Raw genomic sequence first — 71,310 nt, 5'->3', positions numbered from 1 at the left:
TGACCAAAAGCTTGGTCACTTTATCATTTGCCTCGCTCCTTTGAATATACTCTTTACTCCATTTTCTTTTCTTGAGAGACTTGCCCTTGGAGTTTGTTGGAGTTTCGAAGCCTTCCATAAGAGCAAACCATTGCTCTATCTCCATCATCAAGAAATTTTCGATTCTTGATCTCCAAGAATCGAACCTTGTAGATGTGTACAGTGGAGCCACCCTCGTGTCAAATCCAAGTCCATCTTGGAATTGCATCTTGAAGTTGAGCCTTTTGATGAAGTCTTTGACTTGTAGGATTTCTTCAACTTCTTCACCCTCTAGCTTTGCTTGTTTTGTTTGCCCCTTCCGGCGATGATTCCGGTGAAGAGCGACCTCGCTCTGATACCACTTGTTATGACCGAAAAGTAGCTAGAGGGGGGTGAATAGCTCGTCGCGTGCTTCATGATTGGCGTTGCTTGTTTCTTCAAAGATGTGCAGCGGAAATGTACAAGAAAACAAAATACAATGCTAACAAATGGATTTTACTTGGTATCCACCTCACAAGAGGTGACTAATCCAAGGATCCACACACTCACGCACCCTCCACTATGAAACACACTCCTCTACGGTAACTACCGAAGGCAGAGAAGCCTTTACAAACTCTCAATACAATAAGAAAGGAAAGGATATAAAATACAATCAAAATCTTACAATAAACCAACCCTAACTTCTCTTCTTGCTTTTGATCCGCCTCTTGACTTGGAAGAACCTCCAAGAATGTTCAAGAACTGGCGATTTGAACTTGAGAGAGAGCTGTGGAGTCGTTGGTGAAGATCGGAGATGAATCGTGTAAGCTCTGCTGAAGGAAACGCTCGCCTGCAGCTAAATACGACGCCAACGGTCGGATCCTGATCGATTGGATTGCTCCCAATCAATCGGGGAGGCTTTGGATCGATCAAACGATCGATCCAGGGCGCCTCTGTGCTCTCTGGAATAGCCTGGATCGATCGGCTGATCGATCCAGAGCTTATCGCGCACAAACAGTAGCTCCCAATCGATCCACTGATTGATTGGGACCTCTGGATCGATCCACGGATCAATCCAAAGGTGTTCTGTTCATGGGGACTCACCCGATCGATCAACTGATCGATTGGGTATGATCCAATCGATCGGCTGATCGATCCAGATCTGCTGGATCGATCGGCTGATCGATCCAGATCTGCTGGATCAATCAGCTGATCAATCCAGATCTTGTTTTTGCCCAAAAGCAAGTCCAAAGCCCCCTAAACCAACATCCAGTCTGTTGGATCGAGACGTGCTAGAGGGGGGGTGAATAGCGCTCGCGGCTATTTGTTCGATTATCGGAATCGTAAAACTATCAAAGTAAATTTACGCAGCGGAAGTAACGAACGCAATCACAGAAGAACACAAGTAGTTTTACTTCGTTCGGAGCCTAGGTCGACTCCTACTCGAAGGCCCGCGATCCTTGATCGTTTTCGGTGGGCAACACTTATAAGTACGAAAAAGGAGTACAAGATTTACAATTAGTACAGTAATTAAAAACAAGTATACCGACGACAGAATCGTAATCTAGAAGCTCCTGGTCGTCGTGGACTTGTAACATCACTTCAGGGTCGTTGAATGAGCAGCACGCAGCACAAGGATTGCTTGGAAGTTGTGTGCTGAAGCTGCTGGTCGAGACCCCTTATAAAGGGGGTTCAAGGCGCCTTACACTGTTCACCAAGGCGCCTTGAACGAGCCGAGTCACCCGCGTGGATCAGCACGGACCTGGTCGAACTCTATCTGGTTTAAGGCGCCTTCAGCCTATCCAAGGCGCCTTCAACCTCCGGTCCAAGGCGCCTTGAACTCCATTCAAGGCGCCTCCAGTCTGCTGCGCTGGCCTTTTCCTGGCTCGCACCCGAGGCGCCTCCAAGCTCCATGGAGGCGCCTCGGACACTGTTCATCCGAGTTGTAACTTGCTCCTTTGTTCCTACAAAATGTGTTAGTCCCAAACACATACCCTGCAAAACAAAGTTAGCACAGAAACATAATGAATAAAAGATTTGACAACATTCGACTTCGGGTTTCCAACCGGAAACCCTAGGTCGACCCGACGCCTACTGTTCCCTCTACGGGGAACGCGTCCTCACCTACTCCACTCAGGAGATTTACCTGTTGCCAGTACGATCCTCCAGATCGACTGGACTTTTGCTCGACACTCGATGCTTCCGGACTTTCTGCTGAACATCCGCTTCACCGGCCAGTCCAGACTTTCACCTGGTTCGCGACACCAGGACTTTCCACCTATGGTTACCACCCCCTAGGACTTTTGCCTGAAGCCATCGACATGCCAAGACTTTTCCGCATAGGGTTACCACCCCCTATGACCTAGGGTTACCACCCCCTAGGGTTTTACCTTGCCTAACCGCAATTAGGACTTTCCTGAAACACTCAGCAAAAGCTGTCAGATAACAAAGCACCTTAACTTTGAATCCTTTGCCATTATCAAAACTTAGGTTCGATCGTCGGATGCTTCCCGCACCAATAATCTCCCCCTTTTTGATTATGGCAACACGTAATTCAAAGTTAAGAAAAACAACATATGTAATAACTGCATAAAGTTAACCAAGCTTAAGTAAATAAACTTAAAATGCAATAACAGTTAAGCTGGAAACTTTTAACTTTGTAATATAAGATTCCCCCTAAATAAAAACCCTCCTTTTATTAAATACTTGAATTTAACTTTACTTTACCTACTCTCTGCCTTGAATTTTCCTTTAACTTTAATTTACCTACTCTCCCCCTTTGCCATATATCAAAAATAAACCAGTTTGAGAGTAGATTTGTATTTTCTGAAGGAAAATTTTCAAAAGAGGGAAAAAGAACAATTTTCTTCTTAGCAAAAATGACTTAGCTTTTTGAGTTTTGGAATTTGCCAAATTTGAAAATACTTAGCTATATATTCAGCTTCAAAATGATTTGTATTGAGAAAATATTTTGCCAAATAGCTAAGGTTAGAGTACAATCTAACTAAGTCTAGTTCAAATAGTCTTAGGTTTGAAAATATGAGCATTTGAATTTTCAATAAAAGGATTTGCTTAGAAGTTATAAAATATGAGGTCAATTGGATGAAAATATGAGGTCACTTGAAAAAAAATAACTTTAACACGTTATAAAAAGTTTACTAGATTTGAAACTATTTGAATACTCAATTACATGGACAAGTTTTTTGAAAAAAACTGTAATTAAGTTTTGAATACTCATTTTGAAGAAACTTTGATATTAAAAAATGTTTAGTTTTAGGACAGAGGGAGTAGCAGTAGTTTGTTTTCTAGTCCAAGCATGAGTCAAATTAAATTATTGAGTTTAATTTGATTAAGTATCAGAGCCTTTAAAATAATCAGGTAAAGTAATTTGATTAGAACCTTAAAGTACAATCATGCTTAAACAACAAATTGAAACACACTTTTCCCAATTGTCTAACCTTTAGCTACTTGCTGATTGCCTAGAGGGCAGTAGCTTTCACATGGTTAGTCAAATTAAGTCCATTTGGTCCAGTTAGAGTTGGCTAGAGCTGGAAGACTTGACTTGATTAATATTTATGATGTATTTAACGCCCAGACTCATATTGATGCACAGATATAAGCATTCCTGAGTCCAGGCTGTACCCTATGCATCTCACGCCTTTCTAAGTTTTTCAAACACAAGCAAGGTAGACCTAGGTGTTTGTGAGATGCTCTGGCTTTAATCTAGGGGAACATGATTTCTAGGGGAAAACTTAGGCTAGATCCAAATGTTGAAAATTCTAAGAAATTAGAATTTTGAAATAAGTATTTTCCTAGAAATTTAAAAGCAAATGATAACCAAACATTGTCTATTCTACCCAACACATTCCTATTTGTCTTCTAAGTGAGCTGAACTCAAGTTCAGGTAAGGGTTTTGTGAAGATGTCAGCTAGATTTGATTTTGACTCAACATAGTTGAGTATAATATCACCCTTAGCTACATGATCCCTTACAAAATGGTGCTTCACTTCTATATGTTTAGTCCTTGAGTGATGAATTGGGTTTTTTGTTAAATTTATGGAACTTATATTATCAATTGAGATTTTGTGTTATGATAGTTCAGTTGATAGTCTTTAAGAGTGTGCATCATCCAAAGCAATTGTGATGTGCATTCACCTAAGGCTATATATTCAGCTTCAGTGGTAGATAGAGCAACACAATGTTGCTTTCTACTTGACCAACTTACTAGGCATTGTCCTAGAAATTGACAACTACCACTTGTGCTTTTTCTATCTAACTTGCATCCGGCGTAATCCGAGTCAGAATAGCCAAGAAGGTCAAATGTGCAAGTTCTAGGGTACCAGAGTCCTATATTTAGAGTACCTTTAATGTACCTAAGTATTCTTTTAACATAGGTTAAATGTGACTCTTTTGCACAAGATTGGTATCTTGCGCACATTCCAACCGCAAATAATATGTCGGGTCGGCTTGCAGTTAGGTAAAGCAAGCTTCCTATGGCACTCCTATAGTACTTTGGATCTACTGGTTTTCCTTCAGGGTCAGAGTATATGTTAATGTTGGTTGCCATTGGAGTATTTATTATTTTTGAATTTTCCATGCTAAATTTTTTAATTAATTCCTTTGCATATTTAGTTTGATAAATGTATATTCCATCTTTAGTTTGTTTTATTTGTAGGCCTAAGAAAAAATTGAGTTCACCAACCATACTCATTTCAAATTCATTTTCCATTAATCTAATAAATTCTTTTAAAAATTTAGAGTTAGTTGATCCAAATATTATATCATCAACATAGATTTGAGCTATGAAGATGTCTTTTTCTACAGTTTTTACAAACAGAGTTGGATCTATTTGACCTTGGTTGAAACCTTTGGATATTAAGTGATTTGATAATCGTTCATACCATGCCCTAGGGGCTTGTTTAAGTCCGTAAGGCCTTTTTAACTTAAATACATGATTAGGATATCCTAAGTCTTCAAATCCGGGTTGGCTTACATAAACTTCCTCCTTAATAAATCCATTTAAGAATGCGACTTGACATCCATTTGGTATAGTTTAAATCCTTTGTTTGCGTGCATAGGCTAACAACATTCTAATGGATTCGAGCCTAGCTCGGGCATAGGTTTCATCATAGTCCAAACCTTCAACTTGGCTAAATCCTTTAGCTACAAGCCTAGCCTTATTTCTAATTATTTCGCCTTGATCATCTAGTTTGTTTCTAAATACCCATTTTGTATCGATTATTGATTTATTTGAGGATTTAGATACAAGTTCCCAGACTTGATTTCTCTCAAATTGGGCTAACTCTTCCTGCATAGCTATGATCCGTCAGGTAGTGCTTCTTCTATTGTTTTTGGTTCGATTTTAGAAATTAGGGCAATCTGATTGTGGATTCTATAGGAGGATCTGGTTCTGACTCCTAGATTTGGATCACCCAAAATTTGATCAGATGGGTGAGAGGTGTTGGCCCTAGTTGGTCTTATAAGTGGGTCAGGGGCTGGTTCCTCTGGTTTATTAAGATTTGGTTGAATTTCATCATCTTCTATATTTCTTGGATTAATATTCTCATTTATATTTGGTAGATTATTTTCTTCATCAAATATTATATTAGTTGTTTCTTCAACTTTTAGGGTGTTTTGATTGTAGACTCTATAGGCTCGACTGTTTGAGGAGTATCCTACAAATATTCCTTTGTTAGATTTGGGTGTGAATTTTCTTAAATAATCTTTACTATTTAAAATGTGAACTTTACATCCAAATACTTTTAAATAATTTAAGTTAGGAATTTTATGATAATATAGTTCATAAGGGGTTTTCTTGTGAAATTTGTTGATCAAAATTTGGTTTTGAATATGATTTGCAGTATTTATTGCTTCTGCCCAAAATTGGTGATTTAAATTATATTCATTTAACATGGTTCTAGTGGCTTCTTGTAGAGTTCTATTTTTACGTTCCACCAAACCATTTTGTTGGGGGGTTCTAGGACATGAAAATTCATGTTGATATCCATTTATTTTACAAAATTGTGTAAACCTATGATTTTCAAATTCTCCTCCGTGATCACTTCTTATTCTTTTAATTTTGGTATCTTTTTCATTTTCTATTAATTTACAAAAGTTATTAAATATTTCATAGGTTTCATCTTTAGTTTTTAGGAATTTTACCCATGAAAATCTAGAGTAGTCGTCAATTATTACTAAGCAATACTGGTTCTTGCTTAGTGACTTAGCTCCATGTGCATCAAATAAGTCAAGGTGAAGGAGCTCAAGCAAGGAACTGGTTCTTTCAAGATTTGTTGATTTGTGTGTTGACTTAGTTTGTTTTCCCTGTTGACAAGCATTACAGATAGAATTTTCAATGAATTTCAGGTTTGGTAAACCTTTAACTAGACCATTATGACTCATTTTTGAAATGAGTCTAGTGTGAGTGTGACACAGTCTTCTGTGCCACAAAGCAGTTTCCTCTTCTTGTGTTAGAAAACACTTTGTTGAGGATGTCAGTAGATTGATTGAATACATATTATTTATCCTAAGTCCCTTAAGTAAGATTTCAGGATTTTCAACATTTTTAACTAAACACCTGGTTTTGTCAAAAGTTACTAAGTATCCGCTATCACACAATTGACTTATACTTAGTAAATTAAACTTGAAATTTTCAACTAAAAGGACTTTTCGAATAATAAAATCGGAGTTGAGTTCGATATTACCTCTTCCGATTACCTTAAGTTGACCTTCGTTACCGAATGCAACTGATCCTAAGTTCTTGTACGTGAGTTTAGTAAACTTCAATTTATCTCCAGTCATGTGTCTGGAGCAGCCACTATCCAACATCCATTGATCCAATTCCTACATAGGAAGTGGTTGAATTGTTTTTAATGGATTTCACGATAGTTAAATTGAAGTAAACTTGTTAGAGATAGATTTTGAAATTGAGTTTTTAAAGATAGTTTTGAAATTGAGTTTTAAAATAATTTTGAAATTTAGTTTTTAAAGATAATTTTGAAATTGAGTTTTAAAATAGTTTGAAATTGAGTTTTTAAAAATAATTTTGAAATTGAGTTTTTTTTTTTTTTAAATAATTTTGAAATTGAGTTTTAAAAATAATTTGAAATTGAGTTTTAAAATAATTTTGAAATTGAGTTTTAAAATAATTTTGAAATTGAGTTTTAAAATAATTTTGAAATTGAGTTTTAAAATAATTTTGAAATTGAGTTTTAAAACTTAGTCATCTCACCCGATCTAAATTTTCAATCAGGGAATCCTATGATTGATGTGAGATGATTTATTGTTGAATTCAGGAGTTTTGGTTTAACTTTGTGTTAGATTCAGATTTGGCTTTGGGTTCAACAAGTGAGCATTCTTTGGATAAACTTCTGGGCTATGGTGAGTCACAGGGAGCTCATTAAAGTAACCATGCCTTCGAGGTTTTCCAAATAGTCCTACCCATTGAACTTAATACCAATCCTTGGTCTAACTAGTCAGGATTCATTTAAGGGTAGCTTCGGTCAGTTCCACTTGGCCAAATGCACCAGGTCGAAGCCATATCTTCCTAGACATGCGATGCCCAAGTTTCCCTAACGTACTATCATCCAAAAACTTCACCAGTACTGTGGTTCAAGTTAACCTTAGTCCGTTTTAATCTAACCTTAATTACCCTGCCGGGTAATCTACTCTTGTTTTACCCATTTCGGGTAGATTAGGTTCAGTTACCCTGCCGGGTAGTTTAGTTGGGGGTGCCAGCAAGTCTGGATCCTCCATCTTTATTTTAATTTAATTTCAAATCTTGAATTTATAACTTAATTTTGAAGTTGATTTTAATTTTGAGTTTTGAATTTATAATTTAATTTTGAATTTCAATTTCGAATCTTGAATTTAACTTTAATTTTTAATTTCAATTTCGAATTTAATTTTTAACTTTTTAATTTTAATTTCGAATTTTGAATTTTGAATGTAATTTTTTAACTTCAATTTCGAATTTTGAAATTAATTTTTAATTTTAATTTCGAATTTTGAATTTAATTCTTAATTTTAATTTCGAATTTTGAATTTAATTTTTTAATTTTAATTTCAAATTTTGAATTTAACTTTAATTTCAATTTAGATTTTAGAATTTTAAATTTTTAGGATTGTCTTTCTTTTTGCTCCCCCTGGATCATGGCCTCGATATGGTCGATCGAGGTAGTATATTTGATCCTTCGGAACCCAGTATTGGCCAAGTCCAACTTGATTGACCAAGTTAGACTTGGAGACCCATGCTTGGACTGATTTAATACTTTGTTTGTTTATTAGTGATAAATAAGATCTATATTTACTTTTGTATCCCAACCCAGTTCTGTTGTAGACGGCTCTTTGTGTCCCAAGAATCAAGTTCAAATTCTTGGAGCCCAAAGTAAACCGTTCTAAGGTATTTTCTAAATCTTTAACCTTATTTGTTAAACTTGAATTTTCTTCCTCAAGTTTTTGAACTTGAGTTGGAAATTCAGTCTGACTCTGGTCAGGTAAGGGTTTGGTGTCAGCCACTTCTTTAAGGACACTTACTTCCTTTAGAAGTGACTTAACTTTCAGGTTTGACTTAGCTAATTTGCGCAATAAATAGCTAACTAAACTGTTTAACCGGGAGATACTTACAGCGGGGTCTGGTCCTTCGGAAACGGATACGGATCCGTGGCTTTGCTCGGACTCTGCCTCAGACTCGCTCTCGCATCCGGATTCGACGACTTGGTCCCGGGCCATTAATGCAAGTAGACTCGTTTGTTCGAGCTCGTCGTCGTCGTCCTCCGATGAAGATTCGTCCCATGTTGCCTTAAGGACCTTTTTCCTTCTTTGCTTTTTGACCTCCTTCAGGTTAGGGCAGTTGGTTTTGATGTGCCCTTTTTGGTTACACCCGTAGCATGTAACTTCAAACTTCATCTTTGTATTTTGTGGGCCTTCCTTTGATTTCACTGCCTTCTTTAGATCTCTTTTGTCGAATCCTTTCGTCTTGTAGAGCTTCTTCACGAGATTTACCAGCTCGGTTGTAATGTCACCTTCTTCATCATCAGAGTCTGGTTCAGCTTCCGATGCTGGTTCGGTTCTCCGTCGAGGTCTCGGTTCCCGGGTTCGGCTTGTACCTGCAACCAACGCAATACCTTTCTCGTGTGCATTAGTCTGCTCATGAAGTTCAAATTCACTAAAAAGTTCATCTAGTTTTAAAGAAGATAAATCCTTGGAAACTTTGTAGGCATCTACCATTGATGCCCACAATGTATTCCTTGGAAACGAGTTTAGGGCATACCTTATTACGTCCCGATTTTCTATCTTCTGGCCAATTCCGTGAAGAGAGTTAAGGATGTCTTGTATTCTCGCGTGAAGAGAACTCGCCATTTCGCCTTCCTGCATTTTTAGATTATATAATTTATTAAGTAAAAGATCTCTTTTACTTACCTTGGTGTCGTCAGTGCCTTCGTGGAGTTCGATGAGCTTTTCCCAGAGTTCTTTTGCGGAGGAGAATGGACCGACTCTGTTGAGTTCTTCTTTGGTAAGACCACATTGGATGGTGCAGGTGGCTTTTGCATCAGCTTCCACCTTTTTGATAAATGCTGGCTCCCAATTTTCACAGGGTGTAGGCTTACCGTCGGTACCAGTTGGCAGTTCTAGTCCTGTTTTGATGATCATCCAGGTATCGAACTGGATCTTCAGATATATCTCCATTCGCCCCTTCCAATACCCAAAGTCTTCTCCGGAAAATAGTGGGGGACGAACGGTGCTATATCCTTCTTGTTGGGCCATTTTAGATCTAAAAGAACAAACACAACAAAATCTATTCCAAGACTGAGTCTTGGATTAGTAGTGCGAGAGTAAAGGATAATAAAAACGAACTCGAGTGGTGTTGCACCTACTTCGAGCAAAAGTCGATTCGAGGGAAACAAAAATTAGAATATAGCTATAAGGCTAAATTCTAATTCGACTCCGAAAACAAAAAAAAACTGCGAAAAATTTGTTTTGAAAGGTGGTTGCACCAATTCAAAACGACCCCGCTCTGATACCAATTGTTGGATCGAGACGCGCTAGAGGGGGGGTGAATAGCGCTCGCGGCTATTTGTTCGATTATCGGAATCGTAAAACTATCAAAGTAAATTTACGCAGCGGAAGTAACGAACGCAATCACAGAAGAACACAAGTAGTTTTACTTCGTTCGGAGCCTAGGTCGACTCCTACTCGAAGGCCCGCGATCCTTGATCGCTTTCGGTGGGCAACACTTATAAGTAAGAAAAAGGAGTACAAGATTTACAATTAGTACAGTAATTAAAAACAAGTATACCGACGACAGAATCGTAATCTAGAAGCTCCTGGTCGTCGTGGACTTGTAACAGCACTTCAGGGTCGTTGAATGAGCAGCACGCAGCACAAGGATTGCTTGGAAGTTGTGTGCTGAAGCTGCTGGTCGAGACCCCTTATAAAGGGGGTTCAAGGCGCCTTACACTGTTCACCAAGGCGCCTTGAACGAGCCGAGTCACCCGCGTGGATCAGCACGGACCTGGTCGAACTCTATCTGGTTTAAGGCGCCTTCAGCCTATCCAAGGCGCCTTCAACCTCCGGTCCAAGGCGCCTTGAACTCCATTCAAGGCGCCTTTTCCTGGCTCGCACCCGAGGCGCCTCCAAGCTCCATGGAGGCGCCTCGGACACTGTTCATCCGAGTTGTAACTTGCTCCTTTGTTCCTACAAAATGTGTTAGTCCCAAACACATACCCTGCAAAACAAAGTTAGCACAGAAACATAATGAATAAAAGATTTGACAGCATTCGAACTGTCCGGGTCTGACTTCGGGTTTCCAACGACGCCTACTGTTCCCTCTACGGGGAACGCGTCCTCACCTACTCCACTCAGGAGATTTACCTGTTGCCAGTACGATCCTCCAGATCGACTGGACTTTTGCTCGGCACTCGATGCTTCCGGACTTTCTGCTGAACATCCGCTTCACTGGCCAGTCCAGACTTTCACCTGGTTCGCGACACTAGGACTTTCCACCTAGGGTTACCACCCCCTAGGACTTTTGCCTGAAGCCATTGACCTGCCAAGACTTTTCCGCATAGGGTTACCACTCCCTATGACCTAGGGTTACCACCCCCTAGGGTTTTACCTTGCCTAACCGCAGTTAGGACTTTCCTGAAACACTCAGCAAAAGCTGTCAGATAACAAAGCACCTTAACTTTGAATCCTTTGCCATTATCAAAACTTAGGTTCGATCGTCGGATGCTTCCCGCACCAACACAGTCAACCATGACTTGTTGGTACATAAAACCTAGCATCCGGTCACCCTTGACCAGCTAGGACTCTCTTACCAAGTGTCTGGTCAATCCCTTTGACCCACTTGGACTTTTCTCCTCTTGCCAAGTATCCGGTCAATCCCTTTGACCTACTTGGACTTTCACCAGATGTCTGGTCAACCTTGACCCATCTGGATTTCACCGTGCCTGGCTTCACTCACCAGGACTTCCCTTCTTCCTAGCTTCACTCACTAGGACTTTCACCTAGCTTCACTCACCAGGATTTCCCTTCTGCCTAGCTTCACTCACTAGGACTTTCACCTGGCTTCACTCACCAGGATTTCCCTTCTGCCTAGCTTCACTTACTAGGTCTTCTCATCTGCCTGGCTTCACTCACCAGGACTTTCACCTAGCTTCACTCACTAGGGTTTCCTTCTGCCTGGCTTCACTCACCAGGACTTTCACCTAACTTCACTCACTAGGATTTTCAGTCAAGTATCCAATCAACCTTGACCTACTTGACTCTCCTTCACAATCTCCCCACATGAACAATTGCACCTGCAATGTTCATGTGTTGTCTACAAGTATTGTCAAACATCGAAACCAAATCATCAAGACTCGAGCTTGACTCACTTCAAGCCCAGTCAAACAGGTCAACCTTGACGTAGGGAATATTGCACCAACAGTTCATGCCCCACTGGTCGAACGGACAAGCCACTGCGGACGCCTTCATCTCCTTGGTCGGTCGGTGAGAGAGGTTGTGATACTTTTGGCAGGACAAGCAGGTGGCCACTGTCCGAGCGGCGTCCTCTTAGAGGGTTAGCCAGAAGTATCCGGTAAGTAAAATCTTCCTTGCCAATGAACGGTCGCTCGGGTGTCTTCCACAGGGCCCTTGGTGCACCTCTTGTAGTTTGTAGTCAGCATCCTCTGACTCGACGCATTTAAGTAGGGGCTTGGAGAAAGCCTTCTTGTAGAGCTGATCTCCGATCAGAGTGAACCGACCAGCCCTCTTTCTTAATAAGCGGGCCTCCTCCCGATCGGGCGGTGTAGCTCCCGATCGCAGAAACTCTGTCAGTGTCGTCCTCCAGTCGTCTGGGAAGGTAAGTCCCTCCATCCAGTCAATGTGGGCCACTAAAGACACCTACTCGATCAGCTGTGATAGGATGATCGGCGATAACGAGCTGGCCAATTTGGCCAATTCATCTGCAGCTCGGTTCTCCGCTCGGAGGATCTTCTGTATTACGACCTCCCAAAAGTTGGTCTTTAGTTTTTCGAAAGCCTCAGCGTAGAGCCTAAGCTGTGGGTTGCTTATCTCGAACGTCTTGGCCAGTTGCTGCACGGCCAACTACGAGTCCGAGTGGATGAGGACCTTGACGGCTCCGACATGCCGGACAGCTTGTAGGCCGACTATAAGTGCTTCATATTCAGCTTCATTGTTGGTTGCCCAATAGTCTAGCCGAATGGACAATTGCATCCTCTCCCCTTGGGGGAGATGAGCAGTATTCCGATCCCGCTCCCTTGCCGAGTGGCCAAACCATCTACATATATTCTCCAAACGACTTCTGGTTCAGGATTCTGTACCTCAATGATGAAATCCACAAAGGATTGCGCTTTGATGGTCGTTTGGGGCTGGTATTGGATATCAAACTCGCTGAGCTCCATCGTCCATTTGATTAGCCGTCCGGACACTTCGGGATTGAGAAGGCCCCTCCCCAAAGGACTGTTGGTCATCACAATGATGGAATGCGCGAGGAAGTAGGGGCGAAGCCTCCGAGCGGCAAGTACCAACGCAAAAACTAGTTTCTCAAGACCGGTGTAACGGGATTTAACATATTTCAATATATGACTCAAGAAGTAAACCAACTGTTCCACGTCGTCTGACCTAACTAGTGCCAAGTCGACCGCATGCTCGATCAAGGATCAATAAATTTTGAGTGGCTCGCCGACAGTTGGCTTAGCCAATACTGGCAATGAATTGAAGTACTCCTTCAATTCTTCAAACGCCCGGTCGCACTCTTCGTCCCATTGAAATTTGGTGGCTCGGCGTAGTATCTTGAAGAACGGCAGGCTCCGATCGGCTGACATGGAGATGAACCAAGCTAGTGCAGTTATCCGGCCGGTGAGACGTTGGGCTTCCTTAAGATTCTTTGACGGTGGCATATCTAGTAGTGCTTTCACTTTGCTTGGATTCGCCTCGAGGCCTCGCTCGGTGACAATGTAACCCAAGAATCACCCGCCCTTTGCGGCGAACAAACACTTGCTTGGATTCAGCTTGATTCCGTACGCCCTGAGTGGCTGACAGGTCTCCTTGATATTTGCAACTAGGTCAGCGGCTTGGAGGGATTTAATTAGGATGTCGTCGACATATACCTCCAAGTTGCGGCCGATCTGCCGTCAGAACACCTTATTCATCAACCTTTGATAAGTAGCGCCAACGTTCTTTACCCCGAACGACATGACATTGTAGCAGTAGGTTCCGTTGGTCATGATGAAACTGACCTTCTCTTGATCTTCTCGAGTGAGCGACACTTGGCGGTACCCTTGATACGCATCTAGCATGCATATTAGCTCGCACCCGGCAGTGGAGTCTACCATCTGATCGATCCGAGACAGCGGGTAGAAGTCCTTCGGGCACGCCTTGTTGAGGTCCTGAAAGTCAATGCAGATTCGCCACTTGTTGCCTGGCTTTGAGACCAACACTACATTCATGAGCCAGCTCGGGAATTGAACCTCACGGATGTGGCCGACTTCCAAGAGCTTCTCTATTTCCGCTCAGATGATCAAATTTTGTTTGGCCCTGAAGTCCCTTTTTCTCTGCTGCACCGGCTGAGCGTATGGTCGGACGTGAAGCTCGTGCTGCGCGACGCTCGGAGAGATCCCGAGGAGCTCATGCGTCGACCACGCGAATACATCGTGGTTTTGTTAGAGACAGGTGATCGGCTCTGCTCCCAGGTCGAACGCGATGAAAGTTGTTGCATCTGCTCAGCAGGGGTGGACCTATACTTCCTCCTTTCCTTCATAGACTAGAGTAGGAGGCTTTTCAGTGATGGCGCTTACCTCTACTCGGGGCGTCTTCCGAGCAGACTTGGCTTCGATTTTGACCATCTCGACATAACAACGCCGAGTGGCCAATTGGTTGTCATTGACCTCTCCTACCCGGTCTTCTACCGAGAACTTGATCTTCTGGCAGTACGTTAAGACTATCACTCGGAATTCGTTGAGGGCCAGTTGGCCCAGAATAACGTTGTAAACTGAGGGAGCATCCACCACAATGAAGTTTATGGTCCTGGTCCTTCTGAGTGGCTCCTCTCCGAGTAATATGACCAACTTGGCTTGGCCGATCGGCAGAACTTCGTTGCCGGTGAAACCATATAGTGGGGTCGTCATCGGTAGTAGCTCGCCTCGGTCGATCTGGAGCTGATCGAATGCCTTCTTGAAAATTATATTCACCGAACTCCCTGTGTCAACAAAAATCCAGTGAATTGTATAGTTGACTATTACTGCTCGGATGATGAGGGAGTCATCGTGGGAGACTTCCACTCCTTCGAGGTCCCAAGGTCCGAAACTAATTTCGGGGCCGCTCACCTTCTCCTGACTACAAGCCACGGCATGAATTTCTAAGCGTATGACTTTCGAGCTCGGTTAGAGTCACTGCTGGTTGGTCTGCCGGCGATGATGCTTATTTCTCCCCGAGCGACATTGCTTCTGTTCTCTTCCTCCCAAGCGGATGACCTATGTCACTCGTGTGAAGGTCGGGGATGGTCATTGCTCTTCTGTTGATGGTGGTGTTGTCGCTCGGGTGATCGCCTGGCGTCTTCTCGTTACCCAGCGGTTTGATGCCCATGTCGCCGGTTGGATGAAGGCGATCTGCGACGATAACCCCTAGGTGTCGATCGGGCGATTGGTGTCAACCCACGATAGTCGCGGGTATTGTGGGACGTCGATTGGTGGAAGGAACATAACATAGGTGTCCATACCTTGCCCTTAGATGTCTTTGGTCGATCAGAATCCACATGTTGCACGGCATGTGCCCTCGTTTCTTGGTGCGGTCAACCTTCAGCTCTCGCCCCCTTTGGCGGTTGGTGGCTTCTCGGTAGTCGCCGTTCGGTTGGCGCCGAGGACTCGGGTGGTACCTCCTTCCTCCTGGCTGCCTGGGCCTCCTCCACGTTTATATACTCATTAGCCTTCTTGAGCATATGGTCGTAGTCGTGGGGCGACTTCTTGATTAGCGACCGGAAGAAGTCTCCCTTTACGAGCCCCTGGGTGAAGGCATTCATCATAGTCTCGGATGAGACCGAAGGGATATCCATAGCTTCCTGGTTGAACCGTTGGATGTATGCTTGGAGGGTTTCTCTCGGCCCTTGCTTCAAAGAGAACAGACTGACGCTGGTCTTTTGGTAGTGCCTGCTGCTCGCAAAATGGTGGAGGAAGGCCGTTCGAAAATCCTTGAAGTTTTGTATCGATTCGTCCGGCAGCCTCCTGAACCAATGTTGGGCCAAGCCGAACAACGTTGTAAGAAAGACTCGACACTTCACCCCATCTGTGTATTGGTGAAGTGTAGCAGCGTTGTCGAACATTCCCAAATGATTATCCAGATCGGTCAATCCATTGTATTCTCCGATTGCCAATGGACCATAGTGCCTCGGCAATGGGTCTTGAAGTATTGCTATGGAAAACTGGCGGTTGATCCGCTCAGGAGACGCGTTGACTCAGGGCACCTTACCTTTCCTTGCGTCCCGAACGATCGCTTCGTTTGAAGAAGATCTCCTTTCCTGATTTGTTTGCGCAATCTCTGAGGGTGTTTGGAACAGAGCCCGATGGAATGGAATAAGCACGGGTGAAGCTTCTCCATGCATGTCGGTCGACAGTCTATTTTGTCCCCAAATAGAATACTGCTCTGGTCTGTCGTCGTGAGCCGCTTGGCCTCTAGAGGCCGACGTTGCTTGTTGCGTCAATCGGTCGGCTAGTGTCTTTTGCTGTTGTTGCTCGACGATCTTCACCGCTCGCGCTTATATTAGCGCGCCGAGCTCCTCTTAAGTGAGTGTCACGGTTTGAAGTCGTCCAACTTCTTCCATTTTCTCGGCTCAGATGCAGGTACGTGTTGGAACCCCAAGGTATTTTGATGTGATCAAACAAGCTAAGTTAGGTCCTGCGTTTGTTTATCCCTTGTGTCTAAGTGTGCAGGAGCTTAGGAACACAGGAAGTCGAGCTGAAGACGCGGCTAGCGAGAAGGACGGCACGGGAGAGAGCCGACGGGCTCGGTGCGTCCGAGGGACGAGGTGTCCGCGGAAGAGTACACCGGTGGACAAGAAGAGCGTGCGCGACGCTCGAGGGACGAGAAACCGGGAAGGAAGGCTGCTCGAGGAGAAGGCCGGAACATGGGTTCGGGTGAGCCCTATTCCGGAAGGCCGAGATCACCCAAGCTAACGGAGCCAGAGCGAACAGACCCGGACCGAAACGAGCTAAACCGGAGCAGTGGAACCGGATCACAAAAAGTCAACAAAGTTGACTTAAGAGGTCCGGGCGCCCGGAATGATTCCGGGCGCCCTGGGCGCTATTGAGGGTCCGGGCGCCCGGAACCCCTCCGGGCGCCCGGAGCTGGATTTTGACCAGGATCGCGTCAAACGCGATCTGATCGTTGGGGATAGAATTTTATCCCCTCCAGGGCGCCCGGAACTCCTTCCAGGCGCCCGGACCAGTACTATAAATATAGTACTAGTCTGCACATTCATTACAACGAACTTGTAATCAATTCCTTCTGTGCTTTCAATTCTGTTCTTTTCATTCGTGCTGTCAACGTTGTAAAGAGGCTACTCCGCCCAGAGAAGAATCAGATAGTGCGCTTACATTCCTTGGATTAGCAATCCCCTGATTGCAAACCAAGTAAAACTCTGGTGTCTGCTTTTCTTTACTTAGTCTCTTTTATTTATTTATTACAAGTGTTCATTATATAGTTGAAATCCGAGAAAGGTTCGAGTTTTATTTTGTAGGGCACCACCCTCCCTCTTGCCTCCAAAGGGACCTCAAGTGGTATCGAGCAAGGCGGTTCGGGAGGACTAAGTCGATCGAAGCAACAAGATGGCGGACCAAGTATCGTCCCACCAAAATTCGAGGGAACTTCGCAGTGGAAGCGTCGTATGGAGGTATTCCTAAAACAGATTTTGAAATTCGCTTTATTATGAAATATGGTTTTGTAGCTCCAATAGATAAAGATGGAAAAGAAAAGAAGAGAGTGATTGGACAAAGAAGGAGCGAATGAGTCGGTAAAGCAGTATGGAACATCACCGGCGTGTTACCGCCTCAAGAGGTCAACCATGGAAACTATTTATCTACTAAAGAACTTTGGGAGAAGTTCTTGGAACTCCACGAAGGCACGCCCGAAGCAAAGATCGCTAGAAGGGGCATCCTCCGCAACAAACTGATGAATATCCGTCTGGAGAAAGGTGAGAAAGTAGCCGGTCTACATGCAAAGGTAAAAGAACTAGTTACTGGTCTCGAAAACCTTGGTGAAACGGTAACAAACCGGGGCACTATATGCTACGCGCTCAACGTGTTTCCAAGAACTCCGGAGTGGACATCAATCGTCGATGCTTATTACATCTCAAAAGACCTGGAGGTAAGTACTTTAGAAGAGTTGTTTTCTCCCCTTGAATTACACGAAACTAGATATGCAGAGATATCAAAGGACACAACCCAGACTATGGCGCTGAACGCAACCAACAAGGATGAACCTGAGTCAGACTCCGAAGACGATCAAGAAGCGTACATGGTAAGAAACTTTAAAAAGTTTTTTAGATCTAATAAATTTAAAATGCAGAATAAAAAGAATCAAAAAGGTAGAAGAAAGGTACGGTACTACCAATGTCAGAAGGAGGGACACCTAAGGGAAGACTGCCCAGAACTCAAGAAGGTCAAAATGAAGACACCCAAGAAATACAACCTAAAAGCAACTTGGGACGACACTTCTTCATCCGAATCAGAAGCTCAAGAATATGTCGGGATAGCACTGATGGCAAGCTACGAAGGACAAAGTACATCAGAACCCATCATCGATGAAGGGGGAGCGACCTCAGATGGAAGTAGCGAAGCAGGGAGAGATTCAGACTTTAAGTCTGATATGGTAAGTGAGGTATGCCTCTTACCCCCTGATGAACTTTACTCTGGTATTAAGGCAATGACTAAATCCATGTATAAATTAGAAAATAAAAATGCCAAATTAGAAAATGAAATTTTAGAAACAAAGAGAATTTTGGCAAAATCATGTCTTATAGAGGATTTTGAAAAATTGAAAATTGAAAATGAAAAGCTAAAAGAAGAAATAGAAAGATTGAAAAAATCTAATGGTTCAAATATTTCTACTTTTAGAAATTATAGAGGTTTAAATTGGTATTATAGATTTCATCAAAGTCAAATTAGAAATATATCAAAAATCTATATACCTAGGAAATACTTGGTTAATCCTGTAGGTAGGAACCTCTACTGGGTTCCAAAAACCTGTTTAATTTAAAATTAAAGTTCGACTTAGCATTTTCAGCAAGGAAATTAAACAGCTAATTTCATTATAAGGTTTTGTCTAAGGAAGTGGTTGTTGCTCCAATAACCAAGAAGGCCTAGTGCCTCGCCACGACCTGGAAGCCAAGTATCGAAATGAAAAGTTTAATTGACTAACTGAAAAAACATTAATTTAAATTACTTAATGCTTTAAAAGAGTTATTCAATTTGTGTTAGAAAATAGGTAAAATTTTTAACTTGACTTAGAAATTTTTTTTTATCTTAGAAATTTTTATGAAAATTGACTTAGAAAATTTTTTTTATGAAAGTTATCTTAGAATTTTTTTTATAATATTGCCTTATAATTTTTCTTAAAGTTGACTTAGAATTGTTTCTTATGAATATTAACTTAGAATTTTTTTTTCTCTGAAAAATGTTTTACTTAAATTTTTCTCGAACGAAAAATTCTGAAGAGTGTCTTTATTTAGACATTTTTAAATATTTTACACTCAAAATTTTTGTTTAAATTTACCTTAGACTTGTTTATAACCCCAATTTTTATGTGATCAAAGGGGGAGAAGTATGTTAAGTCTAGGGGGAGGTTAGATAATTTTTCATTTGAAAAATACTTGGACTTATTTGAATATAAATTATTTTTATTGCATATGTTTATCCTAACTTAACTTGGGTTGCTCACATAAAAAAGGGGGAGATTGTTGGAACCCCAAGGTATTTTGATGTGATCAAACAAGCTAAGTTAGGTCCTGCGTTTGTTTATCCCTTGTGTCTAAGTGTGCAGGAGCTTAGGAACACAGGAAGTCGAGCGGAAGACGCGACTAGCGAGAAGGACGACACGGGAGAGAGCCGACGGGCTCGGTGCGACTGAGGGACGAGGTGTCCGCGAAAGAGTACACCGGTGGACGAGAAGAGCGTGCACGACGCTCGAGGGACGAGAAACCGGGAAGGAAGGCTGCTCGAGGAGAAGGCCGGAACATGGGTTCGGGTGAGCCCTATTCCGGAAGGCCGAGATCACCCAAGCTAACGGAGCCAGAGCGAACAGACCCGGACCGAAACGAGCTAAACCGGAGCAGTGGAACCGGATCACAAAAAGTCAACAAAGTTGACTTAAGAGGTCCGGGCGCCCGGAATGATTCCGGGCGCCCTGGGCGCTATTGAGGGTCCGGGCGCCCGGAACCCCTCCGGGCGCCCGGAGCTGGATTTTGACCAGGATCGCGTCAAACGCGATCTGATCGTTGGGGATAGAATTTTATCCCCTCCAGGGCGCTCGGAACTCCTTCCAGGCGCCCGGACCAGTACTATAAATATAGTACTAGTCTGCACATTCATTACAACGAACTTGTAATCAATTCCTTCTGTGCTTTCAATTCTGTTCTTTTCATTCGTGCTGTCAACGTTGTAAAGAGGCTACTCCGCCCAGAGAAGAATCAGATAGTGCGCTTACATTCCTTGGATTAGCAATCCCCTGATTGCAAACCAAGTAAAACTCTGGTGTCTGCTTTTCTTTACTTAGTCTCTTTTAATTATTTATTACAAGTGTTCATTATATAGTTGAAATCCGAGAAAGGTTCGAGTTTTATTTTGTAGGGCAATTCACCCCTCCCCTCTTGCCGGCCTCCAAAGGGACCTACAGTACGTTCCCACATACGACGCCAAATTGGATCCTGTTTGAGAGTCAAGGCGATGAATGCTGGGGACGTGGTGCTCTTGTTGACCATTGGTGGACTTCTCGTCAGTGAAATCTGCAACCACAGCAACGTCAGTGACGAGCCGGAGAGAGGTTCTCCAGCAGTGGCCCTCCGACGCTCAAGTTAAACACCGGTGATGCGGAAGAAACGAGGAAGCAAAACGGCAGGGTCACTGTAGCTCCAGTAGAGATTATGCATACCTCCGTCGAAGCTTGGGAGTCTTTATATAGGACTCATGGGGAGCGCATGCACGCTTCTTGAGGGTGCACACTCCTTAATGCATACCTTGAAAAGACGTGTCAGAAAAGCGTCCCTGACACCATACCTCAACGACCCGAGCATATTTCTGACAAGACAACGGAAGCTTCTATCATACGATCTTCGGCCTGACCATGCCGCTAAGCATGTCGTTTGTCGATGACACAGGTTCCCATAAGGATATTCTCTGATCCTCCTTTTGTCTGTTACAGGCCGAGCGGAAGACCCGCTCGGCCAGCTATCGGGTGTCTGGACGATCTTGTCCTCGGGCCGAGCGGAATGACCGCTCAGCCAACATCCCACTGTCTGGGCTCCGCTGCTATGCAGAACGAAGAAGTTGTATCTGAATGTAGTCTGCTCGGTCGTCAATGTCTGCCGATACGAGTCCGAGCGGGCTGACCGCTCGACGTATACCTTGTCTGTTTAAGCGCTGAAAGCTCGGTACATGACCGAGCTGTGCTAATATCTGTTTCATGTAGGCTCGGTGATTCTTCCTCCCGGTGGGAAAGGGGGTTGCCCGATCTGACGATGATACCGGGGCATTGACCAATGTTGACTGTGACCTCCACCATGTCATTGATCACCCAGTTGACCGAGTCTCTCCTCATCACCGGATCCAGAGTCGGCCCTGGGCAACCAGGGCCCCTGCCCAGGGCCCAAAATTAGCAAGGGCCCATTTTTAAATTTATATATATATATATATATATATATATATATATATAAGTTTTTTTTAAAAAAAAATCAACTATGTTTTTTTTCACTATAATCAGTTATGTTTTTTTAATCTAGAATTATGTACGTTTTTTTTTTCTCATTTCCTCGCCGATGCCCTAGCTCTCTCGCTGATTCCCCTCTTGATTCTCCTCTCTGAAGGCCCGAGGCCCTCCCTCGCCGCCTTCCTTCCCTCGTCGCGACAACTACGAACCCTCTCTCAAAGGTGCCCTGCATCGGCAAGACGAGCACTCTTTGGCTCTCTCTTCCCCTATTAATTTTCCCTTAGCACATGAATCTGCCTGTACGCGCATGAATCTGTCTGTACTCTGTGCTTCCGAGTAGTTGCATTCATCCACCGTAGAAGACATCCTCTCGACTTCCCTCAGAGGTCTCTCTCATACTTGACTTTAGATTACTCCCCCCACTCATTCCCTTTCTTTCTCCTTCCCATGGGCCCTTCTTCATCAATATGCAATGGCCATAGTCCTGCGAATAGGTTGTGAAAACGAGTTCTTCCATAGCTCTCAATAGAATAATCAGTCTCCCGGTGCATGGGGGCCGGAATTGATGATGATCGGGCCTTAGCAAGTAGATTCAGAAAGGTCCTTCTGGCAAAGAGTGTCAACTACTCTCTCTCTCTTGGATTTTCAAGAAAGGTAATTTCCCTGGTTTACTAAGATTACATTACTTATCTTCTGGCCGGCTAAGACCTGGTTGTCACTCACCCATGTTCGTGTTTATGCAATGGAGGCAATAATGGCTTGCTAGGAGCTTGAACAATCACTACAGAGCCTTACAGGTCAACTTCATCGCCTTTGTTTTTTTTTAAGATTTGCCACTAACTTGTCTTAGCTTATTTAAGATGTTAAACATTATATTCTAAGAAAATATGTTCATAGTCACAAAAAAAAAATTATTAGAACAAAGATCTCTAATTGTCATTTCTGAAGGTAGATGTCTTTTCATAGGTTCTCATAGACATTTGTTTGTAGACTGCTTTGTTTTTAATAATATTGCAAAGCTTAATATCAATTTGTTCTACACTACTTCCTAATGATCTCATAAGCAGAGTTTTTTTTTATATTTCATCATAGGTTTAGAGTAGTTGACCCACTTTATACCTCAGTTTTGTTTCCTTTTCCCTTGAGTAAATGGGAAGTGATCCGGCGGTAAGAATCCGGAATCCCATAAGGAGGGGTCAACACCACGAGGAGGTCAAAGGGTCCAGTGGCTCACCGGAAAGGGACGAGCCGACCGGACTCGGAAGAAAGGGAAATCTGATAGTAAAAGGCACCCTGGTAGGGACCAGGGTTCCGACGCTCAAATGAAGCAGTACATGATGACCGAGCGGAAGGACGTGCCTCCCGGTCGGCGCAAGGAATTAAGGCCGTCCGGACGACGTTCTTCGCCCGCCCGCCCGGCCGGACGCTCCGGTCAGGCGGTGGGTAAAAGACGGGAACATCTTCTGACAGCCGTTAAGGCGTATGGCTATGCCATACTCTTAGTCTGACAACGGGGGGTCCTGTTGTCCCATCGACGAACATGCTCGGACTGTAGCAGTATGGTGTCAGGTAAGCTCTCTGACAGGTGCATACCGGGGTATGGGTTGCTGACACGTATGCACCTCGGTGGACGTGCATTAGTCCCTTCTCCGTCCTATATAAAGAGCCTATTTCTCTGCCAAAGGTACGTATAACACAAGCTTGGCAGCCACTTTTTCCACCACTTACCTGACTTGAGCGTCGGAGGGTCGCCGTCAGGAATCCCTTCCCGGCCCGACTTTGGTGCAGGATCGCCGGAGCTTCGTTTGACCAGCCGGAGATCCACTCCATCGACTAGGAGCGCGCCACGTGCCCAGCGTCCTTTGGTTCAGCGATTCGGACAGGATCAAATTGGCGCCGTCTGTGGGAACGCACCTGCATCCGAACAGAAACGATGGACAAGGCTGGACGACAACACACGGTGGCGCTTTCAATAGAAGAACTCGACGCTCTGGTCGAGATGAGGGCCGCCAAACTTGTGGAGCAAAAACAGAAAGCAGCAGCCGAGCGGCCGGAGCAACAAGCAACATCTGCGTCGGGTGGCCGAGCGGAAGCACCTCCGGCCACCGTCGCATTCCATCGAGCCTTATTTCGCACCCCTGAAGCCGCACCAGCTCGAAGAGATAGAGGATCTTCTTCAGACGAGATGCCTAGGTGAGATGACAGAAAGGGGAAAACCCCCCGAGCGGACTCATCTCCCGAGCGGATCAATCGCCAATTCTCGGAGGCTATTCTACGAGACCCTCTGCCCAAGCACTACGTGCCTCCGACGATCGGCGAGTACAATGGAACAACAGACCCGGATGATCATCTAGGTAAGTTTGATAACACGGCTACACTCCATCAATACACAGATGGAGTAAAATGTCGAGTTTTTCTTACCACTCTCTCGGGATCGGCTCAACGGTGGTTTCGGAGGCTGCCGGACAGATCCATCACAAGTTTCAAGGACTTCCGAACGGCCTTCCTCCACCACTTCGCCAGCAGTCGGCGTTATCAGAAGACAAGTGTCAGCTTGTTCGCCATCAAGCAAGAGCCGAGAGAATCGCTTCGAACTTACATCCAGCGGTTCAACAAGGTGGCAATGGATATTCCAACGGCCACATCGGAGACCATGATGAATGCCTTCACACAAGGCCTAGTGGATGGGGACTTCTTCCGGTCGCTCATCCGAAAGCCGCCCTGAGATTATGATCACATGCTACACCGAGCCAATGAATACATCAACGTGGAAGAAGCGCAAGCCGCCCGGAAAAAGGAAACTCCAACCGAGAAGGCGCCTATTCATGCCGAATGGAGACAGCATGCCGCTCATCAGCCGCCTAGAGGACCAAGGGCCGAAGCAATCCGCTCCCCTCGTGTGAGGTCCCAAGTGCAAGAAGTAGCTGCCGCTCGGATCAAGCCAAAGAAGAGATGGACCCCTATGTTCTGCTCCTTCCACCGGACGGATACGCACAACACGAGGGATTGTCGAAGTCTTCCCTTCGTGGCTAATCCCGTTCCCAGGAATGTCGAACGACGGTCTCCTTCCATCGACCGGAGACAAAGGACCCATGAAGCCGACCGGACCCGCACCGAGAGGCGACATCAACAGACGCCCGATCGGCACCGGTCTCCAAGACAGGAGAATCGCCGAGCGTCCAGAGAACGATCCCGACCGTCCACTCGGGAAGAGGAAAATAGGAGCAATACTTCCCGGGGCGAAATCAACGTTATTGCCGGTGGGTCGACCGGAGGAGACTCCAACCGAGCCAGAAAGGCGGGCGTCCGGCAGCTCCAGATCCACGCAGTCGGTTGTAGCCAAGAGTGGGCAAGTGGACCGGAAGTCATTTTCGGGCCCGGGGACTTAGAAGGAGTTGAAGTGCCCCACGACGATGCTCTGCTCATTAAAGCGGTAATAGTAAATTACACTATTCACCGCGTATTTGTTGACACAGGGAGCTCGGTCAACATCATGTTCAAGAAGGCGTTCGATCAGCTGCAAATTGATCGAGCCGAGCTGCTGCCCATGACGACCCCGCTCTACGGGTTTACGGGTAACGAAGTTCAGCCGGTCGGACAGATCCGGGAGGATCAGGACAATAAACTTCGTGGTGGTCGACTCTCCCTCATCCTACAACTTCATTTTGGGACGACCGGCGCTCAGCGAATTCCGGGCGGTCGTCTCAACCTTCCACCAGAAGATGAAGTTCCCCGTCGAAGACAAGGTGGGAGAAGTATGGGGAGATCAGTTAGCGGCTCGGCGATGCTACATCGAGATGATCCGAGCAGAATCCAACTCCGCTCGGAAGGCGCCTCGAATCGAGGTAAATGCCATCACTGAAAAGCCACCCTCTCTAATTTATGAAGAAAAAGAGGAAGTGCAGATTCACCCGACCCGATCGGAGGCTACAACTTTTATTGCCTCTGATCTGGAGGAGAAGCAGAAGGAGGAGCTGATCCAATGCCTCCGATGAAATCATGATGTATTCGTCTGGTCGATACACGAGTTACCCGGAATTTCGCCGAGCATAGCGCAGCATGAGTTGCATGTCCGACCGGACGCTCGGCCGATAAAGCAGAGAAAAAGAGATTGAAAAACTTCTGGAGGCCGGCCATATACGCGAGGTGCAGTTCCCGAGCTGGCTGGCTAACGTAGTGTTAGTCTCCAAGCCGGGCGGCAAGTGGAGAGTCTGCATCGACTTTCGGGACTTAAACAAAGCATGCCCCAAAGATTTTTATCCCTTGCCCCGGATAGATCAGCTGGTGGACTCTACGGCCGGCTGCGAATTAATTTGTATGCTCGACGCCTACCAAGGATATCATCAAGTGCCGCTCGCCCGGGAAGATCAAGAAAAAGTAAGCTTCGTAACGGCCGACGGCACATATTGCTATAATGTGATGCCGTTCGGATTGAAGAACGCCGGGGCCACCTATCAGCGCTTGATGAACAAAGTGTTCAGGGAGCAGATCGGGCGGAATCTGGAAGTCTATGTGGACGACATTCTTATCAAATCCGTCCGAGCGGCCGATCTCTTCAAAGACATGGAAGAAACCTTCCGAACGCTACGCAAATATGGAGTCAAGCTAAATCCCCAGAAGTGCCTGTTCGGAGCAAAAGGAGGGCGTTTCTTGGGGTACATAGTGACCAAGCGGGGAATCGAAGCAAATCCCAACAAGGTGAAAGCTCTACAAGACATGCCGCCTCCAAGAAATACAAGGGAAGTGCAACGGTTGACCGGTCGGATAACCGCATTGTCCAGATTCATCTCCAAAACTGCCGACCGGAGCCTCCCTTTCTTCAAAATTTTGCGCAAGGCCACTAAATTTCACTGGGACGAGGAATGCGACCGAGCATTCGAAGAATTGAAGACATATCTTAATTCCCTGCCTGTGCTAGCTAAGCCGATCGGGGGTGAGTCACTTTATATTTATCTGTCTTCAACCAAGCATGTTGTAGGCTCGGCGCTTGTAAGGTCCAGTGGCGAGGACCAGCGGGTGTATTTTCTGAGCCACATTTTAAAAGATGCTGAATCTCGTTACACCGGGCTCGAGAAGTTGGCCTTTGCTTTGGTTCTAGCCGCTCGGCGCCTTCGACCATATTTCTTGGCTCACACCATCGTTGTCCGGACGAACAGTCCACTAGGAAGAGTACTGTTGAATCCAGAAGCGTCCGGACGACTCATCAAGTGGACGACAGAATTAAGTGAATTTGACATCCAATACCAGCCCCGCTCGGCGATCAAAGCGCAATCCTTGGCTGATTTTGTGACCGAAGTGCAAAGGCCAGAGCCGGAAGCTATGTGGAAAATATATGTGGATGGGTCTTCCACTCGGCTCGGAAGTGGGATTGGAATATTACTGCTCTCACCTCAAGAAGAAAAGATGCATCTATCCGTCCGGCTAGATTACAAAGCTACCAACAATGAAGCAGAGTATGAGGCCCTCATAGCCGGATTGCAGGCAGCACGGCATGTGGGAGCCGGTCGGGTGACACTTTATTCGGATTCACAGTTGGCCGCTCAGCAACTTTCTGGCACCTTTGAAATCAACAGCGTTCGGCTTAAACTCTACGCTGAGGCCTTTGAAAAACTCAAAGCTACTTTCCGAGAGGTGCTTATTCAGAAGATTCCCCGAACGGAGGAACATGGAGCTGGATTTGGTCGAAGAGGAGCGAGCCAAGGCGTCCGTTCGGCTGATGGCATACCGGCAGCGGATGAAGCAGAACTACAACCGTCGAGTAATACCCAGATCATTCCAGGGCGGCGACCTGGTCTGGAAGAAAGTCAAGCCGGTCGGCGACGTCGGCAAGCTTGAAGCTCCGTGGGCAGGTCCCTTCAAAATCATCGAGAAGCTCCGCTCGGGTGCGTATTACTTGGAGGATGAGGAAGGTCGGCAGCTAGATAGGCCGTGGAGCGCGAACCACCTCCAGCCTTACCGGGCGGGGTGAAAGGTGTGCCTATGTAAATCATCCTGTGTACTTTTTTCGACTGAATACTTGAAATGCATAAATGAAAAATCAAGAGAACAAATAAGGCATCACCAACAAAGAAACGAAGGCCCCGCGCCGTTCGGCCGGAGGTAAATTGGTCGAGCCAAGCGCTCGAGAAACGAAGGCCCCGCGCCGTTCGGCCGGAGGTAAATTGGTCGAGCCAAGCGCTCGAGAAACGAAGGCCCCGCGCCGTTCGGCCGGAGGTAAATTGGTCGAGCCAAGCGCTCGAGAAAGTAAGGCCCCGCGCCGTTCGGCCGGAGGTAAATTGGTCGAGCCAAGCGCTCAAGAAACGAAGGCCCCGCGCCGTTCGGCCGGAGGTAAATTGGTCGAGCCAAGCGCTCGAGAAACGAAGGCCAAGGCCGCTCGGCCTGGTAAGGAGTTAGCCTTGAAAGGCCGACGAGCTCCGTCGTTAAAGATCGAGAGCCGCGCCGACCGGCTATAAATATCCGCGCTGTCGAGCTCCGACGTTAAAGATCGAGAGACGAGCCGGCGTCTATAAACGTCCGAGCGAAAGGCCGACGAGCTCCGTCGTTAAAGATCGAGAGCCGCGCCCGGCGCGAAATATCCGCCGAGCTCCGGCGTTAAAGATCGAGAGAGACGGCGCCTATAAACGTCCGAGCGAAGGCCGACGAGCTCCGTCGTTAAGATCGAGAGCCGCACCGGCGGCTAATATCCGTCGAGCTCCGACGTTAAAGATCGAGAGACGAGCCGGCGTATATAAACGTCCGAGCGAAAGGCCGACGAGCTCCGTCGTTAAAGATCGAGAGCCGCGCCGACCGGCTATAAATATCCGCGCCGTCGAGCTCCGACGTTAAAGATCGAGAGACGAGCCGGCGTCTATAAACGTCCGAGCGAAAGGCCGACGAGCTCCGTCGTTAAAGATCGAGAGCCGCGCCGACCGGCTATAAATATCCGCGCCGTCGAGGTCCGACGTTAAAGATCGAGAGACGAGCCGGCGTCTATAAACGTCCGAGCGAAAGGCCAACGAGCTCCGTCGTTAAAGATCGAGAGCCGCGCCGACCGGCTATAAATATCCGCGCCGTCGAGCTCCGGACGTTAAAGATCGAGACGAGCCGGCGTCTATAAACGCCCGAACGGAAGGCCGACGAGCTCCGTCGTTGAAGATCGAGAGTCGCGCCGACCGGCTATAAATATCCGCCGCCGAGCCCGACGCTAAAGATCGAGACGAGGCCTATAAACGTCCGAGCGAAAGGCCGACGAGCTCCGTCGTTAAAGATCAAGAGCCGCGCTGACCGGCTATAAATATCCGCGCCGTCGAGCTCCGACGTTAAAGATCGAGAGACGAGCCGGCATCTATAAACGTCCGAGCGAAAGGCCGACGAGCTCTGTCGTTAAAGATCGAGAGCCGCGCCGACCGGTTATAAATATCCGCGCCGTCGAGCTCCGACGTTAAAGATCGAGAGACGAGCCGACGTCTATAAACGTCCGAGCGGAAGGCCTTGCGAAAATCCAGCAAAAACCCCTTTGAGGCGAGGCGCGAAGCAAAAGATGGTTAATCGGAATTAAAAATGCGAGCAAGTGAACGAGCGTCGGCCGTGCGCCGAGCGGCTGCTTAGTCACATGATGAAAGACATTAAAGACAATTCGCTTATCTGGCATAGAGTGGTGCCGAGCGGAAGAGTTTTAAAGAACACTTAAAGTTGGGACGAGGGAAAAATTTCTTGCCAAAACAGAAAGTGAAAGGAACAGAAGATTATCCAATATGCAAGCCAAAAAAGTCACTACAGAGATAAGCGGGGCCGAACGGAGGGAATTCAAAAAAGTTTACAGAAACGCTCCTCACATATCAAAATCAAAAAGAGAGTCGGGGATGGTGTCCATCACGCTCGCTAGATCCTCGGGGGGGATGGTCAGCTCGGCAGACAGGTGACCTTTGGTCTTCAGATAGCCCACCGCCGCCTTGATCGCCTCCTCGAAAGTGAGGGATATCTTCTCGGTAAACTTCTCTCCGAAGTTTTCCGAACGGAGGAACGCCTTCCTCACTTCATCCGAGCGGGCCGACTCCCCCTCTTGGTATTCCTTGAGCGCGGAGTGGGCGGCATCACTGGCAGCTTGAAGCTCCTTCAAGTCCCCATCAAATCTCTGGAGATCAGCCGAGCGGCTCTCCTTCTCGGTGGTCAGCAGGGCGTCCAAGTCTTTGATGCGTTGCTCCAGCCCCCGGATCTCCACCTTCATGCGGTCCATATCATTGATAGCTTGTTGCTTCCGAGTGGTCGCCGTCTTGATCTCCTTGTCTCGTTGTTTAATCATTGTTTCAAGCCGAACGACCTTGCTCGCCAGATCGGACACCCTTTTCCGCTCGGCATCCAGCAGTTTTTGGGACTTCTCCAGAGCGGCCGTCGAATGCCTGGCCTCCCCCGCTGCTTTGTGTTTCTTCAGTTCATCCTCCAGTTCAGCCAACCGATCGCTAATGGCGATCTGCTCCACCCAGTTCTGCCAGCAAACGTGGGCAGGTTAAAAACTTAATTCAAATATACAAAAAAAAAAAGGGGGAGGGGGGAGAGCATACCCCTGTGGCTGACTGAAGGTTGCTGTCGCCGAGCTGCCCGGGAGTCAGCGCGGCTATTCGTCGCCGAGCATCCAACCAAGCTTGGGCGAGAGGGCCCGTCAGGGTGATCATCTGCTCAGGAAACACTGGCCGATCAGCAGCAGCCATGTACTCCTCCGAAGGAAGGCGCAGAACAGTTTTAAGTAAATTCTGGCCGCTCGGCTCGCTCTGAGACGGCCCACCAGCAGATGAGGAGGGTAGCTCGCCTAAACGCCTGATACGGCGCAAAGTTCTTGAAGGGAGGGAAGACGGCACCTCCGAACTGGCCCGTGGAGAACCCTGAGGGGTCGGGGTACTCTCGAGGGAAACCGTCCCAGACTGCACCGGGGCATCCGCGCCCCGCTCGGGTTGTGGCTCATCAAGTGTAGAGGCAGGGGCGGATTCCGGTCGTCGGCGTTTCCTAGTGCGTAGCGGCACATCATCGGCCGAACGGCCCTCCACCTCAGTTTCGGTAGGAGGTTCTATGTCGCCCGCGACCTCATCATGAGGAGTTGGGACGTCTGAGGCTTCGGGGACAGTTGGCATCCCCTCACCTTCTTCGCCTGCCGGATCAGCCGGAGCAAGGCCCCGTTCGGCGGCCTCCTTGTTCGTCACCGCCTCAATCTGAGCGGCCTTCAGTTTAAGCTTCTCGGTAGCTTTGGCGCGCCACATGACTTCAGCTGCAGGAGCAAAAAATAAATCAGTTAGAACAAAACAAATGGGAAGATAAGGAAACTTACTCATGCTGCAGGGCAGATCGGCTGTGGCAGAGGACAAGCCGAATATATGCATTACTCCCGGGAGGAGTAGTTTGTCATTGTGATAGCGCTGGCCAACTAGCCGTTCGGCTGCATGAAGGTAGGCCGCGTCACCTCTAAATTTGCCGAGCTCCGGTTGCGATGGTATCGCCGTCTGCCACTTGGTGCGAAAAGTTGGCCGTTCGGGAAAACGTATATAGAAAAAATGCTCCTTCCAATGTTTGTTGGAGCTCGGCATATTATCGAAAAGGACGAAGCCTATCCTAGACTGGAAAACAAAAGTGCCCCACTCGGCTTGCTTGGGATAGTAGAAGTAGTGGAAGATTTTTGGGGTTAAGGGAACGCCGTTCAGTTTGAACAAAACTATCACTCCGCTCAGCAACCTAATAGAGTTGGGAACTACCTGGCCGAGCGGAATGCGGAAATAATTGCAAACTTCTAAGAAAAACTTGTGGGGTGGAAAACGTAGGCCGGCTAGAAATTGGTCCCGGAAGAAAACAACAGTGCCGGGCGGCGGATTGTGAGGCCGATTGGACGGTGTGGCTAACACTATTTGGTGGTCGATCGGTAGGTCATATGCTCGAGTGAGGCGCAAGGCGTCTTCCTCGTCGAACCGGCTTTCCATGTTCGAGTACCAAAGACCCCGGAGTACCGCCGGTCAACTGCGAGGTACTGGTCATGATCGAAAGGCCAGAATGCGGGATAGAAGAGGAGGGTTCAAGCAATGGAGGAAAACCGACTGAAAAAGATGATTAACAGAAAGAAGAAAGCGTCGGGAGCAAGAAAAAGGTCTTACAAGCGAGGAAGATGATCGGAAGAAGCCGTATGGTCGTCGGAAAGCCTGAGCACAAGGTCGCCGGCGAAAGGAGGAACGACAGGGGTTTGGAAACGAAGAGGGCGAAATGCGGCGGAAATGGAGTCAAGGGCTTTATATCACCGCCCGGAAGCGATCTTCACCGTCCGATCCAGGTCGTTGATATCGAGGTTGTCATCTAGCCGTCCATTTCAAACGGCGGCTGTCCCATCGGAAGTGACGCAACCGCCATACGCTGACAAATGCACGATCGCCACGTGTCAGCCGGTTACTAGTCGCATTTAATGAGCTCCCCTTACCGCGCGCAGAGCACGTGATGGGTTGCATGGGAGAACAACGGGCGTGGATTTCAAAACACAAGGCATGGACAAAATATCGCCGAACGGACAGATACCGCCGCACGGATAAGCATCCTTATGGCTGGCCGAGCGGCCTAATGCAATGATCATTGCTCAGGCAGATCGGCAATCCAGTCAGTCGGACTTTGCCTCCTTCGACTAGACTCGAGAGGAAGGCAAGTGATCCGGCGGTAAGAATCCGGAACCCCATAAGGAGGGGTCAACACCACGAGGAGGTCAAAGGGTCCAGTGGCTCGCCGGAAAGGGACGAGCCGACCGGACTCGGAAGAAAGGAAAATCTGATAGTAAAAGGCACCCTGGTAGGGACCAGGGTTCCGACGCTCAAATGAAGCAGTACATGATGACCGAGCGGAAGGACGTGCCTCCCGGTCGGCGCAAGGAATTAAGGTCGTCCGGACGACGTTCTTCGCCCGCCCGCCCGGCCGGACGCTCCGATCAGGCGGTGGGTAAAAGACGGGAACATCTTCTGACAGCCGTTAAGGCGTATGGCTATGCCATACTCTTAGTCTGACAACGGGGGGTCCTGTTGTCCCATCGACGAACATGCTCGGACTGTAGCAGTATGGTGTCAGGTAAGCTCTCTGACAGGTGCATACCGGGGTATGGGTTGCTGACACGTATGCACCTCGGTGGACGTGCATTAGTCCCTTCTCCGTCCTATATAAAGAGTCTATTACTCTGCCAAAGGTACGCATAACACAAGCTTGGCAGCCACTTTTTCTACCACTTACCTGACTTGAGCGTCGGAGGGTCGCCGTCGGGAATCCCTTCCCGGCCCGACTTTGGTGCAGGATCGCCGGAGCTTCGTTTGACCAGCCGGAGATCCACTCCATCGACTAGGAGCACGCCACGTGCCCAGCGTCCTTTGGTTCAGCGATTCGGACAGGATCAGGAAGCAATGTCATAACTCAAGCCTCGATGAAAGGTTGACAATTGATTCAAATCTTAATACATAACAAAGAGAGTGTCTAACCCCTATCATTTGTATAAGCATTAATTTAACCACTAATTAATTATATAGTTAAATAAGTTGAATTAATTAAATTTTAAAAAATTATAAAATTTTAATTAATATAATTAAAGGTGATTAAAGATGTTTTGATATTATTTCTAATACAATTATTATAAAATCAGATAACTATTTTCAGGGGCAACCATAGACTCAAATGCTTAAGCTCAAGCCACTCATCTATACTTTATGAATCCTATTTAATATTTCACCTCTCTTGGTACCAATTGACACACTCGATTCAGATGAGAAAATAATTTTTAAACTCAACTATTAACTAAAAATTCTTGTACACAAGTTAACTTTAGTTCACTTGTCTAAGCTCACAAACTCTCTTTATTTCTTAATTCATCGCATTGAGACTAAATTAAGGTATCATAACATTATCTTGCATAGAGGTTTAGAAGAGAATAAGATTCATGTATAGATAATTGATACTAAAATAACTTATCTTGTTAATGAAAAATAAATTAGTATGTTATTTGACTTGTTGTTAACTGCTTAGCGCAGCAATTCTAATGTGACTATTAATTATGTGCCTAGGCCTAATAAAATCATGTGTGATTTAGGGCCATAAATAAACCTTATTTTCTAATTTTGCACACCAATAAATCCTGCTTTATGATTTACAAGGGATATTGATTTGAAGTTGATAAGATTTAGGCTTTCTATTCACTGGAGCTTAGAGAACACGTTGAGGTGCTTTGGAGGATGTAGGATATTAGATTTGTTTTGGAGAGGAAGATTTGCTTCTTGAAGAATTTACTCTTGGTGTTGGAGGCACTCAAAGGTAAAAAGGTTAAGGATGAAGGGTAAGAGGGCTTTAATGTAAGGTGCAGACATCAACATATCTAACATTTATTATAGATTTCTTTTGGAATATTAAATTTTGATTCATGTGGTGAAGTAGGATGTAATATTAAATTTTGTATATATTTTATGGTGTATGATGTAAAAGTTTTTTTTAAAAAGAAGCAGTGCTCGTAAGAAAAAATTGGGACATAATTTATAGTTTTGCCCAGGGCCTTTAAACAACAAGGACCGGCTCTGACCGGATCATATCGTTTGTTATGTTGTTTGTGTATAATGTGAATATGTGGATTTGTGAATGAGTTATAGTGTTATGTTATGAGATTATTGTTTGTGTGGATTTATGATTTGATATGATGTTTGTATCGTTCGTTTGTTGTGTTATATAATGTGAATGTGTTGTGAAATCATTGTTTGTGAGGGTGTGTTGATTGATACTTTATATATAATTAGGGAAAATGTTAAAATGGAGAGGTGTTGATAAAATTTTTATATACTGACGAATATTTAAATATTCGTCGTAATTTAACGATAGATATTTAAATTCCTGTCTCTAATTTTTGATAGAAATTTAAATTTTCATTAAGGATTTAAGCAATGAATATTAAGATATGTCGGTAATTAGCGACGGAAATTAATATCTATAGCTAATTTTAAAGATAGAATTAAACTTTCATCACTAGAACTATGACGGAATAGTAAGGTTCCATCTATAAATTTAGCGATAGAATTTTAATTCTATCATAAATTAACGACAACATAATCCCATCACTAAAACTAGCAATGGAAGATTAATATTCATCACTAATTTTAGTGACAGATATTAATTTCTATTATTAAGATTAGCGACATAATTAAAATTTTGTTGCTAAAAGATGTCAGTGGCCTATTTTATAACGAACGGAAATAATCGGTAGCTATTCATAGTGATCGACGAATATTTTCATTACTAATAGGATTTTTTTTAGTGTTGGAAAATATTCCAATAGGATTTTTTTTAGTGTTGGAAAATATTCCAATAGGATTTTTTTTAGTGTTGGATGACAAGATCGAAGGATATATCTATGATACCGCCGCAACAATAAGTTGATATGACATTTTTCCTATTAAGATGAGACATCCAATTACTAAGGAGAACCGTACTATTCCAGTAGCGTTATAAAAGGAGTTGACTGTATTTGTGGGCCAATGTACATGATCACGTATGTATACAGACACTGGTTAATCACACAACTGTTTCCTCTCATTTACTGTTCATCTTCTTCATCTCTCCGTCTAAGATTTTATTTGAGCGTCAAAATGACTAAACCCGAGTAATCTCTTACCTCTATTTTAACCCTCTCCTCTCTTTCCCTCCTGCTTTGTGTATTGCAGGGTGGCTGCCACTCGGCACGCAGACTTCATCAATTTAGAAGATAACTCACTCACTGATGGCTTATCACGATCTCATACAGAAAGAAACGCTTTACCATTCCACCACGTCCCAGGCAAGATCCGATCCCTTGCCTCCATGATTAGACAAACATTAAATTAATTCCATTCATTCGGTAGAGCGACCAGAAATTTTGAGCCGATTCATCTGCCCAGCTAAAAGGGGACAAGATTAGTGTGATTTTGTTTTTATAACTATTAAATTTAAATAAATCTCAAAATAATTAATCTTGATTACTAAGATCGATTAGGAGCTAAACGTACTGTACTTGGCAGGGCAACAGGCCATGCCCCTTCAGCGCGCCTCGGATGCTGACACGTACGGGACAGCCTGCACTACATGATAAAGTCATTTGAATTATTTTTTTTTAATAAATTATATAAAAATAATTAATCCGGCGCATGAGATGATAAGAATAATCGTGTTCAATATTACCACCAGCAGTGGACGGTGGAACGTAACAAGCGAGGAAGATTCTTCTGGCACAGGATTACGTGAACACAATCCATGCATCAGGATCTTTCTACGAACATACTTTTTTAAAAAAAGGAGTTTGCTTTAGGGCATGAATTATTTGTATTTATTAATGTGTATTCAATTATTATTGCAGGTATTTTCCTCGCTGGTAAACAGACAAAAGAAGCCAATGATTTTTCCCTCGCCAGAAGGCAAATGCCTTTAAAATTCATCATTTTGTCCCCTCGATAGCACATAAAAGGGGTCCCGCGTCTTCACCTACAGCTACCAGCTCTGTTGTTTACTTCAGCAGACTGGCCATGTCTTATGCCTTCTTTCTATGCATGGTTTTGTTTCCATGCCAAATGCCAAAGGTCTTAAATTAAATTTGCAATGCAGGCAGCTACATGGTCATAAATTATGACAAGACACGGATGGAAAGGACTGAATTTAACACAAAATAAAATGTATAATTAATCTTAAAATCATATTGATGTGGATATGGTTTAGAGGTAGAGGAAAAAAATGATAATCTCAGTTAGTTTCATTAATTATTTTTGGGGATCATCGGTCTGATTCCATGGAAGTTTCCTATCGGGTACCAGGGTAAATCGGGAAGCGCATGCGATGACCAGCCCAGAAGTTCAGCATCCTTTGATTACACCTCCCATTTGGAGGAAAAATTCCTATAAATACACCGTAGCTGGGGTTCGAATCGCGGATGCCTGGGAGACAACCTGGATGTCCTACCGCGACACCATGGCCCCGGGGACATCCAGGTTTAGAGGTAGAGGAAGAATTAGGAAAAAGAGGAGAGATAATTTGATCAAATCATTGTGTAAGATTTTAAGAGGAAGGGGGTATTGTTGGGAAGGAGGTCCTTCTTCTTCGTGCTAGTTTTCCGCCGCCGGGGGGACCAACTTCTCTCCCTCACGCTTCGCTCCTCGTCGGCGCCGACCGCCACTCCTCTCCTTCTCCTCCTCGCGACGCCGCCATCGGATAGACTTGGTGCCGCCCTCTTAATGCCGCCATCAGTGACGCTTCTCCCTCCTGCAGACGCTGACGACCGCTGGGCTCATTTCTAGTGTCATCTCCTCTCTATCTCTCTCGCATCTAGGCTGCCTCCAGCAATCACCAGCCTCGCAGCCGACCCCGCGCCTCCGGGGACAACCACCAGGAAGCACGCTCGCCACCCTCCTCCTCCGTTCTCTCTCCCGCCTGAGGAACTCCGCCACCTCACATGTCACCCCCTTCTTCCTCACGATGCAGCCACCTCCATCTACTTTCGCTATTGCCGACAACAACTGTCCCCCCTCCCGCATGAGTGTCACCGCGAACCTCCCCACTCCGACCGACGACCATCCTTTAGTGGCCTATGGTGCTGCCACCCTCCTACGGTTGCCGCTCGCCCTCTCCAGCATCAAGAGCGTAGCCTTGCGCTGGCCAATCCTTTGCCACCATCGCCAAGCAACGTCATCCCCTTCTGCCGTGCCGCTGGTCTCCGGCCAAAGCGTCGCCTCCCCTCTCCATCTCTCCTATTGTCGCCTTCGTCACCCTACATAGCACTCCGCCCCTCTCCTATATATGGAGATAGACATTGCATCCTCCGTTCAGCGTTGCCTCCTACACCCCATGCTTACCGTCTCTTGCAATCTACCCCCATGGTCGCAGTCAGCCTCTGATCCATCTTATCGTACATGTCCGAAGTCGATTCAACATCCGATACACACCTAGACCAGTCTGTCGTCTTTATTCCGCTCTGGCTTTATACCATCTGTTCCCGCTTCGGCTTTGTGTCTCCTACTCTGGCTTCATATTGTTCATATATCCCTGCCTACGCGCTGATATTATATCCTAGCCTGCGTGCCGATGTCATATCCCAGTCTGCCTGCCAATGTCGTATCCCGTCCTGTGTGTCACTGTTAGGTCGTCCTGGCCTACATGCCGCCTTCCGATTTCATGCCATCACGTCCGGTTCCGCTTCGTCAAATCCAGCTCTCTAGTCGGGTCAAAGTCATCTGTTCTTTCGGGTCATGACCACTCGAGCATCGTCCCATCCGAGGACACCCCTCCTGAGCTAGGGTATGTTTTTCGTTCATATTCTATATGCATTTTATTATTATATTATTAGTCTGTTACTTATATATTCGTTAGATCTGCCTTGAGTATGGGGTACGAGGGATCGGGGCGACTTGGTCATTGGCTGTAGATAGCGTTGACCAAAGGATTTCTGACGATTTGGTCAACATAGAAACTATCTCAGTAAACCCCCCTCCGGGACATCGCGTTTCGATCAACATTCTATCCACTTCATCCGGTTGTCTCTCTGACTCAGATTCCAGACATAATCACATATAATAAAATGAGCGTGAAAACTTGCCTTAAATCTTTGGCCAATCCACTTCTTAATCAAATTTTCCTTCATTAAGACTTTAGCAAGCGAAAGAATGAACGCTGAAACTTATCAAAAGATTAAGAATTAATTAGTTCCAAAACTTATTCTATCAATATGCGTTTTTTTTAAAAAAAATAAACAATTGATCACTACGATGCACACCATCAATCCCTAGCTAACTCTACCTTTAGTAAGTCTCAAATTAAGTATACATAGATACTAACAAACATTAATCTCTCAGGGATCTGAAGGCCCAAGCCAGTGCCTCCCGTTAACAAAGCTCTTCTTGATGAACGGCCGAGCCATCTCGTAATCCAGGTCTCTCGCCCAGGAAACCCCTCGAACCGCCGCCGAACCCGGGCCGTAGCATCTGTACACCCCGAAGAACGCCGTCCTACGAGGGAGCATGCAACAGGCCTATGACGACCGAGTGCAGATGGCCAGCTCTCGCGAAAATTAACTAACGGTGAATGAATTTCTTCCTTACTTGTTCTTGTTGCTGTTGTCGTCCCAGTCGTCCCAGCCGCCGGCCGCCACCACGTCGTCGAAGTAGGTGTAGGCGTAGACGATGCGCGAGTACTGCCCCATCGCCCGCCCCACGTACAGCATCCCCGTGCCCGTCACCCTGCACTTGACGAACGCGAACCCGGTCCGCTCGCACGGGCTGCTCCGGCCGTGCGCCGCGATCGACCCGAACCGGTTCGCGATCGAGTGGATCTGACAACCCTGAGCGGTTCAAAATATTCAGACCGGACCGTATTGTTACATATTTATAATAATATATACCTTGTACATAGACCGGCCGTTGCCGAAGATGAAGTCGATGGAGCCCTCGATGTAACAGTCCTTGAAGTAGTGCCGGCCGGCGTCGTCGCACAGCGTGTCCTGCGCACCGTAGAAGCCGCACCCGAAGAAGTACGCTTTGTCGCCGGAGATCCGGAACGCCGCCGCTTGCCATCCTTCCATGCCGGGCTGCGGCGCCGGCGCTGTATTCTGCATTTTCATTTATATATATCGAATAAATTGAATAAAAACCATCGGTGTGATAAAGATGTGTTAATTACGCACGCACCTTGAAGCTGATGTTTCTGGCTCGGAAATAATTAGCAAAAACCGTCACGGAGGCGGTGTTATATGTCCGAAGCTGTTGGCCGTTGGGGCCGCGGTCGCTGGCGCGGTCGTGCCATTCGATCACCGTCGCGTCGCGGCCGGCGCCGAGGAACGTGATGTACGGCTTCGTCGCCGGCACCGTCACCTTCTCTCTGTATTTTTTTTTGAATTAATTTATTGCGACCCATCGTACATAAAGTATATTATATTGTCTCCGTGCAGCTAGCTTACATGTAGCAGCCGGCGTGGATGTGGATTATGACCCGCTTGATGTTGTTCTCCGGGACAGAGTCCACCGCGTCCTGCACCGACAGGAAGTCTCCGGAGCCGTTGGCATCCACCACGATAGTCTGCTGGCTCCTCGGCTTGAACCAGTCCTTGTGCCCGTGCGGCCTCGTCGCATTGGCCTCGCACCCATCGTAACCAACTCGACCACCATTATAAGTACTCCCCTGAACCATGCCAAGCATCGTCAAGCTGATCGAACATAGGAAGAGTACCGGACGGAGAGCTTCCATGACCATCAATGGTGAAGAAAGAAGAAGAGAGGAGGAGGAGGAGGAAGGAAGTCTATAAAAACAAGGAATACTGTAAGGCCTCTGAATCTTATATGTACACTGTACGTAAGTGTCAGTATCGGTTCAACGGTTGTGAGTTGGAATAAGACGACTCAACGAGCAGAGACAACAACATGCAGACCACAATACGCTATCCAAAAAAGGAAGAACATAAATTATGGTAAAAAAAAAAACTTTATCATCTTACTTTTGAATGCACTTATTGGGATTTATAATAATTGCTTGAAAAAGGAAGGCAAGGTCTGCAACGGTCATGGGAGGAGCTAGCCAACAGATTAAGCTAAGGTAGCATGACGTTCAGTGTATTAGAGAATTAGGTGGAAGAACATTGGAGGTAGAGCTTGGGAATGACAGCTAATCCCAGTTGAGGTGGGGAAGAGAACAAATGATGCCAGGCAACGGTCAGATCTGGTTCACGTGGAGGCACACGTAGACAAAGAGAGGGTCACGGGTTTTGACATACAGTAAAAGGACAGTTGAGGTGGGGAAGATAGTTAATTCGCCGTGGAATTTGCCGTGATCCTCGTTGGCAGTCGTGCGTCGTTAAATATCTGTCATACGAGCCAAGTTGGACCGGCATTGGTTCAGTCCAATTGCCACCACTGGGCTCTTCATTGGGCCCGTTTGGGGAATTAGGCTAATGGACCCAACCCAACACAATAACGCCCTAGTTTGAGACTTCACAGTTTTATGCGTCACAGTGATCGATCAATCGATCGAGAGAAACTGAGAAAGGGAGATGGCTGGGAAATTGAGCGGCGTGGCGTCCCGCATCTTGGGCAGCAACGGCGTCGCTGCCCGATCCGCCGCCTCCGCCTTCCGTACTCGTGCCGGCATGGGTCTACCCGTCGGCAAACACATCGTCCCCGATAAGCCCGTAAGCTCGTCTTCCTGTCACCCCCTTTCTTATTCTATTGATTTTCTCCCCAACTTATTTTATCCAGGTTTTGTGAAATCGTGGTTTTGCAGCTTCCCACTCACGACGAGCTGGTCTGGGACAACGGTAGTGCGTACCCGGAGCCCTGCGTAGATCGGATCGCCCCCCACATCGGGAAGGTGCAATCGAACCTGCTAAGATTAGAATTATTCTCGTTTGTTGTCGTTCTAGAGATGTTGAATGATTTTGATTTTGAAACAAATTGATCAGTATGAAGCATTGGCATGGTTATGCGGCGGGTTGAGTTTCTTCGTGTCGCTAGGTTTGCTGGCTGTTTGGAATGACAAGGCGTCCACGATCCCCTTCGTGAGTACTCTTGCTTCTCTTCCATTCAAAGCTACCGTCATAAGCGTCTATTTCTTGATGAGTATGAAGCATAAAATTGTGTGTTGAGCCTTTGTGTTAGACTATCATGATTGGTATGATTAGCGTCACCGTTCTTCTAGGCTGAGACATGATCACTATGCTTGTTTTTGGATAAATCCGCTGTCTTTTTATTAGTTGTTTGGATGGTTATTGCTTTGGACTAACTTGTTCGTTTATTTCATCATTGTTATAATTGTGTTGGTAATAGGACTGCTACTCGGAATTACCGTGGAATACAGTTTAATATTGTAACTATGGTTTATTATTTAAGCGGTTAGCTAATTGCCTGCATATAACATTTTGGGTGACTAAGCTATCATCTAGTCAAAGCCAAAAATATTTGTGACTGTGCATTATTTATTGCACCACCGCCCTTGTCCTTGCTTTCTTTGCTCTTCATCAATGTGCCCCCAGGATTGGATTATGGTGTAGTGGAAGGGCGTCCAGTTGTCACCTAGGCACCCATGCTTCGATTCCTAGTTATGGCACATTTGTAGGGATTTTTCCTCCAAATGGGACTCGCAACCAAGGGATGCTGGGCTTTTGGGCTGCCCACTGTTAGCGCTTCCCGATTTATACTGGCGGCAGGTAGGAAACTTCCATGGGCCGGGACGATCACCTCAAGTTCGACGTTACCTAACCTAGTTAATCATTTACTCTTCATCGATGTCACTCTCGTGAAAGTGTTAATTTCCTTGTTCCCCTTTGGCCCATTGCTTGCAGTGATGCCCATGTGATGTCTCATATTCTTGTAAAGTATGTAAGTCTATCTTCTGCTACTGCTCACTTGCATCAACAAATCTCCAACCTGCAACATGTTCTCTGTATCTTCTCTTCATATTACTTGTCCTAGGAACAACCCATCAGAAAGTGCCCCACGTGGGACACAATTGATCTCAACATTTCTTGATAAACTTGCCACTTGTTAGAAGCTAGTGGGTTTGTACTTTGACAAAACTATTAGTGTGGCAGAAGCGGTTCAGATTGCTAGAGGGGAGGGGTGAATAGAGATCCACAAGATTTTTTTTTAAAAAAATACTATTTCTCTTGCCAACAATTTAGCAAGGAGACACACATATTAAAGTCAAATAAACACACAAAAGAAAGAGGATGCGAGAAATTACTTGGTTACAACTCTGGGGTTGTTAGTCCAAGAACTATGAAGGCTCCACTATCTTCTCCTCTTCAAAAACAACCCGGAGGTGAAGAAGCCTCTTACAACGGCTAAGTACTAGAGTAAATAAAACAATTCGAGAGTGTGCTGTCGTTGTTCTTTGAGCTTCGGTCCTATTTATAACCTTCATCTTGTTTTGACTGTTGTACTGACGTGACATCTCTGGTCGATTGAATTCTCTCCGGTCGCTTGGATGATGCTAACGTATCCTTAGGCTTTATCAACTTCAACAACGGTTCGATAACAACTTTGGATAACCTAGCTTCTTCCGATCGACCGAGGTTCTCCGATCACCTTGAGATTTGTTGACGTGGTCGTTCTGATCCGTTTCAACAACGGTTCCTGCTGATGTGGCAACGACATGCGGGTCGCCTGGAGTTCTTCTGACCACCTAGAAATGGTCAACCTTACACTTGACCATTTACTGAATTCACCTTCCCAAGTCGCCTAAATATGTAGTTTTTTTGGACTTCATCTCGGTTGCCTTACACAGTTTTCCTTCGCTTCTCATCCTTCAGATGCACCCAACCCTTCTAACTCGTTATTGTGCGTCCTTTTCATTCCATCGGAGTACTCTTCCGTAGTTCCTCATACCTCAGATGCACCTAAGCCCGTCGGCTTATTTTTTGTGTCATTCGCTTGAGTCTTCTGCCATCGGGTATTTGTATGTTTTCCTAAGTCCCTACACACTTAGATATAGAAATTAAAGCACAATAAGTCCGAATGTTAAACTTCTTTGATAACATATCAAAACACCACTAGGGGTTCTAAAATTCTCCCCTTTTTGATGTTCGTCAAATTAAATTTAAGTTAGGGTAACTTGAAATAAAATAAGCATTATGTAAATAAATTGGCATAATGAAAATAAGTCCAATATTTCCAATGCCTTGCATTTATGCTTAATTTCTCCCTCTTCTGACAAGAACAAAAATGGGGTTTGAAAAAAAAACTTAAAATGTCTCCATTGATTGATAATTCGGTAAAAATGTCAGAATTACATAGAAAAAAAATTCTGAAGTGAAAAACTCAATATATTCTATCATAAAATTAATTTTAATCAAAAATTATTTTTCATTAATTTTCTAATTTCAATATACTTATTTTTCAAAAAAAAAAAAAAAGAAAATTTTCTAAGCATTGAAAAATCATAAAAGTTTGGCTACTGATAGAACACATTTCATATTTTTCAAGAAAAATAATTTCAAAATTTTCAACAGAATGTGTTGAAATAAAATATTTATTTTTAATCATGCATAATGAGTCAATCATTTATTAAATTTTTTTCTATAAAATTTTCTAAGTCATCAAAACATATTTAGGTACCCAAAATAAATTTATGCCTACAGGATTTACCAAATATTTTTTTGGAATAAAAAGTTTTGGTACTTTTCTAAATTAACCCTTAGGATATCTAAAATTACATTTTGGTCCTCCATTCCCTTGACTAAATTTTGTTCTTTGATTCTATAACATCATATTCAAATTATTTGGCCTAATGGAAGATTTTTCAATTTGCAATTTTTGTGTTTTTATTTGTTCTTTTAATTTTGTATTTTCATCCTTAACTTTTTCAAATTCTTCCTTATAGCATGAATTTTCTAATCTATTTTCTAATTCAATTTTTATCTTTTTCAATTCTATATGCTTTGTTCTTAGTTTGCATAATGAACTATAAAGTATTTTAACAGCGTCGTATAGTTGATCTGAGGGTAGATTACGTACCTCACTTATCATGTCGGATTCATAGGTTGAGGCTCCTCATACACTGTTGCTTTCTTTGCTTGAGTTTGAGTTTTCTTACTCTTCTTCTTAATGAGTTGTCATTAGTGCAAGACTAGCTATATACTCAGTCTTTGAATCCTCTTAAGATGAGGTGTTGCTTTTACCATTCTTTCCTTGAGCTTCGCTTTACCTTTTCCCTTTTTCTTGAGCTTGGGGTAGTTTTCTTTGATGTGCCCCTCATCATAGTTGAAGCATCTTACCTTTTTCTTCTGCTTTTTCCTTAGCAATTTTGTTGCTTGTTTCCTATCAAAATTGCTAGTCTAAAAATATTTACTCATTTTTCGAACCGAGTATGCTTGTTTATCAACATTTATTGAAGACTCTGAATCTAACTTGCTCTGTTTGCACATCTAGACTTGTGTAATTTCATTGTAGAAAAGAAATCTTCTAAACTAGTTTCCTCGAGATTCTTAAAAATGTCGTAGGAGTCTACTATTGATCCCTACTCTTGAGTTCTCGGGAAGACATTTAACGCATATCTGAGGGTGTCTTGATTTTTTGAGACAGTTTCTCCTAGATTGTTGAAACCGATGAGAATCTCCTTTACCTTGGCATGTAGTTGTGCTACTTTTCCCCTTTTTTCTATTTGAAAGCTATTGAGTTGACTTCTTAGGAGATTACGCCTTACCAAATTTACCCCTAAAGTGTCTTCATAAAGTTCTAGGAATTTTTCTCAAAGATCTTTGGCAAAGTTGTAGGTGTGCAATCCAGTTAAGTTCCTACACTGGTAAACCACGTAGCAAATGAAATTTGGCCTTACTATTAGATATGAACTCTTACCGTTACCTTTTGGTCCATTTATGTTCCTATAGGTCTTCTCCATCTTCATTCCTAGGTACCTCAAAATCATATTTAATGCATAACATAATCTTGACATTGGTTTTAAAAAATATCTCCATTTTCTTTTTTCATATTGTGAATTCACCCTCGAACTTCTGTAGATGGATGCTTGATCCAGCCATTCCTCCCATTTTAGTTGCTTAGTGCTAGTTCTTCTAAGTGGTTTGACTTTGATACCAATTGTTGGCACAACAGAAGTGATTTGGATCGCTAGAGGGGAGGAGTGAATAGTGATGTGCAAATTTTTAAAAAAATAACACTATTTCTCTTGCTAACGATTTAGCAAGGACACACACATTAAAAATAAAATAACCAGATATAAGAAAGAGGACATGAGAAATTACTTGGTTACTACCCTCGGTTTGTTAGTCCAAGCACTATGAAGGCTCCACTATCTTCTCCTCTTCGGAAACGACCCGAACGCGGAGAAACCTCTTACAACGATTAAGCACAAGAGTAAATAAAATAGAACAAAATTAATTCGAGAGTGTGTTGTCGTTGTTCTTCGAGCTTCAATCATATTTATAGCCTTCATCTCGTTATGACTATTGTGCTAACGTGACGTCTTCGTTGTCGCTTGGACGATGCTAACTTGTTCTCAAGCTTTATCAACGATTCTTGATAACTTAGACCCTTTTGGTCGATCGGAGGCTCTTTGATTGCCTGATGTGACCATTTTGATCTATTTTGACAATGACTCCTGCAAATGTGGCAACGACATCCAGTCACCTGAAGTTCTTCCAGTTTCCTACTGACTTCACCTTCTCCGATCACATGTATGATTCTCAATCGATTGAACATGTAGTTGTCTGGACTTCGTCTCGATCGCCTTGTGCAGTCGTTCTTCCGGCTTCTCGTCCCTCGGATGCACTGAGACGTTTTGGCTCCCTCCCTTGCGCCCTTCTCATCCTGCCAGAGTACTCTTCTGCAGCTCTTCGTACCTCGGATGCACCGAGCTCGTTGGCTCTTTTTCCATGTCATTTTTCTCGCTTGCCAATGTCTTCTACCATCGGATACTTGTATGTTTTCCTAAGTCCCTGCATGCTTAGGCATATAGATTAAAACACACACAAGGTCTAATGTTAAACTTATTTGACAACACATCAAAACACCCATTCTAACAAAAACTTAATGCTACGAACTCTGAGAAACTCCCCTGCAAGTGTTCCAAGACTGGGTTTGCAGGCAGCCCTCAATAACACTAAATCTTGAAACAACATCAAATCCTAGTTCTCTATCTTTTCAAAATCAGTCCACCAATGCTTGCTCTAAATTCTACCATCAACTCAAATGAATGCCAAGCTCAACTATTTCTTTATTCTCTTCTTATAAATTCTCTTTAAATCTTTCAATCTCCATAACTCTCACCTCAAAGACATTAAAATGAGCAAAATTGTGCCTTTGGAATTGGGGCTATTGTTGCAAGACCTTGCTCATAGAACGAGTTAATTGTGTTGTTTGATGAATACTCTAGCAAGATGATTGACCCTCTCATGAATGTTTTTCAGTTGTTTTCCTTATTTTTGGTGGCACAGACACAAAACATGATATCTATACATGTGACATCCTTATGCAGATGAGATGGTTAGGAATCTCTTCTAGCTTCTCTATATAGGACCACATATTAGTCAATATAAGATTTCTGGTGTTGATTTCAGAAACTTTCTACTAGTCACACTATAGGTTAGAGTTACATTACCACATCAGTAAGTTTTTTTTTTTAAAAATATATTGTTTCTTTGATCTGTTAGTGAGGACTCAAATTTTGGAGTGCATTTCCATTCACTTTTTATCTAAAGCCTATATAAGGATGCTGTCTCATTACTGCATTTCCACCTTGTTAACTTGTGCAGATTAATGTGAGCATAGTGGAATTTACCATAGTTGTCATGGAAGGTGTGAGTGGGAGCAGGGCCATCTTTAGTGCACAGTGCATTTACTTGAAAAAATAAGACATGTGAATGATATGTTTGACAATCTAATCTCTAAGTTGTTTTCAACCAAATCACCATTCATATACTGCAAGCATGGTTTATTTCAAGCATTTTCCTAAGAAGGTTGTAGCCTTCCAATATTAGACCAACTTTCAAATCTTATCCGTCTGTCCGGGTGTATTCTCATTTCAATACCATGCTCTTCGGGCTCCACCACCCTAACTATAAACTCCATCGACATAGATACTTTTATTGCTTGCCTAACAAAGTTCTTTAACTTGGAAGATTTAGGATCTCTCAAATGTATTTAGTTATATGTCTTATTTCCTTAGGCTAACACCACCATTCTATCCAACCAAATGTCATTTTTGTGACACCCACATTTCTTATTCTAGGTCATATGCCTGTTATACAAGCAATATAACTTGATTTTTTGTCCACTTCTATCCTGTACGAGGATCAGCATATTAATTTCAGAAGTTCCATAAGTCTCATAATTCTACCAAACATTACTATCTTGCTCCTTGTTCATCAAACTGTATCAGTAAAGTACTAAGGTTCAGTGGATGCTGGAATTATAAACTAATAAGAACTTCCTGTTAGGAGTATAACCAGGGATGTTAATTCTGTATGATGGACAGTTGAAAATTACCCCACTACATATGTGTCAAACATTGGTATTTTGACGATATACGAGAAGCTCATGCCAAAGTATAATGATTTTTTTCTGGCAAGAGGTGTATTTATCAAAAAAAGAAGGAAAAAAAAAACAAATTGTAAATGGATTTGGTGTTTGGTTCAGTTGAGGCTTCTTTTTCTGCTCACTTTGCTTAATTTGGAAATTAGTATTTCAATGATTTCAATATAATTGAATTTGAGAACTTAAAAGAATCACTCTGACATTAAAGTATCATGATTTTTGTGTTATCATTGGCACACTGGATATTGCTTTTACAGTTAAATATTTATTGGTTAACAGTGCGCCTATAACTAGAATGAAAGCTGAGCGAATAGTCTCATGTTGGTTTCAGTTTCTTCTCTCTTTGTTTATGTTGATTTGCTAAAATTTTGCAGATTCGACCTTTATACTTTTCTGACCTTGGAATTGCCTGTTTGTATCTTTAAGTTTAGCTTAGCTGTGTTGAAACATCTTGCTCATGTTAGTTTTGCATTCTCCAGGCACCCAAAGTTTATCCATATGATAATCTTCGCAAGGAGCTTGGTGGAGAGCCATAATATATGCTCAAGTTGTGGTTAGTCTCAAGATCAATTGCTGATCTTCTGGTGCTACATTTTCGCTGTTTTTAATTGCAATAAATATACATAGTGAATACTGAATGTGATTTATTTTTTGCTTTCTGCCATTTGCTGTACGTTTTTTCTTATCAGAATGAAGCTTGTTGGCTTTGGCTTGCTTTCTCTTAGCTGAGAGTGCTTTGCTGTTGATGAATTATGAGTCCACATAAGCTTTTGAATGATTACTAGCTCTTAACATCCTTTTCAGTTTGGTCTTTGTCAAAATTACAATAGTTGTCAGAAAATGACAGGTAGTAGTGGCATTCTGAGAAGCCACCTATCATTTATTCAGTAATGGACACTAATGTATAGGCTTTGACTAAAATGTCTAAGTTACGAGTTCATACATTGATTTGAACGTTAACATAGTTTACAAGTTACAAGATGATCATTTAGCTTTTGGTGGGGCAGGAAATCCCTTTTTATTATCCGCATCTGATTCTGGCTACTTCACATACTATTATGGATTGGACCAGCAGTTTCAAGTGCCTGTTTAGTCAAGGTGTAGAATCGAATAAGTAGGGTTGTTCATACTTGAATATTATGAGATTTTTCAGTGCTACCTCTTTGGATATCATCGTCTGCATGATCACATCAGAAGAATAAGAAACATAAATAGGATTTTATGCATTTGAGACAATGTCGTCTCTTTACAGGCACGAATTAAAGGGAATGGAATCTCTATCTCAGTATACGTTTACCTATCACTTTTTTAAATACCAACTCTTGACTCTGCATTTCATGACTCTGAAACACTAGTTTGTCTTGTCAGTGATGTACGTACAAGCACTAACTGTGAAGCCTCAATGTTTAACTGATGAGTGTCCATCTCGTTTGATTCAGTTGATTAAGCAAAGTGGGTTGGAGGATCTGAAAAACAGCTTATTTGGGCTAGTCGTGTTGGGTAATATTGGCAAACTAGTCATGCTGGTTGGGTCAGGAATGTTTGAGCAAGTTTGACGGCTTGATTGTGCTGGTTGTACTGATTAGGGCGGGTGATTAATTGAGGTAGGATGGGCGAGTCAGATAGCCTGGATTGACTATGCAAGCTAAAGAGTTGGGCAAGCTTGATAAGAATGTCGTGCTAGTTGTGTCAGGTGGGAGAGACGGGCTAGAAGGGCTCGACAGGACAAAGTTTGACTAGTCAGAGTGATTATGAGGGTCAGACAGTCCAGACTGACTGAGTATATTGGATGCATTGGCTAGCTGGGTTGGAACTTGGAAGTTAAAAAAAACAATTGTAGAACGATCCTCTCGTCTCTATTTCGTCCTTTGCTTCTGCCCATTCCATCGGAAGCAAAAAGATGATTGAATGGATCAGTTTGGTTTTTAAACAATTCAAAATTAGAAGGGATTTTTTTTAAAAAAAAAACATTGTGTATTTTTTTATTAGTATTAATTATGTATACCGGTTCTGCTTAAAATTTTGCACTCGGAATTATTAAGCTAATAGAAATGTGATGTGCACTTGGAATTATAAGCGGCTTCTAGTGTGAGTCGGATGGCGTACTAAAGGCGGAATAGGAAAAGAGAGGAGTCATGCAGATGCACGATAAATAATTATTTATATTCATCGGCCAGCAGATGGGTCGAGTTAATCAGTGGTTTAATTGTTTTTGGTTGGTGTCGTTTCTTTTCATGTCAAATCGAAGATATATATCCAAGAACTCTAGAATATTAATAGGTCCCTATTTTCAATCTGGGAAGATTATAAGAAAATTCGTATGAAGATTTATGCTCGCATGTGCTTGTTAGTGGTGGGAAAAAGAAATTCGTATCAAGATTATAATCGGCTTTTGGTGCTTGTTAGAGAGGCAATACAAAAATTTTAAAATTTCAGATTTCAAATTTGCTTTCAAATAAAATTTTACATTTTATATAAAATTCTGAAATACTAAGGCATCCATGTGGTATTGTTGCTGGAATTTATTGAGATTTCCAATGTCAGATTCAACCTGAAAAAATAACTAAAATAATGGTGTACATTTATGTTGGCATTCAACTTACAATGTTCACTAGAGCATTCCTTCTGTGTAGTTTTTTCATGGTTTTTTTGTTCTATATATTCCTAGTCCAGAAACGGGGAAATAATGCATTGCTTTAGAGGATAATGAGATGGAAATTCATCAGTATAGCAAATATAAAAACATGGTTTCGAGCACAGTAGTATTTCCTAAAGAATGACTTCCTCAAAGTGAGGTGCTCTTGGGAAGAGTATTCATATACACACGACATTTACAAGACTTTCGAGATCATGATGTAAAACCTTTGTATCATTTCGCTTCAATCAGTTAACACACAACCTGAATGATTTTAAAAGGCTTACTCACAGCATATCTAAAATCAGGGCTGAGTAATTAAATTGATCGCTTATTGGAAGACTAATATGGGAAGAATAAACAAAGTTTTTACAGAAAATATCCCATGAAAGATGCTAAAGTAGCTTGTAAATAAATATATAGTAAACCATTCCTACTAATTAGGTCCTCTTCTAATCTGGTGTGTTAAAACTAAATTAGTTCGATCCATTTAAGCTTTTCTATGCTTTCGAACAATGACAAGCATAAATAGCGACTATCATTTTCTATTTTTTTTCTTAACTCTAAGTCCAACAAATGGGTTAACTAGAGGAGTTAAAGCCAATATGCTATATACAAACTTATTGATACGATACATAATGATATGGTTCGATAAAATCAGACAGTCAAAAATTAAAGGGGCGTGTCAGTCAGAAGTCAAGGAGACGTGATAGTTAGAAGTCAGGAGACGTGACAGTCAGTAGTTAGGGAAAGAAGAAGTGGGGCCGCTTGACGTCATCAACCGCAAGATTCCTGGTCAGGATTCCAGATTTGGGACATGATGTACAATCAGGGTAATGCCTGACCTGTTCCGAGTGGTCGGATTTTCTTAGCACGGTCATATCTAGGCCTAATGCTCTCAGTAGTTCAACTCCCGATTAGCTCTTGAGCAATCCAAAAGAGAAGATGAAGCTCTCACCATAGCTCGTCCTTCTTATCAAGACTCGAGCTAGGGATTATACCTGACAAATCATCCTGAGCTGCCTCTGGTCATACCTGGGCGAGACAGAAGGCGCTATGCGACAACAAGGTCAGGGAATCGTAACCGTTTGTCAGAAAATAACTGCTGTATGTCAAGGAATATTTCAATGGTATGGGGTCATTTACGAATGGAACCTTCCTCCAGTTCATAGGAGGGGGCCACGCGTCCTCCATCACCAGACAGGTCCTGACACCCGACATTCCCTGACATCGGTCAGGCTCCAGAGGTACGCACGGTCATATAAAGAGGGAGGTCCTTTCCCTTGAGCACGTACGCTCTCTCGCACATTCACACTTGTCTTCTACAGTTCTTTTTCCTTCGTACACTGTTCTTCTGGGGAAAAAGTACCTGACTTGAGCGTTGGAGGGCCTGCGCCGGGGACTTTTTCCTGGCGTATGGTCTCTAACGTTTCGTATGCTTGTCTGAGTGTGCGCAGAGCTTCAAATACCAAAGTACTGCTAGCTCAGTGATCGTCATTCGTCAGCGCCACCTGAGGGTCCGCTCTCTTGGGCACGTATGATAAGGGTGTCCTAGTCGTCTCTCCGTCAACCCCAGTAACAGCTCATCCGACCTTCGTCTGACTCAGATTCCAGACAGAATTAATTTGGCGCCATCTGTGGGAATCTCCTTCACCTGTTCTGGAGCGTGAAGATGGAGGATACCGGAAGAAGCAACGTCACCATGACAGCAGGAGAATATGAACTGTTCAAGAAGCCCAAGAGGTGAGTAGCTTCCGAAAAACAAACCATTGCTTCACGGCCGTACAAGATGCCTATGATTTCCAAGGAACCGACTCGCATCTCGGATAGGTGATCTAATAGAAAACAACCTGAGGATTTCTCTCCAGCCTTCTATCGGGAGCTTGGCCCGGACTATTACCACAAGGGTCCAGACTGTTACAATAAGAAAGAGCAACCCCACGCCTCTCTCACAAAGAGCTCCTCGCCCAGAGATTCAAAGAAAGGGAAAGTCATAGTCCTCAGGGAGGAGTCTCGGGGGGAGCCTGAGGAGCAAGTGCCCTTCTCTCTAAGGGTACTCGAGAAGAAGCTACCTAAGGGGTACAAGGCCCCATCCATTGGAGAGTATGACGGTAGCAAGGACTCGGAGGATTATCTTCGAAAGTTTCAGAACGCTACGCTGCCGCACCAATACAGCGACGCCATCAAGTGCCGAGTGTTCTTAAACACTCTGTCTGGCTCAACACAAAAATGGTTCGATGGGTTGCCGAATGAGTCCATCACCTGCTTCCATGATTTTAAGACCGTTTTCCTGTGCCATTTCGCTAGTAGCAGGAAGTACCAGAAGATAGACCATTGTCTCTTTGCCCTCAATCAAAGGTCTACCAAGCCCTTGAGAGGCAACCATGTAGCCCAGGATGCCTCGTCCGATACCTTTGAAATACTGATGAGCGCCTTCTCCCATGGCCTGGTAGAAGGGGAGTTCTTCTGAGCTCTCATCCGAGAGCCTATGAAGAACTTCGATGAGATGCTAGGGAAGGCCGCTAGTTACATCAACGTAGAAGAAGTCCAGGCGGCTCGGCGGAAAGCGGGCAAGGCGCCTGCTCCTGCCAACAAACCGGAGAAGATGCCGCCCCAAATCGCCATCTCAGCCTCTTTCGCGTGCCAGGGATTCCCGATCGGGATTCTTGCCCAAGTAGGACTCTCGGATGGCCCAAAGGGTAGAAGCTGCCCAAGCCCTAAGCCCCGGTTAATGGAACCTCGCTATTGCACTTACCACCGATCTCACACTCATGCCACTGGGGATTGTGCCCAGTTTGCCCGTGACTCTCGGCGCACAGTTGAACTTGGTCTGCCTCCACCTGAGATGCACCCAAGCTTTAGAGGCTACTGGCTAGCTAGCCTACTACAGCAGGTCAGTTATGTAAATCCTTACCCGAAAATACAGGTCAGGGAAGCCAGCAGCCAGACCAGGTCAAGGAGTTAGGGGAATCCTTGGAGGAGGAAAATAGGGGAAATGCGACCATCCGAGAGATCAGCATGATCTTCGGAGGGCCCGCGGACGGAGATTCCGCTAGGGCTTGGAAATCTCATGAACGCCACCTGGAGATATATGCCGTAAGATACAATCGGGAACAAGCTACCGGACCCATGATCAATTTTAGGCCGCAAGACCTGGAGGGGTTGGAGCTCCCACATGATGATGCTCTAAAAATCAGAGCCGTCATATCCAACAGTCGCGTGGCTAGAGTTTTCGTTGATACTAGAAGCTCTGTCAACGTGCTATTTAGGAATGCATTCGAGGGCATGCAGATCGATGCCAGTGAGCTCCAGCCCGTGGCCACTTCATTATATGGCTTCACCAGCAATGAAGGAAGACTCATGGGCCAAATTAAGCTAGCCATCTCTCTAGGTAGCGAACCCCTATTGAGGACGCGAAGAAGCACTTTCATTGTGGTGGATTCGCCATCCTCCTACAACGTCATCCTAGGAAGACCGACATTGCACGAATTTTGGGCGATAGTCTCCATATTTCATCAAAAGATTAAATTCCATGTGGGAGATCAGGTCGGGAAAGTCAGAGGAGAGCAACTAGTCTCTCGCAAATGTTACATCGACATGGTAAAAGTGGAGGCTTGTAAAGCTCAAATAACTCAGGATGGCAGGATCCACGTCATCCAAGAGGAGCCTCTACCCATAGTAGAGGAACCCATCCCTTGGGAGGAGGTCTAGTTCTATCCCGAGCGTCTGGAAAGCCTCACTCGCATATCTAGTGACCTGTCAATTGAGATCAGGATAGATCTGGTCAAATGCTTGATACGCAATAGGGACGTCTTCGCTTGGTCCCTTGAGGAGCTACCCGGTGTCAAGCCTAAGGTAGCTGAACACAAACTACATCTTTTTCCTGATTCCCGGCCGGTCAAGCAAAAGAAGCGAAACTTCTCGGCTGAGCAAAATAAGATCATCCGAGTAGAGGTGGATCAGCTCTTGAAGGCAGGACACATTAGAGAAGTACAATTTCTGTCTTGGCGCTCTAATGTGGTCCTGGTATTCAAATCCAACAACAAGTGGATAGTCTGCATCAACTTTTGAGACCTCAACCGTGCTAGCCCTAAGGATTGTTACTCACTACCCAGGATTGATCAAATGGTAGACTCAATCTCGAGCTGCAAAAGGATTTGTATGCTCGACGCTTACCAAGGATACCACCAAATCTCTCTAGCGCTGGAAGATCAGGAGAAGGCCAGTCTCATCATGGCAGATGATACTTTCTGTTACACTGTCATGCCTTTGTAACTATCAGAGAATGATAGATAAGATCTTCCGAGAGCAGATAGGATGGAACATGGAGGTCTATGTAGACAACATCCTCATCAAATCCACCTTGGCCATAAATTTGATTTCTAACATAGAGGAGACTTGCGGCACACTACGACAATATGAGCTAAAATTAAATCCATTGAAGTGCCTGTTTGGAGATGGGGAGATTCCTGGATTACCTCGTTACCGAGCGGGGAATTGAGGCTAACTCGGAGAAGATTCAAGCACTTCGAAACATGAAAGCACCTCAGAATCTGAAAGAAGCACAGAAGTTGGTGGGCAGAATAACTGCGCTGTTCAGGTTTATATCTTGGTCTGCAGATGGAGCACTGCCTTTCTTCAAGGTGCTCAGGAGAGCATCAAGTTTCAATAGGATGAACAATGCAACCAAGCCTTCGAAGAGTTGAAAAAAACACCTAGAGACCTTTCCCTCACTGTTTAAACCTATTGCGGGGGAGCCACTTTGAGTCTATCTGTCAACTACCCCTAGGGCCGTGGGGGCGGTGTTGGTGAAGGAACAGGATGATATACAACGACCAGTATATTTCTTCAGTCATCTATTGAAAGGGGTCGAGTCTCGATATACGGCCCTAGAGAAGTTAATTTACGGATTGGTTCTCATGGCCCGTCGCCTGCAGCCTTATTTCTTAGCACACCTGACATGATCCTAACTAATAGTACCATGGGGAAGGCCCTTACCAACATAGAGGTGGCCGACAATCCCATCAAATGGGCAACTGAACTGGGAGAATATAACATACAGTATCAACCTCGAATGACGATTAAAGCACAAGCTTTGGTAGATTTTTTGACGGAGGTCCATCAGCATGATTTGGAGGAAACATGGAAAGTGTATGTGGACGGGTCACCCACTCAGTAGGGAAGTGGAGTAGGGGTACTCCTCATATCTCCTCAAGAAGATATCATGCAATTGTTTGTTAGATTAAACTTCAGAGCACCAACAATGATGCGGAGTATAAGGTAGTACTGGCAGGATTGTAAGCAGCTCGGCATGTGAGGGTAGACCGGGTAATCATTCACTCAGATTCTCAACTGGTAGCTTAGCAAGTGGCTGATAACTTTGAGGTTAACAATGAGAAGATGTAATTATATAGAGAAGCATATGAGAAAATGAAGGAAGGCTTCAAGGAAGTTATAGTGATCAAGATTCCTCGAGCAGAAAATCAGAGAGCTGATGAATTGGCTAAAATGACTAGCTCTATGAACACATGAGTGCTGGATAGGTCGATAGTCTAAAGCTTCCTAATAGCTCTGATAGACTTATAAAATAACATAGAAGAGTCGATCGACTGGAGAGTCCCAATGATTATTTATCTTCAACAAGACGTCCTACCTACCGACCCTGAAGTAGCTAGATTGATCAAGAGAAGAGCTCACGTATACACTCTGATCGGAGATTAGCTGTACAAACGGACATTTTCCAGACCACTGCTCAAATGCTTAGGTACGGATGAGGCGGAGTATGCTTTGCAGGAAGTACATCAAGGGTGTTGCGGTAACCACGTTGGAGGAAGGATGTTGGCTCAAAAAATATTGTTGGCCAGGTATTTTTGGCCACTCTACAGAGAGATGCCCAGCGATTGGTGAATACCTACCTATCTTGCCAAAAGTATCAGAACCTGACCCATCGGCTGACCGATACACTGAAAACCTTAATAGTCTCATGCCCCTTTGATCAATGGGGCATGTACATTGTAGGACCATTCCCAATGACACCAGGTCAAAGACGATTCTTGCTCGTAGTAGTGGACTACTTTTCCAAATGGGTGGAAGCAGAAGCCTTGGCCAAGATTACTGAGGGAGCCGTTATTCAATTTCTATGAAAGAATATCCTATGTCGATTTGGAATACCACACAAGCTGGTCTCAGATAATGGGAGACAGTTCCAAGGACGCAAGATCCAAGAATGGTATCAAGGGTTTGGAATAACCTAGGCCTTCACGTCTGTGGCTTATCCTCAAAGTAATGGGAAGACGGAGGTCACCAATAGAGACATAGTTCGGGGGTTGAAGGTCAAGCTGGATCATGTAGGCGACGATTGGGTGGAAGAGCTACTTAGCATCCTCTGGGCATACCATACGACTCCACGAGAAAGCATCGGGCTCACCCCGTTTCAGCTGGTCTACAGTAGTGAGGCAGTTGTGCCCATAGAAGTTGAGGTGTCATCCGTCAGAAGGCTGCTGTATGACGCTGAAAATGACGAGCGACTACTTTCAGAATTGGACTTTATCAGTGAAACCTGAGAACAAGCAGTCGTCTAATTGACTGCATATCGACAATGGATGCGTCAAAATTACGATAGGAGGATGATTCCCGTTCTTCGGAGAAGGGGACTTAGTATGGAAAAGGACGAACCTTGTAGGAGAGGTGACCAAGTTAGCACCTCAGTAGGACGGACCGTATAAAGTTGTTAAAAGGTTATGTTAGGTGCCTACTACCTGCAAGATGCTCAGGGTAGGAGGTTGGATCGCCCATGGAGTGTTAACTACCTCCAGCCTTATCGTACCTGAGTAAGTCACTCCTTTGTAAGATTTGAGATCGAGACAACATGGCTGGTCCGGATATAAAATGTCCAATCGAGTAACTCGGTCTAGAATGTGGTCGAATCTTCTTTGAAGATCTGCTCGGGTTCTCGTGCTAGTGCTAAGCAGCTCGAGCTCCATTAAGTAAGGACTAAGGAAAATGCATAAAATCCAAGGAGGAAGTAGCAGCAAGGATAGTGAAAATTAACTTTTATAAGTAGGGCGGGCGGATGTACCATATACAATATAAAGAATTATTTAAATTCAGAAAAGACATCGTCAGACATCTCTTTGAGGATCTGGCAATGGTCTAGAAAGTTCTCAGGAGGGTTGGGGGATATATACCCTCCCTCCTTGAGTTGTTGGATCACTCCTACTGCACCATAGGCTACAGACCAGACGATGCGATCCCCCACTTGAGAGCCAAACTTTGAAGAACGTAAGTATTCTTCTCGATTCGCTTGTAGACGATCGCTCTCCCTGGTCTTATAAGTCTCTAAGACAATAACGGAGCTAGATAAGGCAGACTAGGCCTGAGACAACTCTACCTGCAAGGAGCCCAACTCTGTTGGTTGAGACTCCAGATCCCTTCTATGGTCTATAAGGAGCATATCCTTGAAGTTCAGCTCTTGGGTCAAGCAATCCGTCTCGTGCTTATGCATAAGCTTAAAGTCCTCCAGGGTTGTAGTTTGGTGGATCAACTCTGATTGGGCTTTCTCCTTGAGGGTCAGCTCCTCTTGGCATTTAGCCTCAGCTAACTGGTGCAGAGTCTCCAGTCTCTTCTTATCATCCCGCAGCCGGTTAGCCTCTATTAGGGCTTCACCTAGTATCTGTTCCTGGGATGCATTTGTTTTTCTTAAAGTCTCTACCTCTGCTTTTATCTGGAAGTCAATCGAGGAAGGGTTAGATAGTTGAGACTCCAGGTCAGCAACATGATCCTTTAAGATCTTATTCTACCGATGTATGTGGGAGAACGTCTGACTCAGTAGTAGTGACTCAGTAAATGCCTGTGCAGATAAGAAAGAAGTTAGAAGAGAAGAGGAGCAATAAGAGAGAGTGAGGGCTTACCGCAGTAGCTCTTTCAGAGAATCGATCCAACTAAGTAGGAAGGCGAAGAGTATATATTTGATGCAAACTCTCCTCCCAATGAGTCGCTAGTTGTCCTCGCAGTAGGATACTGCAAGTCTTGGCAGTTGGGTGACGACGTAATCCCCATTCTGAGGTCTTAGTGGTTCCAAAACGGTGATGAGAAGAAGACTGAGATTGCGATGACCCATAGTGATCTCACTGGGGTCAGGTTGAGTAGAGGTGGACGGTCGGGAGGAGGAAGGTCCGCCCTAGGCAGCAGGGGTAGCCTGGGATGTTGGCGCAGAAGGCCCGACCTGGGCAGTTGGGGTAGCCTGGGATGCTGGCACAGAAGACCGCTCTATAGAGGAGGAAGGCCTGGCCTGGGCGGCAGGGGTAGCCTAGGATGCTGACACAGAAGGCCTTTCTGTAGCAATCTCTTCCTTAACGATCGAGTTTTTTCCTCGAGGGTCCCGACATTGGCCTTCTAAGGGAGCAGTAGAGCTGACCGGGACTCGAGAAGTCGAAGCGGGAGATGGAGTCGACCTGGGCGCTTGAGTCGAACTGGGGCCCTAGGCTACCGAATGCGACTCTGTAGGTCTGTGTCTAGGCCGCCGAGAAAACGGTTGTTCATCCGAATCTGACTCCTCTGATGGAGTCAGGGGCCGGCAAGTAGGAGGAATTGGAGAATTGCGCCTTATAGGTTCGGGAACAGAACAAACATGCGAGGTTGCTTGAGTGGCAGGACGAGAAATAGTTGGGGCAGCCGCCCTTAGAGAGGGCGGAGCAGAATGTGAAAGACCCCGCCTATCTAAAATTATGCATCCTCGGCGGGTTATTTCCAAATCGCTTAGTGGGAGAGGTCTGGTCAGGGATGCTCGAGTAAGAGTATTCGCTGCAAGAGAGCACTAGAATCAGAATAAGATGGCAAAGGCAGGTCGAGGCAGGATAATCATTACCTAGAGAATGTGGTAGCTCTGAAGACATGTGACTCAATTTGAACAGAAATAGCACATCATCCGTCAGAAGCATAAGCAAGTCGAAGCGCCAACCTTCCAGTTGCGTGGATGCCTCCATAAGTTGAGGTCTATCTGATAATCCCCTAGATAGGGCGCTGAAGGAAGGGCAGATCGCCACAGGATAGGCCACTCCACGGCGATGGGGCAATGCAAGAAAAAATATTTATCCTTCCATTCTGATTCCGAGGATGGGAGGGGAGCAAAGAAAGTAGTACAAGTACGGGCTTGGAGACGAAAAAGACTCTCGCTATGGTGACGAGGGGTGAAGAAGCAATGGAATAGACGGGGAGTCCAAAGGACATCACACACTTCTGTCACGCCCCGGAGGAGTCCCTGTCCGAAGAAATTTCGGCAGCATCTCCCCTGTACGGCGGACAATCTGAAACTTTCTACATCGTCCTCTGGGACACATATACCTTGGCCAACACGACCAGAACAATAACAATAATATAAACAATCACCCACGCAGTTAATAATTTAACAAACTGTAACAGTGATAATATGACTAAAAAATAATCCTACTTAACTACACCCATAAAGTTCAAAACATATTCCTACTCCACTACACTCATAAAGCTCAAATCCGACGATAAGATCAACTTACCTCTTCTGCCGTCCAGGCAGGCATGTAGTAAAATAAATCCAAATAAAAACTCATCGACAATGTCCATATAAGATCCAAGTGTATCAAACTAAAAACAAGTCTCAACATAGTCTAGTAAAAGACACCAAAAGACAAATAAACATCCTCGTGGACTGTAGGGGACTAGCGACTGGAACTCTCTGGACAACATCAATCTAAAAATAACAACGGAGGAGGGTGTGAATCCAACACTCAGCGAGTAACAACTGATATGCATAATAAAGAATATAACAACTAGCACTAATCATGCGTACAGTCTCCTGATACAAGAAAGATAAATGCAACTAAGGAATACAGGAGAAAACTGTACTAACCAGGACCAAGGTATAAGGATAACAGGGTCGTCAGACCGAGAGTGTCATAATCCTGTATGCATGTCAATCATATGCATCCATATAAATTCAGTAAGTAAATGCAGTAAACACAAGCAATAAATGCATCATGCATATGATGTAAATGTCACGGTCACCCCTCACGCCAGTCAGTCATGTCACACACAATGGTGAGACCGAGTGGGTAGGACTGTGACAACCGTTTACTCTGCCATTACTACCCCTGATGAGTGACCGAGTGGACGGGATGCTGTCGGAGTACAGACATACTCCTACCCCAAATCATAAATGGGGGAGCGCAATGCTCTCATCTCCCGGTACACCATGATGGGGAGGGATCCCTGACGTGCTACCACGCTGCGTCACACTACCCATGAGCGGACCAACGGAGCACCGAACAGAGCAAAACTGACGTGCTACCACGCTGCGTCATGCTACCCATGAGCGGACCAACGGAGCACCGACAGTGATGAAACTGACGATGTGCTCAACAATAATGGAGCAGACTATCACACAACATGCAATCATATAAATGGTGCATGATACTAAGCATGATAAAATACTGAGCAGCATAGCAATAATCCATATACATGTAAAATGTGTACCATCGGGAAGTGAATCAAATCAAAGTACACAGACCAGATAAGGTATCAAAACCCTAGGTCCTGAACATGATAAATAACATGGTTGTGTCACTACCTCTATAAATAGGCATAATCAGGTATACACTAGCATGATGTGCAAAATAAATAAACAAGCAAGCATGTAACAGGTCAAGTAGTGATCAACCGAAGCAAATGAGAAACATAATCATTGCTATATGTTAAAAAATATTATTATGCATATCAAAAGAGATAAAGTCAAAGTACCCACCTCCAATCGAAAAGTCCAAACTGGTAGTCGAGACACGCGTCTCGCGTCAAAGTCCTGTATCGAACATATAGATATATTTTATTTAGCTACAATTCTTATAAATAGCTAAATAAAACCTCTAACCCTAAATTAGGGTAAAACGCTAATCATACCAGTAGACAAATTCCAAACCTAATCCATATATATAACCAACTTAAACTTAACTAAGTTTATGTACTATTCATTTCTTATCTTTTTCATAGCTCCAATTAGGTGTATGCTGTAACAAAAGAAATTACTTTCTCTACACCTTACCTCAATTCACCTCACTGCCGTTTCTTGATCCACAGTAAGTTTATGCCCAAAGCTGTGAATCGCCCACGCACAAAGATGACCGAAGCTGTAATCACTGACCGAGCCTTAAATCTCAACAATTTAATAATAAGAACAGAAATTAGGTCTTCTCTAATCAGATTAAGATGTGAATATCACCAATTAAAGATACCCAATTACATAACACAAAATTCCTTACCTCCCAGATCACAATTAGGGCACCGAATGGCCGCGCATAGTGAAGAAAAGTGTAGAGGCAGTAGTACGAGGGGAGAAAAATCTCGTCACCAGACGACTAGTGAAACGGCACTAGGACTGAGGAATGCGAAGCAATGGCCGCCGGAGAGAGATCAGACCGTGGCCGTCGGCTTCAGGCTAGGGCACAGCGGCGTAAGGGAATGACTCGGGAAAGAGGAACGAAGGGATCGGTCGGCTGTAGGGCACCGACGATGTCGGCTTCGGCAGTGTTGAGCAGAGACGCGGCCTCGGCACTGCTTGGCTTGCTCTTGTGGTGGTCGGAAGCGGGCGTGGACCGAGTTGCCGGCGCTAGGGCTTCCTTGGCCGAGGGATTGTACGCGGGGAAAGGGCGGCGTCGGCGCTGGGTCGGCACACAAAGGCGACAGTGGGTCGGCGGTGGCGACTAGAAGAAGTGAGGAGGAGAAGTAGCCGAGGGATTTGTATGCTCGGCGAGGAAGAAACTGCCGCGTGCGTGTGCGGTTAGGGCAAAGAGATCGCGTCGGGTGCGCGGAGGGGGAAAGGGAAGAATTCGACGAAAACAAAGAAAATAAAAAGAAAAGCAAGGAAATAAATAAATTCAATTTTTCCTTGCTTAAATGGGCAGCTTAAACAGGCTCTCCCGGACATCGTTTTTACCCCCGTTAACTCGTCCATACGAGCTCCGAAATATTCCTGAAAAATTTTCAAAAATTTCGAAAAATTTCTTATCATTATTCGTCATTTTTCGATATTCTACACTTCACAAAGGAGAACGAACCCACACCAAATTCGCATGAAATTGGGAGTAAGTTAACAAAGAGGAATGCGGAAGTAATGAGTCACGTCAGAGAAGAAAGGGTGAATAGGATAACAGAGGCCGACGACAAATTGCTCTTTGAAAAAAGTCACAGGGTATGTGTTGGTTGCTACTCGGAAAACCTAGAGGTTCCACTGTACAAAAATTTTGTACAAAGGTCTGAACCTGTTCCTAGCTACCATGTGTTCTTTTAAATTAAATTTTGGATCGCCTGCGGAACTTAACACGTTTGATCCAAAACTTAATTTATTTGTTCTTTTAGGTTTAGACTTGGATCTCCTGCGGAACTTAACACGTTCGATCCAAATCACCTAAGTTATTAATTCCATTAAATATTAATTTCCATAATTGGTTCCTAGTACGGACGTGGCGAGAACATGGCCTTCTTGGATATGGGAGCAACCACCACCGACTAGACAAAACCTTTTATGGAAAGCTAATACTTAATTTCCTAAAATAACTTTAGGTTAACCGAAAGGAACAATCAAATCACAAGGAAAAGAAATAAACATAAGAACACTACATCGAAAATAAATTCGAAATACTAGAATCGTAAGCCTCTTGTATTTGGTATTATTTCCAAAAATAACTAGTATGATGCGGAAAGGAAAAATTACTAGTTATACCTTCTAGAAAGACCTCTTGATCTTCTACCGTATTCCTCTTCTAACCTCGAACGTTGTGTGGGCAACGATCTTCTGAGATGAGAAACCACCAATGCACCTTCTTCTCCTCCTAGCCAGGTTCGGCCAAACAAAAGAGCTTCACCAAGGATGAGGAAAAAACCACCAACCAAGCTCCAAGGGATACAAGCTTTCTCTCCTTCTTCTTCTTCTTCTCCAAGTAGTATCCGACCATCACAAGAGCTCCAAGCAAGAGGAAGGATTCGGCCACCACAAAGAGGAAGAGAGAGAGAGGTTGGCTGGCCCCAACACCAAGGAAAAGAGGGAGAGAATAATAGAGATTGTCCCCCTTGAAGGCACCCTCACCCCTTCTTTTATATTCCTTGTCTTTGGCAAATTAGGAAATTTAATTACAATAAAATTTCCTTAATTTTTCTTGACATGAATTAATTGAGAAAAATAAAATAAAATTTCCCAATTAAACTTATAATGGTCGACCACATCATAGAGAGACAAATTAGACAAGTTTCAATCAACAAATTAAAACTTCCTAATTTGTTTCTGGAAGTTTTAAAAATAAAATTTCTCTTCAAAAATCCCTTCATGGTTGATAAAAAGAAATTTCTATAATTTTAATTTTTAATATGTGAATAATTTTCAAAGAGAAAATAAAATATCTTTCCAATCTACAAATAAGGAAAGAGATCTAATCTCTTTCTTTAATCTTTTGTAGACCCTTTTAAGAGAGATATTTTAATTTTAATTCTCTTTAATAAATTATATCTTCCACATAATAAAAATTAAAATTAAAATTCTTTTTAATTTCATTATGGCCGGCCCCCTCTAGCTTGGGTTCAAGCTAGGGCCGGCCACCCATAAACCAAGCTTAGGCCGGCCCTAGCTTGATTCCCAAGCTAGCTTGGCCGGCCCCCTTTAGGTGGGTATAGAAGGTGGGTATAGGTGGGTATAGTACTCTATAAATAAGATGCTACGATAGGGACCGAGAGGAGGAATTAGTTTTGGTCTCCCGATAAAATTAAGCATCCCTTGTTCGCCCCGAATACACAACTTAATTTTATCAATAATAATTTATTCCACTAGAGAACTATTATTGAACTACCGCACCAATCCCAAATTATATTTTTGGGCTCCTTCTTATTATGAGTGTGTTAATCTCCCTGTGTTTAAGATGTCAAATGTCCACTAATTAAGTGTGATGTAGATATGGTTTAGGGGTAGGAAATGAAATTAGAAGAGGAATGATGGGCATTTTGGTCATTTGGATAATGAGGGCTTTAGAAGGGCACTGTAGCGGAGGAAAGGAGGGGGGGTTTTTTGGCTCGTGGTGTGGCTTCCGCCGCCAGGGGAAATGGAGTCATCTTCTTCCACTCGGGCTCCTCACTGGCCGCAGGCCCTCCTCCCTCTCGCATTCCTCTCTCTATCTCTCTCTCTTCCCGTTACAGCCGCTAACAGAAAAAGGGGGGGGGCTTCGGGGATTTGTGCCACCGCCGCCAACAGGAATTGGCTTCCTCCTTCTTAGCCTCCCACTCTTTGCCGGCGCCGGTCGCCGGCCGCCGTCCACCATCCCTTCTTCTCTCTTTTCTTTCTTCCTCACCTCGACCACAGCACAAGCAGGGGGTTTTCTTCGTTTGACTCCGCCGCCAGCCCCTCCCGCGTAGCTCCTCGCCGGCGTCGACGCCGGCCACAGGCCGCTCCATCTCCTCCTCTCCATCTCCCACTTGTGACGTCCCCACTGGAGCAACCCGCCGCCGCTCTTCTTCCTCCGCCTCGCGACGCCGTCACCACCCTCCCTCCTCCACCTCATTGCGACAGTACGGCTGGACACGCCGCCGCCGGGGAGTGTTTTCTCCTTCCTTTTCCTGCCTCGGCTGCCAACAGAGAGGAGAGAGGGGTTTCTTCATCTCTCTCGCGCTCCTCGCAGGTGGCAAGGCCGACTGCGGGTCTCCGACCACTGCTCTTCTCCTCCTCACCTCTTCCTGTGATCGGCACAGCCTCTGTTCTCCTTGAGATGCTGCCGTCGGAGCCGCCTCAGTTCGCCGGAGCCGCCGCAGGCTGCCCCTCTCACTACTTTCTCTCTTTTCCTCGCTGCACCGCCGCCGACGGACCACTGCCGCCTCCATTTCCTCCTTACGATGCCGCCGCCGGGCAGACCGCGGCTCATCTCCGTCTCCCGCGTATGTCCGACCGTTATTATGCTCCGGCCTCTGTGCCGGTATGGTTTGTGCATCGCGTTCCGACCTATGCATTGATTACGCCCATGTGTTGTGTTCCGACCTCCGATTCACGATTGTGTTATGCATTGTGTATTTGGGTTTAGCCGCGATTTTGTTATTATCTCTTGGCCTGCGTGCCGATCTAGTTTCCCGGCCTGCGCACCGACCTAGTCTCCCGGCTTGCATGCCGATTTAGCTTCCTGGCCTACGTGCCGATCTAGCTTCCTGGCCTGCGTGCCGATCTAGCTTCCTGGCCTGCGTGCCGATCTAGTTTCCCGGCCTACGCGCCGACCTCACCTCCCGGCTTGCGTGTTGGTATTTTTCCCGACCTGCAGCCCGCCTTCCGGTTCCGGGCCGCAACCGGTTTCACGTCGTCAAATCCACCTCTTCATCCGTGCTCATCCATCCACTCTTCCGGTCTGCGACTACTCGAGTCGTGTCCCATCCGAGGGCGCCCCCCTGGGCCAGGGTACGTTCCTCGTTCATATTTCATATGCATTTTTATTATTTCATGGCTTAGTCTTGTACTCATATATTCGTCGGATCTGCCTCGAGTATCGGGGTACCGAGGGCCGGGTCAACCCGGTCGCTGGATGCAGGTAGCGTTGACCAGATGACTTTTGAAGACTTGGTCAACACGGGAGCCATCTCAGCACACCCCCCCTCCGAGACGTCGCGACTCCGTCAACATTCCTGCCACCTCACCCGACGGTCCGTCCGACTCAGCTTCCGGACGGGATCAAAGTGAGTTACTGACAACTCATTTAATTAATATCTTTATCCAAGAATAGTACCACTCAACCTCATCGTCATGTCGGACTAAGTCCACCTGCAGGGTTTAACATGACAATCTTTATGAGCTCATCTTGGGGACATTATCAACCTAGATTACTAGGACACAGTTTCCTTCTATAATCAACAACACACACTATAAGTAATATCATTTCCAACTTATCGAGCTTATTGATTTATCGAACTAAATCTCACCCATTGATAAATTAAAGAAATAAATATCAAATATATGTGCTTGTTATTATATTAGGATTAAGAGCACACACTTCCATAATAACTGAGGTATTTGTTCCTTTATAAAGTCAGTATAAAAGAAACAACCTCAAATGGTCCTACTCAATACACTCTAAGTGTACTAGTGTAATTATATAGTCAAGATAAACTAATTCCTAATTACACTACGACCTTCCAATGGTTTGTTCCTTTCCATTTTGGTCGTGAGCTACTGTTTATAATTTATAAGGTACTGATAACATCATCTTCTGTATGTAGCACCACATACTATGTTATCTACAATATAAATTAATTGAACAACTACAACTAAATATAGACAATTTGACCAAATGTGATTCTTTATTCAAAATAAAGGTTTACAAAAGCTTAGGCTTTCAGTATACACTCCAACAGTATGATGATGTGCATGGCCATAGGGACTTCATACGTGAAGCGGAGATCATCTAGATTTACACCGGTGAAGTTAGAGACTCCAGGAGCGTATGCAGACGCAGGGGAGTCCATGAGAGGTTGCAAACACAAAGCAGAAGAGTCAGAACACAGAAGGTAGAAGAAACAAGAGGAAGACTTAAGTTAGAGGCAGAAGGTTCAGTGGAGCAGTAGGAGAAGGATATTTATAGTTGTCAAGGGGGGCGCAGAGGGCCTCGTCATCAGCGCCAATCATGCGATCCATACACAAGGTAGTTGGCGTTAGCCATAGGCTTAAAAGCAACGCTGGCCGTAGGATCGTCGTAGAAAATTATGCTTGGAGGTCGTGTCAGAAAAAGTTGTGGTGCGGGACACGTGGTAAAAAGGGGATAAGGAGCTGTCATGGCTTCGGGAATAGACGATGCTACAGTAGCTCTCCCTCGGACCCGCAAGGGGACTATTAAGTATCGTGGCTCGCGACTAATCGAGTAACTAGATCGCGAAACTCGGTCGGGACCCTAGAGTATAGTGGCTCGCAACTAATCGAACTCGTGACTAATCAAGTAGCTAAATCGCTAAACCCGGTCGGGGGATTGAATCAACCAGTCAGGATAGATGCTCGGTCAGGTAAAGTGACCTTCCCGGACGCATGCCTTGATGCCTGCATAGGTGTTAAGCTGACTCGGCCTGACCAGGCAAAAACCTTGAACTAAAGCCTACATGGATATCAAACTGGCAGACCATTGATACTTAACTGAGCCTTAAGTTGACCAAGCACCTGTAAAAGAGATAAACACTTAAAAAACTACTCAAACATATAAGGTGAAAGGAGCATAGGCCTTGGGCATGCATAATAAGTAAGCAGTACATTACATACAAGTGGTATGCCTGATCATATATTTTCTATAATTTCCAAGGCTACAGAAAGAGGTGAGACCTTACACCCTGGTTAGAAAAAAGAAGAAAGTTACAAGGTGAATACAGACTAGTTAAAGGAGGGGAAGGCTTCGTCAGGGAGCTCTTTCAGGAGACGAGCTCGGTCCAGGAAGGTATTAGGGGAATTGACCGGAGAAACCCTTGCTCCTACAGCTACAGCAAGGCCCCTGCGCCACCATAGCAAATCATTTAGTCGATAAGGTTGCCTATCTTCGACCCAAACTCTTTAGAGGCTAGGTAGGAGGCCTTGTAAGCTGTCAGACGAGAGCTCCCGCCCCTCCTGATAATCCTTCAGCTCTTCCCTAGCTTTGAGGGATTCAGTCTGTGCCTCAGTTAATTCTAGGCCTGTGGCTGTGGTCTCTGCCTTAGTCGTTGAAAGTTCATCTCGCAGAGACTTGAAAGCAGCCTGAGACGCCTCCCACTGTTTCTGAAGGGCAGCCTCTCGATTAGCGCCAACTGACAGATCTGCCTTTTTGGTTGTCAGGTCCCTCTCCAGAGAGTTGTGCGCCTCTTAGAGCTCTCGTAGCCGCGAAGAGAAGGTGATCACCTCTGCTTCCCTCTCCTCTAGGTCAGCTAAGATCTGGGCACGCCGCAAGCCCTCAGACTTAAGTTTGGACTCGCTAGTCCTCAAGGTGGTATGCAGGGACTTGACTTTCTCTGTCTCTACATGAGCCATGCCTCTGACAGCTCAGGTCTTCTCCTTAACAGTCTGCAGATAGGACTGGATCGAGCTGTCAGTAGTGGTTAGGTAAAAAACATGGCTGGTGGTTATAGGAGACGCCATCTCCTGAATACGAACCCTCAAGGACTCGTTCTCCCGATGCAGACCGCCCACGTACTGTGAGAGGCTTAACCCCATGACACAAGTCTATCAAGAGTAGAAGGAGGATTAGCAGTATTTTAAAGACACGAAAGAGAAATAGATAAAACTCACCGACACTAACTGTTGAGAGAATAGGTCGGCCAACTCCAGTTCGGGGCATTCCAAAACCTGGTCGGCGGTGCTTTTCCATGAGTCATCCAGAGCCCATGGAGTTGCACCTGACCACAATTGGGAGACGTGCTGGTGGAAGGAATGAAGCCCAACACTTGTAAGGAGGGCAGTTGGAAGGAAGATGTGAAGGCATACCGACTTTTAAAGTGCTCCTTAGGATGAGAAGGAGCAAGAGCCGAAGTGGGTAGCTGGCTCGAGGAAGGTAGAGCAGCAGGCGTAGAAGCCTCGGGCTAGTCTTTCGCACGAGAGATGGTCTATTCCAGGGCAGGGACTTGAACAAGAGAAGAGGCTACAACCTCTGTGGTAAGGGGAGTGTTCGCCCGGACAGGGGTTTTGGCTTTGGAGGACGCCCGAGATGCAGGTAGCCTCTGAGGTGAAGACTGGACTGATGGGGTAACACGTCGCCTTTTACGTTGAAGGCGTAAAAGCTGCTCGAGAACTAGAGAAGGAGCCCTCTCGCCAGCAGCTATCTCGCTGGGGAGGGATTCAGTTCTAGGGGCCTCAGGGTTCCCAGACTGTTGAGAAGAAGCCTCTGCTGAGGCGCTGACCTGAGGAACTTCCTAGCTTGCTATGATCTCTCGACCCCGCTTTCGCAGGATCTCGCTGGGCATCGCAAAGGAGTCGAGGACGAAAGTGCGAAACATGACGACTTCTGCAAGTAAAAAGAAGATACCTCAGTTAACGAAGACCTAAAATGGGAGACATTGGATCTTACCAAAAGGAGAGCCCAAAGGCGTCGGGATGGAGCTTAGCCCGAAAGTGTGCAACACACTCTCTCGCAGAAGAGAGGAAAGTCAAAGTTGCACTCCCTCTAGTTTCTCAAAAGCCGTGAGGCAGTCTGGTCGATACTGATGATCACTCAGCTCGAAGGGAGTTGGAAGAGTGTGACGTAATTCAACAGGCCAAGACAGACTTAGACAACTGGACATAAAAGAATCGAGACTTCCAACCATTATTGGAAGAATACATTCCCTCAAAGAACTTGTACCCGGTCTGGGATTACACCATGAAGACACCCGATTCTGAGCATTTGAGAGAATAGAAATGTTGGAAAAACTGTGGAGTCAAAGGGATTTGATACAAGTGACAAAGAATCATCATTTCACACATAGCGCGGAAGGCATTGGGGACAAATTGAGATTGGGGGACACCGAAATACCGGCTCAAAGACGAAAAGAAGGTAAGGATAGGAAAGCGAAGACCGCTGAGAAGTTGATCTTTGAAGAAAGTCACGAAGCCGACGGGAGGAGGATAAGGATGGTCATTAGGCCCCGGGGGGCGGAGCTTGTAGGCCTCCGAAAATTACAAGCTAGATTGAATAGAGCTAAGGTCACTCCTATCCAAATCGGAACAAAAATACGTGTACCAGGGTACTACCATCTCGCTGGGCATTGTAGGGTCAAAAAAGGAGGGAACAGAAGATGAAGGAGGAGAAGCACTTACAGAAGAGATGCATGAAGAGGAAAGCGAGCGAGCAAAAGCAAGTAGAGAAAGAAGGGTCGAAGGAAGACGAAACGCTAATGAGCAACGACAGACAACCTTTAGAGTTTTTAAATCAAAACCCTTAGGAAACATCGGGGTGTGAGCTAGACAATCGAAATGGCATAGCGCACGTCAACCATCAGATCTAGAGGACACCCTGGGGTCGTGTGTAAAAAGCGTGCGACAGACATCATAAGAAAGTTCATGGGGCACGTGTCCACTCCATATGAAGTGACATTTATGATGGAAGTAACAGGAAAACCATGAGGGTGATATGCAAACAGGAGCACCCTACCTTATAAAGACCATGTCTCGAGGACCGAAAATTCCATACGGCGGCCTCGGGAAATGAAGCAAGAGACAGCGGGAAGTGTAGATCAAAATTTGACACCTCCACCAGTCCTCGGAATTAGAGTAAGATTCAAATTTGACTAAAGCCTTATGTAATGCACTTTGTGATCACAGGAGTATTAGACTAAGTCCACGAGCACAACTCCTTCAAGCCACAGATGCTGCCCTTCCAAACCAATTCTCGGTCCGACTTCCAAACCAATTCCTGGTCGGGCTTCCAAACTAATTCTCGGTCGGGGCTCCGGACTCTCGTCCCAGCGTGAGTTATAAGTGAGCATGCTCTCATGGCTTCAGACTCTCGCTCCGGCGTGAGTTATAAGTGAGCATGCTCTTATGGCTCCAGACTCTCGTTCTAGCTCGAGTTATAAGTGAGAATGCTCTCACGCCTCTAGACTCTCGCCCCAACGTGAGTTATAAGTGAGCATGCTCTCACACCTCCAGACTCTCACCCTAGTGCGAGTTATAAGTGAGCATGCTCTCATAACCAACAACCTCTTGATTGAGCTCCAGACTCTCTCCCTAGTATGAGTTATAAGTGAGCATGCTCTCACGCCTCCAAACTCTCGCCCTAGTGAGAGTTATAAGTGAGCATGCTCTCACAACCAACGACCTCTCGATCAGGCTCCAGACTCTGGCCTAGCGCGAGTTATAAGTGAGCATGCTCTCACATCTCCAGACTCTCTCCCCAGTGCGAGTTATAAGTGAGCATGCTCTCACGATCAACGACCTCTTGCTTGGGCTCCAGACTCTCGCCCCAGAGCGAGTTATAAGTGAGCATGCTCTTACGCCTCCAGACTCTCGCCCCAGTGCGAGTTATAAGTGAGCATGCTCTCACACCTCCAGACTCTCGCCCCAGTGCGAGTTATAAGTGAGCATGCTCTCACGACCAACGACCTCTCCGTCGGGCTCCAGAATCTCGCCCTAGCGTGAGTTATAAGTGAGTATGTTCTCACGCCTCTAGACTCTCGCCCCAGTGCAAGTTATAAGTGAGCATGCTCTCACGACCAACAACCTCTCAGTCGAGCTCCAGGCTCTCGCCCCAGCGCGAGTTATAAGTGACCATGCTCTCACGCCTCCAG

The 71,310-nt window shown here is 45.0% G+C and overlaps 3 protein-coding genes across 3 annotated transcripts; 2 read left to right on the top strand and 1 right to left on the bottom strand.

The window, feature by feature from the left end:
- Positions 1-38,068: 38,068 nt before the first annotated feature.
- Positions 38,069-39,804, bottom strand: LOC121990324 (probable pectinesterase 68). Its single transcript, XM_042544478.1, has 5 exons — positions 39,344-39,804; positions 39,075-39,264; positions 38,789-38,995; positions 38,490-38,728; positions 38,069-38,396 (listed from the first exon to the last, which is right to left on the bottom strand). The coding sequence occupies exons 1-5, from the start codon at positions 39,634-39,636 to the stop codon at positions 38,240-38,242; spliced, it is 1,086 nt and encodes a 361-aa protein (XP_042400412.1). The 5' UTR covers positions 39,637-39,804; the 3' UTR covers positions 38,069-38,239.
- A 569-nt stretch (positions 39,805-40,373) lies between these two features.
- On the top strand, positions 40,374-48,147 carry LOC121990323 (NADH dehydrogenase [ubiquinone] 1 beta subcomplex subunit 8, mitochondrial-like). The gene is made up of 4 exons (XM_042544477.1): positions 40,374-40,567; positions 40,660-40,746; positions 40,838-40,933; positions 47,903-48,147. The coding sequence occupies exons 1-4, from the start codon at positions 40,430-40,432 to the stop codon at positions 47,957-47,959; spliced, it is 378 nt and encodes a 125-aa protein (XP_042400411.1). The 5' UTR covers positions 40,374-40,429; the 3' UTR covers positions 47,960-48,147.
- A 4,399-nt stretch (positions 48,148-52,546) lies between these two features.
- LOC121991145 lies at positions 52,547-53,769 on the top strand. The gene is made up of 2 exons (XM_042545164.1): positions 52,547-52,886; positions 52,985-53,769. Exons 1-2 carry the CDS (start codon positions 52,547-52,549, stop codon positions 53,767-53,769), a joined length of 1,125 nt encoding a protein of 374 aa, XP_042401098.1.
- Positions 53,770-71,310: the final 17,541 nt, after the last annotated feature.

This window comes from Zingiber officinale, chromosome 6B, assembly GCF_018446385.1.
Source record: "Zingiber officinale cultivar Zhangliang chromosome 6B, Zo_v1.1, whole genome shotgun sequence".
NCBI classification, from domain to species: domain Eukaryota; kingdom Viridiplantae; phylum Streptophyta; class Magnoliopsida; order Zingiberales; family Zingiberaceae; genus Zingiber; species Zingiber officinale.
This window is presented reverse-complemented; position numbering and strand designations above follow the sequence as displayed.

What these genes read in the sequence shown, in the direction of transcription:
- LOC121990324 (XM_042544478.1), bottom strand. Translation starts at nt 39,636, where the DNA reads ATGGTCATGGAAGCTCTCCGTCCGGTACTCTTCCTATGTTCGATCAGC. An exon ending in ATCCACGCCGGCTGCTACAT is followed by an intron (nt 39,265 to 39,343) that starts GTAAGCTAGCTG and finishes AAAAAAATACAG; the next exon opens with AGAGAAGGTGACGGTGCCGG. An exon ending in ACGGCCGGTCTATGTACAAG is followed by an intron (nt 38,729 to 38,788) that starts GTATATATTATT and finishes TGAACCGCTCAG; the next exon opens with GGTTGTCAGATCCACTCGAT.
- LOC121990323 (XM_042544477.1), top strand. Translation starts at nt 40,430, where the DNA reads ATGGCTGGGAAATTGAGCGGCGTGGCGTCCCGCATCTTGGGCAGCAAC. An exon ending in ACATCGTCCCCGATAAGCCC is followed by an intron (nt 40,568 to 40,659) that starts GTAAGCTCGTCT and finishes GTGGTTTTGCAG; the next exon opens with CTTCCCACTCACGACGAGCT. An exon ending in AGGCGTCCACGATCCCCTTC is followed by an intron (nt 40,934 to 47,902) that starts GTGAGTACTCTT and finishes TGCATTCTCCAG; the next exon opens with GCACCCAAAGTTTATCCATA.
- LOC121991145 (XM_042545164.1), top strand. Translation starts at nt 52,547, where the DNA reads ATGAAGAACTTCGATGAGATGCTAGGGAAGGCCGCTAGTTACATCAAC. An exon ending in TCGGCGCACAGTTGAACTTG is followed by an intron (nt 52,887 to 52,984) that starts GTCTGCCTCCAC and finishes CCGAAAATACAG; the next exon opens with GTCAGGGAAGCCAGCAGCCA.